Genomic DNA, 57,519 nt, shown 5'->3' on the forward strand with positions numbered 1-57,519 from the left:
CGGTGATTGTACGAGTGGAGGTACGGGGTAGATAGCTCGGTGCCAAGATCTACGGCGCCAAGCTTGGCGCCAAGATCCATGGCGCCAAGGCTTGGCGCCATCATGGATGGCGCCAAGCCCCCGCCACGTCGGCATCCGCGTAAGCAGCTATGTATAGACCTTGGCGCCATCCACACTGGTGCCGAGACGTTGTAGCTTGGCGCCAACGTGGATGGCGCCAAGCTAAGGGTCCATTTTTGGAATTGGTTCCACCAGGAGCCTATTTGTGAGAATCTTTCGTAAAAAGGGCTAAAAAACAAAAAAGTCGGTTATTTCGTCCGGTGCGCCCGGCGTTAGGCTGACGTGCTGTACCGCTCGCCAGATGTGGAGAAATTCTTGGAAGTGCTGGACTCAGAAGCTCGCATGATTGAGATTTAAATCCTTGATCCAGTTGTTGTTGTTTAGAGCATCACGAAGCACCCTTTTCTTCCTTTTTAGTTCGCAAAAAGGCTTGGCGCCATTTCGATCGGCCTCTGGCCCTGCACCTATCCACTGCCAAAAGGATACCTTTGCTCCATCACCTATCTGAATGTTAGCGGCCGCTGCGAAAAGAAGCCTATCAGTTTTATTGGCTGGGATTTCTGAGCCTACCCATGTCTTTTCTGGTGCCTTCCATTCTTGCCAAGTAATACGGACGCGGTTTGCGGTCAAGTATTTGGGATTGCCACTAACCACGGGCCGGCTGAGGCGTGTGCACTTTCAGCCCCTCATTGATAAGGCCGTTGGCAAGCTAACTGCATGGAACATGAGGAACATTGCGCCGGCAGGATGACTGACTCTCACCGAAGCGGTACTCACATCCCAGCCCATATACCTCCTCACGGCCATGGGGGCATCGAAAGAAATTTTGGAGGAGATCGACGCTAAGCGGAGACGTTTTTTCTGGGCCGGTGCGGCGACACTCACGGGTGCCGACTTGTTATTACAACTCAGAGAATTGAATAGTTTGTTGTAGTTGTGCAGATTTATTATTACATGCTGCGATTTGGATGATTTTGCCCAGAAAATTGAATAGCTCTACGAACTTAATTCTGCAAGTCATAATTAGGCAGAAATAAGTAGTCAAATTACGATAAAAAAATATGACTGCTTTATTGAATTGTAATTCTATAACTAGGGTTGATAGCCGATGTACATGAATATGTAAATCAAAATTTAGTGATAGAATCAACAGAGTTGCTCGATGTTCCACGGGTTGTCGACGTCTTCATCAAAGAGATGTTGGAGCCTATACGACTCAGGTCCAGGAGCTTGGACACGACAAACGGTCCCTCCCACGATGAGTTTAGCTTGTGCAGCCTCTTGGTGTGTTGGATACGCTTGAGGACCATATCGCCTACATTGAAAGCTTTGGTGATGTCTAGCTTGAAGAAGAGTGCGGGTATCCTTGCTCTATGGAAGCGCCTAGCCATGTTTCGTATTGTAATGAAGTTGTCATGGATGCTCCTTTTCTTGATGAAGGCGCTTTGCATTGACGAGATGAGCTCTTTCATATGCGGGGCGAGCCTTAGGGTGAGAGCTTTTGTGATGATCTTGACAAAGGAGTGAATCAAGCTGATCGATCGGTAGTCGATGATGGACTCCGCACCCTCTTTTTTGAGCAGCAAGATGATGTTTGCTGTGTTAATCAATGGTAGGCTTGCAGTACGGAGATTATGAAAGGCATTTGCCACTTGCACCATATCACTCTTTGATTTCCTTTGAAGAATGCTCCGGTAAACCCATCGGGTCCAGGCGCCTTATCAGATGGCAGTTCAAAAACTGCTCTTTTCAGCTCTTCCTCGGTGAAAGGCGCATCTAAAGAACGCAGGTCCAAACTTGGGAGCTGCAGTTTGTCCCAGTCAATGTCTAGAGTCGTTGGTCTGGCCTGCTCATTACTCTCTTGAAGTGGTCCTGAACTACCTTGCTTTTCTCTTCATGATTGAGTGCCCATCCTGGCCCGTGCTTCAAGCGCTGAATATGGTTCTTGCGCCTTCTGCCATTTATCTTGCTGTGGAAAAATTTTGTATTTGCATCCCCGAGCTTCAAGTTTGTGATCCATGATGCTTGTTGCTTCCTAGCACGATGAACCACTGCTTGGCCCATTACTCTGCGCTTGAGCTTGTGTCGCAGCACAGCTTCCTCACGCAATGTTATGGTAGCCGATAGGTGAAACTCACCAATCGTGATCTCACACACTTCCACGCGATCGTCATTCCATAACATCAGGAGCCCCCCCTTTGGTTCCTAGCAATCCCATTGGCCGGCTTGAAAGCAAAATTTGACAGCCGGTAGCCCCCCAGATACGCGGCGGTATAAGCATCAACTGTTTGAAACTTCATCTCTTGGAAGCATGCAACATGACAGAAAGTTGTAGCAATGGTGCTGTGAACAACATCCCTGCGGGCTCGCTGATTTAGCCCTCGAACGTTCCAACACATCAGAGCCTATCATCAAATAACATGAGAAGAACTCTGGTTGCCCCCTTCGCAGATGAAGCAGCACACTTGATACGAGACGAAGGCAACAAAAGTTGGAGGTTCATGCGGCCCGGACGCTATTTGAACTGAAGTTTTGAGAGGGGTTTCTACTCCACACAGGGAGCACCACCAGCGTGAACTGATATTCTGAAGAAGGTCTCTACTCCACACAAGGAGCACTTGCAGGCGAAATAATTGCAACATAAAAACAGATAGAAGACGCATCAGTGACAGCCCATCCGGAGCTAAGCTGCCAGCACCACAACCGCATCCTCCAGGTCGTCGATGCCCTCTCCCAGAAAGTCATCAAGGTCAATGTCCATTGCTTAGGCTTCGGCGTCGTCGAGGTTGAATATTGCTGTGAGAGCCTTGATGATCTCAGCTGGCAGCGGTCCGCTGAACATCGCGAGGTATTCCTGCAAGGCTCGAGCTCATCATTAAGCAGCCCGAGCTTGCGACAGAGATTCCGATGCGCGCGGCGAACAGCAATCATTGGCGGCGTTGGCAAGACGTGCACTTCGCCGCACCGCAAACATGTTAAAGGTGCGCTTCTTGCGCATACATGTCAAAGGCGCATCGTAGGTTGGTGCAGCACCGGCTCTGGCAGCGTGACGAAGAGGCCAGCGATGTTGGGGAGGTCACCAGCTGCTGGAGTGGTAGGCGATGGCGCTGACCGAGGTGTGGCCTGCACCGGAGGCATGCCCAGCACCGTGCCCATTGCGTACCCAGAGGTTGCTGCTCCAGGCGTTGCCGGAGTAGCGTCAGAAGACGCCGCACTTTCATCTGTGGCCGGCAGCGCCACCTTCCTGGCGCTTGGTGTTTCAGGGAGGGGGCCAAAGAAATGCACCCCCTCGCAGGCCTGGATCTCCAATTGCCGCAGCGCAAGCTCGACATCGTGGTGAGTGGTGCCATTCCCGACCGGGAGGGTCGCACTCATGCGAACTTGTGGGAGCGCATCCTTGATGCGTCAGAAGGCATAGGATGCCGGCACCAGGGGCGGACTAAAAGCCGCCGTGCGCACCATCGCACGGCGACGGGATGAGGCTTCATTCTTGTTCCCACCATCCAGCAGGACATCGCCCATGCCAAGCAGCATGGCGAGCGCCACCGCCTTAAGGACGTCTAGTAGCAGGGATACGATGCCTAGAACATCGCCGGCCTTGTCGCCTGCATTTCTCTTGTCATATGCCACGAGGAGGTCACACATTGCCGCCTGCAGCGCAGCGGCTTGCTGAGCGAACATGTCCTGTAGCTGAGTCATACCTGTGGCTCGCCGGACCTGCTGGTCGGGTAGTGGCGTCAGGTAGGCATCAGCTCCCTCAGCGTGGCGCCACCCACCGCTGTGGCGACTGCCGGTGCCCCAATCGCACCGACGCGGTGACTGCTCCCGCTCATGGTAGACGTCGTCGTGGCCGCCCGTCTTGTAGCCGTGGTGAGCACGCCTGTCCCGCGCGCTCCCGTATCCGCTGATGTCGTCATCCTCAAAGTCCGGCCTTTTGTGGTTGCGGTGGTTGCCGGTGCGCGGGTGGTCATTGTTGTACCCATGCCGAGCACACTCATCCTTGTCCTTACCTCATCGCTCCACCATGTCCTCCCTGCCCCTTCGTTCCGCTGTGTCCTCTCTACCCCTGCGGGGCTGGTAGGGAGCAGGCGGGGGCGGGTGGTGCGGGAAGATCTCAAAGAGGCGGCTGGGCACCTTTGCGCCATCCGCCACTCCCAGGTGCCAACCAGGGAGACGATGCTTGGCCGACGTCAGGGCACCGCTATGGTCGACCGTTGCACTGTGCAGTCGTGGATTTCATCCAGATGCAGGTAGACACAGTACTTGCGTCCATGTTGCCAGCGCTCTGGCGGCGTCTCCGTGATCAGAACAGAGGCGAGCTGCTTGTCTCTTAATCAGCTGGTGAAGTTCAGCCGGACCTTCTTGGTGATGGCACATGGATCCGCAACCCATGCCCAAAGATCAATTGTTTTTGTCTCTGCAGAGCACATAAGATTTGTCTCAATGTTCTCAAGAGCACAAGACTTACTGATGATCTTTTCGGCTATGTCCTCTATCCAAGCATGGCCTGGAATGCCATCCAAGCAGTGGCGCACCCTGTACACGGCTATGTCCTCTATCCAAGCATGGCCTGGAATGCCATCCAAGCAGTGGCGCACCCTGTACAGGAGCATCACCCCCTGCACATGGTTGACGCTCCTCCACTTGATGAAGTGGATCTTGATCCTCTGGCGCTTGGCGAAACCCTTCTTGACCGCCTCCTTGCAGTGCTTGTTGTACTTGAACCTGATAAGGAAGGCCTCAGGATGGTGCTTGGTGACAGTGACCTTTTCCTATCGAAGCCGGAACTCATCACGGATGGCCACCACCACCTCAGCCGCTCCGGTGTTGGGTGGGGCGCGCATGGCCCAGGAGACCAAGGTGGTGTGCTCCCAGTCGTGGAGGTCAGCATCGATGGCATACGAGGCGGGGATGAAGCAGGTCTCCTCCTCCGGGCGGGTCGCGAGGTCGCCGACCTACAGCATGACGAGACCTTCGGCGCGCGGTGGCGGCGGAGGGAGTTCTTCCTCTTCTGGCTCAGGCTCCGGGGCCCAGTGGGCTGGGGTGCGGTCGACGTTGAGGGCCTTGCAATCGCGCTCACGGTGGCCGGAACGGCGACAACGGAAGCAACGGACTGGATCCCGACAGTCCATGACGCGGTGGCGAGTGCTGAGGCAGAGGAAGCACCTACCCAGGGTCTTTTGACGAAAAGCTTGCAGATTCATTAAAGCTTGGTCGCCGCGGGTTGATGTGGGGCGCTTCGGCTGGAGTGAATGCACCGTACTCCTCCGTATCACCAGTTGGTGGCGATTGGAGCAGTGGCGTCGCTGCACACGGCTGCAGCCTGGCTCCAGCTCTTCAGCGGCGCGTGGCGGGGGGTGTCCACGTGGCGGGGGGTGACCTGCCACGCTAGGCCGGTGGTAGACCTGCCGCAGATGTGGCCTTGGAGGTGACCAGTCTTGCTCAGGGAAGTAATTGCTCCTGGCCGGGACAGTAATGGCGGTGACCAGCCTTCGTTTATCAATTGCTCCTGACACGGTGACCAGTCATATTTTATCAAGCATCAGATCGCTCCGTATCAATGCACTAGTATGTCCTAGCTGACTGTTTTTTTGCATCTACAGATACCTCATTTGTTTTTGCATTTTGTCTCCTGACTGTTCATCTCAACTATTAGGCAGAACCACAGTTGTTTTTGCATTTTGTCTCCTGACTGTTCATCTCAACTATTAGGCAGAACCACAGAGGAACATTTTTTAGTTCATGATACATCACTAGCTAGTGCTCAACTTGAGACTGCCACATTCTTTTTTTTTCTTTTATGACCATTCCAGTTTGAAAAACGACATAGGATTTTCATACTGGGATATTGAAAAATGATCAAAGTGATCTCTATGCAAAACTAAAGTATTCTATTTACAATGTCAATCTGTCCCGGTCCTCTCACACAATAAAACACAACATTTGATATCATCCATCTTGATCCAAAGATAAAAACTGCAATCTGCATGTGACTTCTTTACATATGCACAAACTTTAGATTCAAACAATAGAACTCAAAGCTGAGGTTCTGCTGGGTCTCTGGAATGTATTTTTTTTGTTTTACTTGTGATCGTTAGCTTGTCATTGAAACTATTTGCGATAATCTAAGAAAGAACTATCATACTAGTGCATTGATAAACGAAGTAAGACAAAGGAATAATCTGATACTTGATAAAATATGAGAAAATAGCTAACCTTTTTTTCTTTGGACATCCATTGCAGGTTTTTGCCGCCGCTCCATGCCCCACCCTGCTGCCTGCACCTTGCCCTCCCGCCGCCCCACACCCTCGAGTTGTCGTGTTTTTGCAAGGTATAAGATATGTATGTGGTTGTCGGCCATCGTGCCGTTTGTTTGGTGTGGATGTGGTTGTCGGCCATCGTGCCGTTTTATTTGTTGCGGGTTTTGGGAACCTCCCCGTGCAGGGGAGGTGCTGCCAAAATTTAGATTTGACACTACTATATTCCTTTTCTTGCAGGAGAGGCTTCTTTACCGTCCTCGACTCGTCACTTTGCAGGACAGCAAGGTGAGGCATCCTACACCTCTCTTTCCGTATGATGTTCGTATATCACGTAACCTAGCCAGGAATCTCCCGTTTGAAAGAGATACGGTTGGAAATATGTAGATCTTTGCATATCTATAATCGTATCTGTTTCGAATTGTACACATTTTTTGGACAACCCGAGGATGTGTAGGTGCGGTTAGGTTCCATGCTCTACTCCAATCCGTGATAGAGTTTCAGCAGCATTTTCCTGTTGTTCTCTGGATACACAATCTCTCTGCCATGACGTGTATTTGGAGAACAGCGGGGAGGTGTTGCCGAAATTCTATCTCGGATCGGAGTAGAGCATGCAAACTAACCCATCTACACATCCTCGGGTGGGATTAGGACCTATCTTCATCTATTACAAAGTATAGGAACGTGTAGATGCAACGTGCTTTTTTATATTACTTGCTGATATGCTAATGGTATATATATCATAATATTTATTATCTATTTGAATTTACTCTAACCGTGATCTCTACAACTCTTGTCACGAGTCCCCTCATCCAAAAGCCGTGATTCCCTTTAACGTTTCCATTCATTATTCTAGAATGATGGCATCTTAAAAATTTCAAATGGAATTCCATTTTCTCCTGTGTTTCTTGTGGTCCTAGTCCTACTAATCATACTTGCATTAACAGTACTCATCATGTCCTACTAATCATATATATGTGCAGTATTGGCCGATCCACAGTACTGATGCAATCCTAACTTTTCTGGCTCGTTTTGAGCTAACGCAGCAGTCAGAACATTTGGTATCCATGCACGTGGGATATGGTGCTTGATGGATTCATAGATAGTGACACAACAGGAGGAAACTAGCTCACATACTTGATGATTGTGTGGGCACGAGCACGAGCATAGCTGTGCCCCATACAAAAAGAATTGTTACCGGGTAATGATGGTGCCCATTGTCACGTGCTCAGCTTTTGTACTTGAAAATCTCTCGAAATGGACTTAAAAGTTGATAGCCATCTATACTTTGAAACCGTAAGTGGTCATTTTGCCGGTGACAAACAATACCACACAAGACATGTTTCCTAGTGACTTCTTTTTTCGTTTTTTCGATAAGGGATGGACACACCAACCCATGGCTACTCTATGGTTGCTCTGATGCCTGCCCTGTAGCTGCTGCAAACAACTTTTGGGAGGTTGAGAAATAGAACCATCTGATTTGATTCGTTCCCAATAGCCAAGGTTAATATGAAGAGGAGAAAGAAATGGCCATCTTCCTGTCTTGCTATAAGGCAGCAACCGTCACAATCCTATACATGTGTTACATTATGGCTACAGACGTAGGTTTGATCCTTGATGTGAATTGTGTGCCCATCGTATCGATCATTGTCCTACCGAATTGGCCCTCCTTGATCTCGGGAGCTGCTCCACGCATGGAAGCCTCCAGTCCATGTTTTTTGTGTAATTTAGCCTTTTAGAAATCTATTTTCATAAATAGACCCTGATGAAACTTATTCCGATAATGGACCGAAAAGCTTGGCGTGCACGGGCAGGATGTAACTATATACCTTCAATTAGTATATACATTGTGTGTATGTGAACAGTCTCTAGTTTATACCTATGTGCTCTGGCATCACTCGGAGTGGGCATTCGGTTTAAACCGACAATTCGGTTCGGTTTCTTCGATATTGCAAAATTTCGGTGGGACAAAATCAGGAACCGATCGGTGCCTCGTAAAATAAAAAATGACGATTTTACTGTCGGTATTTTCGGTTTGATGTTCGGGTTTCACTGAAGTTCAATCCAAGTCCATGCCTTCACCTCCTCCCAATCCTCAATCGTCTTCACCAGGTAGCAACCAAGTCCAAGGCAACGAAATGAATGATTCATGGGATTCAGCATAGTAACTAATAGGAGGAATCTAGCAAATGATGTTGGTGTTGCTCCAATGTACAAAATTTTATACACTTTTGTAGGAAGATCTAAGTGACATGCCAAACAGTTCAAAGAAAAATATGTAATTACTAAATATTTTATTGGTGGTTCAAATTGGCAGCTAGCCAATCTGGCAAGATCGACCGGTCTCACCGGTCTATCAAAACAGTATGACTGGTTGAGGCCTTGTAGCCAGTCTGGCAATACAAAGCGGTCCGACCAGTTTGCCCTAGTCCGAGTAGAATTAGGAAGTAAATGTAGATTATAACCCCACCTTATAAATATAAAAGGTCACAGCCGATCGAGGATTTATCCAATGGATCACATCGAATACCTTTTACTTTTTATCTTCAAATCCTAATCTTTTCCAACCCTACTTCCTCTTCGTCCTTCGTCTCTACAGCAGTTGAGGACGCTCCGAGTGGCATGCCGATCAAACAGCAGCCCTAGACGCGCCCGAGGATAGACGTGCAAAGCTTATTTATTCCTTGTTTAATAGTATCATAATTAATTAGTCATGTGACAGCATGCATGTACTCCACGAGGTAGGAATTTATAGACTTACGGTCTTATCGATCACACTAATTTGCATGACAACTGTACTTGGGTAAGCTATCGAAATTTGATTTAATTTGTACAAGTAGCTGTAGCAACTGCTTGTATGTAAGAGATATATTGTAGAAATAGACCATTTCCATTTCTGTAAGTGTCCGTACGACTGCTTACAAGCAGCCATCCTAGGACGGCTGCTTGTAGAAATATGGCTTTAGTGCATGGCCGCTTGTAGAAATGTGTTGTGACAAAAAAAAACATGTTTCTAGGGATTCGAACCCCAGGCCCTTGAACCTCATACATACTATGTCAGCAGGAAGACGTGCAAAAGTTGAATTTATTCCTTTGGTTCACTCATGGCATCAAACAATTTATTTTTTTATTGTTTCTTATAGAACCCTCAACTGTGATTTTGAAAACCTAAACGCTCTCAATCAAAAAAAAAAGGACACAGTAACAAAGTTGTAGATCTCGTAGACTACGTACTACAACTTTGATACGGAACATGTCACAATCTGATATTTTTTAACAACAATTCAAAAATATATATGAGAAGTTGTATCGAATATTTCGGCCCGTAAAAAACGATCTCGAATGAAAGTTATCAAAATAAAGTTTTTAACCCGCCGAGCTCTACGAGTTTTGTATATTGAAGTTGGTGTTATGTAGAAGTTATAAATTTATTTTTAGACATTTCAACAAGTTCTTAAGAGGACTGGGTCGTGGAAATGGCCATTTTCACAATCAGTCCCATAGGTCGAACTCTTATCGATCGAAACGGAGGCATTCCTACAAGCGGACGACTTATGTATACCAAATGTGAATATGAATTTACAAAAGCGGTCGGTAACCTATTGACAAGGCAAATGAACTGCAGCAGCGTTAGAAGTTACAGTCCGATTGTGAGGGGGAAAAAACCGATGGTGGCCTGCAAAAAGATTATTTTTTGAAGCAATAATGATACTGATTGATCGATGTAGGCTCGATGGAATTGAACTCAATGCCCATCATATCCTGTGGGCTGTGGCCTGTGGGTGGGAACAACCACATGGATTCCGATTTCCGACCACAATCTGTCTATAAATAGTGCCCGGCTCCTAAGCCTGATTCCAACCCACATACGCTTAATTCTTCTACACTACCACACAACCACACATCAACGTACACCACCTACCGGCCGCATGGCACCCATGGCCGTCCTTTTCCTCCTGATATGATGGTCACGATGGCCGAGGTGACGCTGGGTTCAGCTGGGGGCACCACCGGCGAGCTGACGCCGCCGGGAGCTGCTGGAGGCATCGCCGGCGGCAGCGAGCTGACGCCGCCGGGACCTGCTGGAGACATCGCTGGCGGCAAGACGACGACCCCGGGATCTGGTGGAGGAAGCGGCAACGAGCTCACGCCAGGATCCGCTGGAGGAAGTGCCACTACGACCGCTGGTGTCGCCACTTTGCTCCAGCAGGAGCTATCGCTACTTGATCTCGGAAGCAATTGCTCCGTCGACTGCATGAGGTGCATTTTTTTCACCATCGTGCCCTGCTTTGCTGATGGAATTATCTGTTTGGACCCTTTGGTCGTGGCCATGTGCTTCATCGAGAACATCGACCTCGTTGAGAACTGCTTCGGCACCGGCGAGGGCAGCGCCAGCGGCGAGCGCAAGCTGACGACCCCGGGATCTGCTGGAGGACCAGCTAGCGAGCTGATGCCGGGATTAGCTGGGGCAAGTGCCACTACGGCATTGCCCCGGCAGGAGTTGGGCCTACTTGATGATATTGGGAGGAACTGCTCCAACGACTGCAAGGACTGCCTCCTTAACAGCATCGGCTCCTGCGCTATTGGTGGAATCATATGTGGCACTCCTTGGGGCGTCTTCACGTGCCTCATCCAGAGGTTCAGCATCATTGTGGGATGCTTCGGCACCAAGCCAACCTAGTTAATTGTTGACTAAGCTTTGTAATACTGTGAAGTAGATGATAATGGATCATGCATCTACATCAGGTAACATTCACATATATTGTACCCACATGCATTGCTTCTTGATGTATGGGCAGGCAGTACCCAGCCGTGTTTGTAGCTTCAATTTTTAGTTTATATTACGTGTATGTGTAATCTCCAGTACTGTATGTGGCATCACCGATTAAAATTAAATAAAGAGATGTAGTATATTTTACCATTTGACCTGGTGGAGAAAGCTAGCACTGTCAAGTGCAGGTGCATTCTTGGATTTCTAATTATTAATGCAGCAAACTCTTATATTATCCACGTGCTAACTTAGTGAAGTCACTGTCGCAAAAATCGCTGATAGGAGCAATCCAGCAATATTTTGGTGAGTGTTTGCCGAAAGTAAAGAATAATGTACATGCCATGCCAGCAGGGATAACCGCCAAACTCCAATAAAAATTCTAGGAAATGGCACAATTTATTTACACAAGTAAAATAATGGCATACATATCATAATATTTATTATCTATTTGAATTTACTCCAACCGAATATGTGATCTCTACAACTCTTGTCACGAGTCCCCTCATCCAAAAGCCGTGATTCCCTTTCACGTTTCCATTCATTATTCTAGAATGATGGCATCTTAAAATTTTCAAATGGAATTCCATTTTCTCCTGTGTTTCCTGTGGTCCTAGTCCTACTAATCATACTTGCATTAACAGTACTCATCATGTCCTACTAATCATATATGCGTGCTGTATTGGCCGATCCACAGTACTGATGCAACCCCAACTTTTCTGGCTCGTTTTGAGCTAACGCAGCCGTCAGAATATTGGGTATCCATGCATGTGGGATATGGTGCTGGCAGGGGCGGATCCGGGGGGGGCACCCGCCCCCCGAGAGCCTGATTTTTCCTGTAAAATACTGTAGATAAAACTTCAAATCACCATTAATTTTTAGCTCTAGCCCTTAATCTCTACTATTTAGCAGCGCCCCCCCTCCCCCCCCGCCCCGAGGTGTTCATCCTGGTTCCGCCCCTGGGTGCTGGATAGATTCATAGATAGTGACACAACAGGAGGATACTAGCCCGAGGATAGACGTGCAAAGCCCGAGGTAAAGCTTTATTTAGTTAAACGTGCATGTACTCCACAAGGCAGACTTACGGTCTTATCGATCACATGAATTTGCATGACAATTGTACTTGGGTCAGCTATCGAAATTTGATTTAATTTGTACAAGTAGCTGTAGCAATGTAAGAGATATATCGTAGAAATAGATCATTTCCATTTCTGTAAGCGTCCGTACGGCTGCTTGTTAAGTGAAAAAAAAACGGGTCCTTGAACCTCGTACAATGTGAGCATGTAAAAGTTGAATTTTTATTCCTTTGGGTCACTCATGGCATCAAACAATTTATTTTTTTTATTGTTTCTTATAGAACCCTCAACTGTGATTTTGGAAACCTAGCTAAACGCTCTCAATCAAAAAAAAAAGGACACAATAACAAAGTTGTAGATCTTGTAGACTACGTACTACAACTTTGATACGGAGCATGTCGCAATCTGATGCATTTCCAAATTTTGCCGGTTTCGTGTCTTGCTAAAGCAAACGCAGTCATCAGCACATCTTGTCCCTGTGCATGAAGGTGTAGCCACCGATCCTTGAGTTGTTTACTATAAGCAGGCTGAGCTAGGGTCTGGTGAAAGGTATATAACAGATGTGTTTGGGAAGCTATCAGTCGCGTAGCCTCGTAAAAATCAAAACCCGACGATTTCGGTGTCGGTACTTTCGGTTTGGCATTTGGTTTTCACCGAAGTTCAACAGAATTTCATGCCCTCACCTCTCCCAATCCTCAATCGTCTTCACCAGGTAGCTACCAAGTCCAAGGCAAGGCAACAAATGATGGAACGAAGGGAAACCTACTCGTATCGTGTGGGTGCTGCGGTCCATGTGCGTCCGTGGCAATCGATTCTCCGAATATTGAAACCAGGAGCCCCGACCTTGCCGCGTTGCCCGCAGAAGCTCTGAGCATCATGCGTCCGCCGGCCGCCGCTGCCGTTGCCGAGCGCCCGATCCTGACAGTGAGAGGATAAGGCAACAAGAAACATAGAGATAGTCGGCTGGTGGACTACGGAGCTCTGATGGAATTAGTCCTAACCCTCACTCACACTCGAGAACACTAGACACGCCGAGCACTGAGGAGCACACGAGTACAAATAGGCTAGGAGCTCCCCTCCACTGCGGCCATTGCGCCCGATCTTTGCACGACATGCTCGTCCATGACCGCGAGCCGTTCACTCGACCCGGTCATGGCAGCATCCTCCGTAGGACCCGCGCCATGCACCCAACTCCTCCAATAGACTCTGATCACACGTTCCACTGCAACCCCAGCTCGCATGATCCTCGACTCCACCTACCTAGACATCGTGCGCGACGCGACACGTACATGAGCTAGACCTACGCACCATGGACGCGGCACGGTGCGACACACACGCACGACGTAACGCCTCACTTGGAACAAACTCCAGGACGTGTTTATTCCTAATAATCTCCCCCCTAAACACGACATGGCAGACTGGATCTTCACAGCAGTGACGCCTCCTTGTCGACGTCGCAGAGCAGCGCGCCCTCCTTCTTCTTCTTCAGGCAGTCTATGGTAGCATCGTCCAAATTAACCTGTCTAAAGTCTGCTCAATATCACCTCAAATGCGAATAGACACTTTAATCGAATTAAAATGGTAGTCTATCGGGTTTCACCCGATACAACCACGTATTTCCGATCGAAACAAGTATACTTGTATGAAGACGAGTCCAGAGATTACAACAATCCAAATAACATATTACAGATCCCAATTTAATTTATTACAAACCGAATGTTCAACTCCAACTAGCAAGAGTAGTTTCCTTATCCTCGACTAGCCCCTTGGACTTCATGTAGACTACGCCGTCCTTCACCGTAGCCTCTATATCTAGTACGCTTCAGTGTACAGCCCCGTATCGGATTATCCAGACCTTCTGGTGGGTCCATATATATATATGTACGATAATTATGTTTATTTTTGTGTCCGCGTACTTAAGCCAAAATGGGGATAAATACAAAGTTCTTCAAAAGGTGTTGGCAAATCTAAATGGGCGCGCTTGTCTTTTAATGGATGAATTGACACCGTTAGATGCTCTTGACAGAGTAAGGGCAAACCCATTCTTCATTTGAAAAAGTAGGGTTAAAATCATAAAGTTGTAAAAATGACGGTAAGATCACCATTGAACTTCAAAGTAGGGGTAGGAACACAAAAGCCCCGTACATTTATCCCCGAGTTGTAGCAAAACATTACTTGGCTTCATGCCAACACCGATTACTTGATACAACATGGACGTGAGAATGTTCGATCTGTCCACTGATACTGATTTCATTTTTATCATGCCATGAAGGAATAGTTGCGTAGTTTTTTTTTCTTTGGTTTAAATGCACAGAATACAGGGAGAGCATACTAAAGGATAATGTGAAAGATGATAGAAAGGTAAGCTCTGATTATTACTTCTAGAGCATCCAAAGTTTCGTCTGGTAAAATATTTCAATAAGATCATTTTACACATTAGCAGAAAGCGGCATTAACTCGAATGGGATCCATTTCATCAGAAAAAAGCAGGTATATCTAGAAGATATCTTTTTTTATTTTTGTCGCTGAAATTGAGGACGCATCGAAGCAAGAAAATATTATTTAGAATAAAAAATGAAGCTTTTATATTTTTTATTGCATATAAAATGTGATGAATGTGGAGTATTCTGACGTTGTGGTGCTGCTAAGAACGTAGAGGTAAAGCATGGTGCTGCTAGAACGAATGGATCTGAATTTGTTCTGAAAATTCATATACTCCACCCTTTTAACAATTACATGGTAGCATATATATGCTTCTGTCGTTGTCGTGTTGAATACAATCTGTATGCACTGTCATTGCCGTGTTGAATACAATTTATCATGAGATGCAGTGTTGCAAAATTTATTGTATTAATAAGAATAGTGAATATTTGTCGTGCTTCATCTGTTGCATAAAATTTTTTACCGCCCGTAGCAAAGCACGGGCACGATCATAGTAATACTATAACGGTGGAATAGGAAACGGGCGAGCAATTAGCAGCTCTCCATGAATTGAACAGGTCCAGCTAATGATAGTGGGCAGTAGATGCATAAATAGATGATCATCAGTACCGCATTAAGAAATGCACGGCTCTGTCTTCTAAGCTACTAAAGGTTAGGTGCATCGGGGAAACAATTGGTCATTGTTGATTAAACTATTTTGTAGCATACTTTACAGTAATCAATTGCTGTAATACAGTATAAAGAGATGCTTTCAAGAATAAAACAGAGCCAGTGCCATGAAAAGTCGTAATGACCGGACCGGTTCTTTTCAGATCAGCACAGAGGATAGTTTTTTCTTTAATTATACATTTTTTACTTTCTGGTTTTGCAAAATTAGTCACCAAATTAGAATAATGCAAAAAATGTTCTCATGTTGCCTCAATTTTCAGATCTGAAAATGCGAATAGATCTGTTTTTTTTCTTCGCTTCCCCGATGGACATCCCACCGGACGTTTCGAGCCATCCGATCGACGATTCCGCTTCTGCGCCGTCTGCTCCACCCCCGCTGCCCACCTCCCCCATTTTTTTCCTCATCCGCTCCCCTCCCCTCCATCGACGGTGACACCTAGGGTTCAAGCAGACCCGCCTCATCGTCCTCCCCCGCCCCCTCAAGCCGCCGCCACCGCCGGAGCCGCACCAATCTAGAGCGCCAATGTCACACCCGATTTTAAGGACAAAATCGAGTGCATCAAATACATGTGCGCCAGGATCAAGTTACACACATGTACGACAATAGTGAATAACAAAGACAATGCTAAATCGAATAGAGAGAGTATTAAACATTATTACATGACCGAAAGTCTCAATAAAACATAAGCGTAATTTATTACGTAGCGGAACTCCAAAGACGACGACGACTCCACAGGCAGCTGACTGAAGAAACATACGCCTAGAACTCCTCAAAGTCGTGTAGATACTCCTCCCAATTAGCTTGGTCTGAACAGTGGTTTTGCAAGAGTGAGTACACTTATGGTTGGTACTCAACAAGTCGTGGGGAATAGTGTAGTGTAAGGCAAATCAAGGTATGGCTAAGACATAGTTAGCATTCGCTTTTATTTAAGCTGGTCAAGTTTTATTAGCAATTAACTAAGTATAAGTTCATACCACCCGAAATTAAACATGATCATAAATAAAGTAAACAACATATGCATGAAATGATAACAAGTTAAATCCATCTTCCGATAATATTATCATGTGAGGGTCCAGGCCGCTCTTAACCGTGAGCACGGCTGATCGATCAGTTTTACACTCTGCAGAGGTGGCACATCTTTACCCACAAGTCGCGTAAAAGTTCAAAAGAACTTTGTGTTGGAGGTATGCCATAGAGGCAATCATAGAGATGATGATATTCCATTTGTATCCATGATTTGTATATTGTGTTCATTGAATATCCATTAAAGGCTACTTGAATTGATTTGCAATTATGTGAATTGTATGTGAAACTCTTTACTTGTATGGTTATTCTAAAGTTGTCCCTAGTCGGAGTTCATGTGAGGACACACATGAATATTAGACTAGCACATGTATTAGTTGATGACTATGTTTCACAAGTCATGGACATGGAGATGTTGAACTAATAATGTGGACACATGTGGAGACATGTGCTAGGACTGACCCAACACGAGAAGTAGTTCTCTCTTTAAACAACATATACGCTTTGTCCTTAGACCTGAGATTGTCGCATGTATTCTAGATGTGGATCGACCTACTTAGGGGCTATCAAACGCTACGCCGTAACAGGGTAGTTATAAAGGTAGCTTTCGGGTTTGTCAAGAAGCATGCTATGAGACATGGTCAATCAAGATGGGATTTGCCCCTCTCTGATTGAGAGTGATATCTCTGGGCCCCTCGAGTGATCGGATCCGAAAATGCATGGCCATGCTACGTACGGTTAAGAGTTAACTTACAAAGGGATTCCGAGAAAGAGCGGTCGGCTTGAAGCTAGACCAAATATCGTGAGGCAAAGGGAATAGCATGTATATTATGTTGTGATGGTTCGTCTGATATGATCTTCTTGTGCGTATAGGAGTTGGCACGTCTTGCTAGAGGCCGCTACCGACTATTGGGCCGAGTAGGAGTACTCGGGCCATGTCTATACGTATCCGAACCCATAGGGTCACACACTTAAGGGGCTGGAAGCCCAATTCGGATCAGATCCGAGTTGGATTAGGTTTAGAAGTACTAATGGGCCTCGGATCCAGAGGCCCGTCAGGAACCTCTATAAATAGAGGGGTGGGGGCGCCCTAGGGTTTACACCTTTTTGGCGAAACACACCTGCCGCGCCTCCCACGCCCTCGCCTGTTGCATCTCGCGGATCTAGCAGTCCGGCTTGCGACGCTTCCTCCCTGCACGTGTGGATACCTTGGAGGTGTTGCGCCTGCAGCACTTGGACGAGCCGCCGACGAGCCACCGACGAGCCACGACGAGCCGCGGCATCGGAGGCGATCTTGCTGCACGTGGACGAGCTGCTGAGGAGCTGCTGGACGTGATCGACTACGTACGACTACGTTGATCGACTACGTACGACTACGTGATCGTCTTCACTGCATCGACGCATATCTACATCTTCCGCACCAGTAGTGCGTCGAGTGGTAATCCCGTGATCCTTATACGGCAGTTCTTCCTAGTTATACGCGGTAGAATTTTGAATTGCGCTAGTGTAGCCTACCTCGTATCCCAACACTTTGGACCCAACCATGCGGTGTTTGCAAGGCACCATACCACACTTCCGAGGTGTGATTGCATAGGGACGCTACGAGGCCTTTACAAAGATTCATTAGTTAGTGGTAACCCGCTAAGGTTTCGGTGTCTGGCGTGCACCACCCATCCCAGGCAAAAATGCAACGACTCAGTCCCCCCTCTTGCCTCATCACGAGTAAGGTCACCCCAGACTAAGGTTTCTAATTATTCAGCCAAGACCAGAGCCATTTAGTCTTGTGGTAGCACTGTTTTCCTGGGTGGTCGCTCCATGTTCCGATTAATAATACATGATCTTGTATTAATGAAGGGTATAACAGAAGTAAAGCAAGATTAAACATTGTTTTTAGTTAAACCACCATGTACCAAGTAAGCACTAAGCATGAGCTACCCAACAAAAAGTAAATCGGTTGGTCAAGGCAAAGGTAATTCAATCTAGGCGAACCTTAATTGGGACCCATCAATTTAATCTTAACATGTGCATAGCATAAATGTTGAGTACGAGAAAGTAAAGGTGTATAGGATGAAAAGGTAGTGATCAAGGACACGACTTACCTTCTTGGCCTTGCTCCTGCTGTTCGTACTCCTCGAAGGCTTGGTCTTCAACTCCCTCGAACTGCGGGATGTCTACACGCGTCACACAAGCACATACAAGCAAACATGGGCAAAAAGTAAGAAACAGTACACCAATCACAATTAAACAGAGAAAACAAGCTTGAAAAGTTGATCTACGCTTTAAAACGAACACGTGGATATAAAGAACGCAAAAAACGGAGTTAAGATGCAAAAGATATGATTAAAACAAGATCCAGGGACTATTCTAGGAGAAAAACAAAACTTTTAGGGCCAAACCGCGAAAACCGAGGGCTTATACGTAATTACGCGTATAAACCGTAGGTCTAACGCGCAAAAACTCCAAACCGGATGGCGGGTTAATTTTTAGAAAGATCAAGGGTCAAACCGAAAAGTGCGAGGGCAGATCTGTGAATATTTTCAACGCGATCTGGACCGCGGGTTGATTTGCGGAAAAGGCGGGGGCTTAAGAGCAAAAAGGCGCGGCGCGGCGCGGTTGACCGTTACGCGATCTTGTTTGACTTGCTACGAGCCGTCGGATCTTCATCCGACGGTCGCGGTCATCGACGACATCGTGGCGGCGGCGGGAAACAGACGACCGACGGAGGCGAGCGGCGGCGGGTCGCCGGAGTTGGCCGAAACAACGTCACTGGGCTCGGTTTTGCGCGCGGAAGGCACCAAAAGAAAGAGGGGGACTTGGCGAGCTCGTTTTGGCGGTCCTTGACGACCGAGGCTCACCGTAAGCGGCGCTAGACGGCGGGGAAGAGGCGGCGGCGCGGGAGCTCAGGCGCTAGGGTTTCGGGTGCTTCGGCGTGGGTGCTCGAGACCGAGAGGGGCGGCGGCTTATATAGGGGTGGTGCTTGGAGATAGAGGCGACCCCGGGTTCAAATGCCCGGCGGACTCGGAGCGGGGGCGAGGTGGTTGCGATGTTGGCGGCGCGGTGGTTGCAGGAGGAGTCCCGGCCGGAGGTGGGAGATGACGGGCGGGCCCCACTCGTCGGTGGCCGCGGGCGGTAGACGGGCCGGAGCGGCTGCGTGGGCCGGCGCACGCGCTCGCGAGCCACGAGGAGGAAGCAAAGCGGCGGGCCGCGGAGGTGGAGAGTTGGGCCGGCAAAGGGGAAAAGAGGAGGGGCCAGCGGGGCTGCTGTGGCTGGGCCGCGCGGGAAGGTGGAGCAATGGGGCTGGGCCGAAAGAAGAAGAAGAAAGGGAAGGAAAGAAGATTGCGGCCCAGGAGAAGAAGAAGAAAAGGAAAAAGAAAAAGAAAAGGAAAAAGGTTTTGGAATTTGAATTTAAACTTGAAATTCAAATTTTGGTTCAAACTCCAACAATAAAAAATTATGCTCCAGCATGAATGCACAATTAACTCCTATGATGAATTAATTAAATTAAAGAAAATGAAATTAAATGCCTAGAATTTAAATGACACCCTAATTTGAGCAAATTTTAATGGATTTGAATTCTTCAAAAATTTGGGTATTACAGCCAACCATGGCATTCGGAGCTCTCGTCACGTCAAGGATGGCCAGGTCCAGCTGCACCCTCGCCTCTACCGGTACCCAGGTCCACGCCACCTCTACTCCCCTGCACCTAACAGTGCTTCTCGGTCAATGCCCAGTTCCAATCTTTCCGAAATTCTCGCAATTTTTGGTGTTGTGCGTTCGTTTGATGATGGTTTGGGTTCATCCCATGTGCTTATTTGTTCTGCTTGGGCAATCTGATTAGGGCGAACGACGCCTCCTCTGCTGTCCAGGCTTGGAGCTGTAGCTCGTGCTCAATTAGGAGTTGGGGTTGTCATATCATCAACCATTCCGCATCCATGACAAGGTTCTTCGCTTTTTGGATGTCAATGTGTGTGTTCTGTGCTTCTGTGTGCGGCACAAAGCTGCCGGCGGCGGCAGCACAAAGCACAGGAGTTTCCATTTGTACTTAGTAGAGATAATTGATATTCAATTAGGTATTGGAGCCTCAAGTATGCTTGCTGTCTGTGATGTAACAATAATCGTGTCTTGCATTGCATGATGGGAGCTTGAAATGTTTTGTATCAATGATTTTCTCATGTTACATTGTTGCAAAGTGGATGCTAATGTTCTCATACTTCTTATCTTATCTAGGTCCCTATCCAATTTTATTTGTTCAAGAGTGAAGGCTCAACAGCAAGCGACAACTATAATATATGGTAATATAGTGATTCTGACTATAATGGAAGACAACTATCCACTTAAAGGTCCGGGGAAGTGGAATGAAAATTGAAGAGATAAACCATATCTTATTTCTTGGTCATCTCTACAAGAAGTAAGCAATAGAATTGAAGGCATTTCCTTATATCAACTATGCTGAAATTGTGAGACGGTGATTTGATTTATGCACAGCTGCAAAGCATTAGGCGGTGATAGATAGCGTTGCATTGAATTTGGGCCTTGTATACACCACTGCAGATTTTAGGCAATATGTTTATCCATCTCGCACTTACTTGCAGATCCCGACATAAGCATTTGATTTATGCAATATGTTTTGGGTGCTTGCAGTGGCCGGAACGGCGGCAACGGAAGCAACGGACTGGATCCCGACAGTCCGCGACGCGGTGGCAAGTGCTGAGGCAGACGAAGAACCTGCCTAGGATCTTTTGGAGAAAAGCTTGTAGAGCCGTTGAAACTTGGTCGCCGTGGGTTGATGTGGGGTGCTTCGGCTGGAGTGAATGCGCCGTACTCCCCTCTGTATAGCCAGTTGGTGGCGCTTGGAGCGGTGGTGTCGCTGCACACAGCTCCAGCTCCTCAGCGGCGCGCGGATGTGGCCTTGGAGGTGACCGGTCTTGCTCAGGGAACTCCTAGCCGGGATAGTAATGGCGGAGCGAAGTCAAGGACACGGTGGTTGGCGGAGGAGTTCATGGCGCGCTCGAACCACATCAGCATAGGTGCGCTGCACCTCCTCGGGCATGTCGGGCACTAGTGACTCAGAGCAGTATTTAGAGAAATAAATAAGGACGAGCAAGAGATCCACTTCTCAGCAAAATCCAGTGTTGAGATGATCATTGTTCTGTTGCTGTACTTATGTAACCAAATTTCAGTACTCGCGGTAGGGATGTGAATCATGGTCTATACTACTGCCCTTCCAAGACTAGTATGCTCCCTGCCTATTCTAGATGATTCAGTTGAGCGATGCTGTACTGAAACTGGGAATTTTGTTCAGGATCTCTAGCAGGTATGGAATAGTCCAATTCGTTATTCTCTACTCTAAATAGATGGTTTGTAAAATATAAACAAGCAATACCTTTTTTGTAAAATAAACAAGGTGTCATTAATAATTATTCTATGGCAGAAGTGGTGAACAAAATCAAAAGAAGTTGCCTGACTTGCGCTGCTTGTGCTTGTGCTAACGAAAAGAAACTAGTGAATTCGTGTCCAGGGACCTCGCTCTTTGTCCGTGCGCGTGTGCACAAGGGAGACGAAAAGAAAACTAGCTAGCTGCCCCCCTTGGGCTTTACAGTTCAGCAGTGCGGCAGTTGGTAGGACTAGGAGTGCTTGCTGCCTTGCTCTCACCCCCGCAGTTCTTGCTGCTGCTGCTTCTTCTCCCCAACAACCCAGCCATCCGCAGCCATATCGACACTGCAGAATCCACACCACTCCACTGTGTGAGCAATCGCAGCCTACCACCTGCCACTATGGATCTGGTGGTGGGCGCATCGGAGTCCACCGTGAAGTCTCTGCTGGGCAAGCTCGGCAGCCTCCTCGCCCAGGATTACACCCTCATCCGGGGCGTCGGCCGCGACCTGCAGTACATCACCGACGAGCTCCGCACCATGCAGTCCTTCCTCCGTGACCTCGGCGACGCGGAGCAGGACCACCGGATGAAGGACTGGATGAAGCAGATCCGCGACATGACCTACGATGTGGAGGACTGCGTCGACGACTCGGGCAACCGCATCCACAACCCCCGCTGGCTCCGCGGCGACATCTGCTGCTACTTCCTCGTCAGCAACGTCTACGAGGTCCTGACGTGGTGGCCTCGCCGCGACATCGCCGGTAAGATCTCCGACCTCAAGGTACGGGCGCAGCAGATCAGCGAGCGGCGGCAAAGGTACGGCGTCAACAATCCCGAAGCGGCCAAGGGTAAAAATTCAGCTGCAGAGGGATTCGACGCTGCTGGAAACCAGGACAGGAGCCTTGCTCTTGTTGCCGCCATGGACCCCGTGGGTGTGGACGAGTTCATGGAGAAGCTGGAGCACTGGGTGAATGACGAGACAAAGAAGGCTGGTGTTCTGTCCATCGTCGGCTACGGAGGAGTTGGGAAGACTAGAATCGCCACCGCATTGTACAAGAAACTCGGGGACCAATTTGGCTGCCGTGCCATGGTGACGGTGTCTCAGAGCTCCAACATCGAGGCTATCCTGGACAACATAAGGAGTCAGGTCAAGCCTGAGAGCAACAAGGATCACGAGCGACACGGCCGTTCGGAAGAGAGCCGTCTCGCAGCAGCCTTGGAAGGCTTGCAAGCTCAAATCAGGAGAGGCAAGTCGACAATTAAGGCCAAGTGCCGATGCCTCGGCACCGCGCAGGAAACGGAGGGCGGCACCAAGCGAAACCAGCTCAACGACGAGCTCAAGGGCCACTTCCAGGAAAACAGGTGCGTGCTGTACTCTGTACAACATATAAATACCACATAGGATTAAGTTACTCCTGTCCTCATCAAACTGTGTAATGTTCTTTTTTTGACAGTTATTTGGTTGTGATTGATGATGTGTGGTCTGCGACGACGTTGGAGAATATCAGAAAGGCATTTCCTCAAACTGATAAGCATAGTCATCGAGGAAGAATAATAGTTACTACTCGGTTCCCAGCAGTTGCTACAGCGCGTAGAGGACAAGAAGGCGATCATGTTCATAAAGTTGTCCCTCTTTCCCTTAAAAAATCCATGGAGTTATTTAACCAAGCTTACTCTGAATCCAAACCAAGTCAAAATGTAAGTGTTCCAGATGAGGTATGGAAGGTATGTGGGGGTTTGCCATTGGCAATAGTGGCCATGTCCGGTTATGCGGCCTGCAACTCACACAAACATCTGAAGTGGGATGAAATCTACACTAAATTATTTCCTGACAAGAAGAGGCGCGAAGAATTGAAGAGTGGGGACATCCTTAACTCCACCCCTGCTGAGGCGGGTAAGGATACAAGGAAAGGTCTTACCCAGGAGGAGTTAGGCAGGATAGTTAGTCATTGCTACAATGATATGCCTGCTGAGATCATCACCTGCTCCCTGTATTTGAGCATATTTCCCAAGGGCAGCAGGATTAGCAGGAAGCGCTTAATAAGACGATGGATAGCTGAAGGCTTTGTTAGTGAGAAGGACGGGATGAGTGTGGAGGATGTTGCTGAGACGTACTTTGGCCATCTTGTAAGGAGGAAGATGATACGATCAGTGGAGCACAGCAACAGCGGGAAGATCAAGCAATGTGTAGTCCATGACATGGTTCTTGAGCACATTGTATCCAAGGCAAGTGAAGAGAATTTCATCACTGTGGTTGGGGGCCACTGGCTCATGCACCCACCAAGCAGCAAAGTTCGCCGGCTGTCCCTCCAAGGGAGTGATCCCAAGCGTGCAAAGGATACGGAAAAGATGAACCTGTCCCATGTCCGGTCACTCACCATGTTTGAAAGCTTGAAGCAACTGCCCTCCAATTCGTTCAAGTTTGGAACAATTGTGCAGGTCCTGGATCTTGAGGGCTGCACGGATATCAAAGAGCAACACGCCAAGGAGATATGTGGCATGTTTCTTCTCAAGTATCTCAGCCTCCGAAGAACAGATACTAAGGAGCTTCCTAAAGCTATTGGAAAGCTTCAGAATCTAGAGACACTGGACATAAGGGAGACAAAGATTGTTAAGCTGCCTAAAGAAGTTTGCAGCCTTGAACGACTCATCAACATACTTGGCGGTGACAAAGAAACACGCAGGGCACTGAAGCTCCCAGAAGAGTTTGTGAAGAAGCAGAAGATGAAGGGCTTGCGAGTACTATCAGGCATTGGGATTGTTGGGGAATTAGAAGACCTTCACCATTTGACGGACCTGAGGAAACTTGCCATTTACAAGCTCGAACTCACAGGCGATAGTGCGAATTTGAAATTAAGTTCCTCTATCCAGTACCTCTGTGGCTACTCTCTGCACACCCTTGTAATCCATGATGAGTCATCCAAGTTCCTCAAATGTCTGGATGAGATGACATCTCCACCAGAATCCCTTATTGCCCTTGAGTTATGTGGCATGATGGTTCAGCTCCCTGTTTGGATCACACAACTTGATGCTGTCACTAAGTTGACCTTATCAATAACAGCTCTCCGGACAGACAACTTAAGCAAGCTAAGCAATCTCAAAACATTATTCTCCCTCACCTTTACACTTGCTGCAGAAAAACAGGGTCCAGAAATTATGGCCATTCTTGCAAAAAATAAGTTGTTCTCAGATGGGCACATCGTATTTCCGGATGGTGGATTTGAGAACCTTAAGCTTCTTCGCTTGTGTGCTCCTGTCGTTCCATTGGTGAGCTTTATGGAAAATGCCATGGCAAAGCTTGAAAGGCTTGAGGTGCGGTTCAAAATATTGGAGGGCATTTATGGCGTAGAGAACCTTGCAAGACTCGAAGAGATGTATTTGAGATTAAATGACAAAGATGGCGAAGCTATGACCAACCATATAGTAGAAGAGATGAAGAGTGCAGTAAGAGAAGATCCTGCCAATAAGTCCGTGGTCAGGATAATCTTTCATATCACCACGACAGATTAAGACTAATATCAAATTGTTTGGGTCATTTTCTGAGTCATTGCGAGCTTCCCGTGTATCATCATATTGACAGTTATGCATGTTTGAAAAGTCTTTAGTAAATTACTTGCTTCAGGTGTTGCATTTTACTCTCTTTATTTTCAAACTTATTATGTACTTGTTCTAATTAGTGTAAGTGATGAACTTACCAGCCCTTTGTCGCAGGTTTACTTAACACGTATCAGCACTTAAGCTAATATTCAGTTTTTCAAAGGGTTTTGTGAAAATGTGTCTAGAATAATACTCCATCCTCCGTCCCTAAAAGAATAATACTCCATGCCTGTTCCGCTTTTGTTCTTTCTGGTTTGCGGATAGAGAGTAAGAAGGAACATGGGAAGAGCAAACGGGTATGCGTAACCAATGGCAATTGTGGTTAATTACCTTACTACACGAGAAGGTTTGAAACGTTGTATTTTGAGCACACATGAGGAGCTTCACAAAACACTTTATAGCTGGTCCCCTCCACATTTTAAAATCCTTGGAGCTGGTCCGCTAGATCTGTATTTTTCTTTGAGCTGGAGTTGGTGGAGCTAATGCATATGGTTTGAAGATTTAGGAGTGGAGCAGGATTACCTTGAGTAGAGTGCTACGAAATGTGCCTTTAGTTTGTCCAAGTTTGGAGTCCATTAGATCATTGGTGTCTGCTAAACGAACCCTTGGTTTGGAATTTTCATTCCATCGAATTGATTTGTTAGATATGAGGTACTTCAAGCAATGCTAAAAAAAACCAGATTATCAAAGTACTAGGCTAATTTTTTGATTTTTTCAATATATTTTTAGGTGTTTATTGCTAGATCAAGAAATTATTATTATTTCACTACTTGTTTTGCATGAATCTTTATTTACAGTGTTTTTTCGACTGGTGCTCTTGGTCCTAGGGGTTGTGGCAAATTAGGACAAGTCAAGATAATGCTAAGCTTTTTCACTAAAACAGTGCTCAAAATAAAATTATTCGTATCTACCAGGATGTGCTTTAATGTTTATCTAGTGTGCTTTCTCCCCACCCACAAAGAGTTCTGAGACCAGAGCCTATGCTACCATGCTACTTTGCTACTCTAGGGAAGTCAAGGCACACTAGTTGCATGAAATAAATGTGAAAACCTAAGTGTGGTAAGTAAGGAGATAAGCAAGGATGCAAACTCAGTACAAGGATTTAGAATGTGGTGTCGATGTGCAAATCACCAATCCTCATCCATGTCGGAATTACACTCAAAGATATGTTCCTGGTCAGTGGTCGCCAAGCTTGTTCCAGTCTAGCTAAGAAATAGCCAAACCAGATGAACAATTAGCCACTCCGGCAAGTAGTATTCGCCTCTAGCATCTCTTCAGATCACTTGACGCCATCTTTATTTTGGAGATTGATCTACCATGGATCTGTGTCCCTGCACAAGGGCATTGCCACTTCTTCACACTAAGGTGGAGGGCCGACGATTTGCGGGTGAACCACCCTGCAGGCTCACGACACTGGTGCACACCAAGCTTACTATGTAGTTCAACAATTCGAACTAGCCGCTAGCCCCATGGCTCTCCAAAACACCGAATAGTAGTGTACATAGGAACATCCAGTGTGTATAACGATAACGTACACAACTAGCTGGCAATTTGACTGACCTAAGCTACTTTTCGCCGTACTGAATAGTTCAGTGCACCTTTCTTCGCATTGGGATATCGTGCGCTCTATTTGAACTTGCCACCTCAACAACCAGCTAGTCTGCTAGTGGATCTTCACTGCCCATGCTTTGGCACTACTCTAGTGTTCATCACCGGACCATCCTCGTTTCAAAAAAAAGAAGAAGCATAGGATCATCCGATGTGTACAAGACATTCTTCAACCACTCAGTATTACTCCGGTAGAAGCATACTGTATGCAATCAAATTTAAACCTGACGTTTATGGCCTAGAATAACTCACAGCTGCCAAAATAATGAGGGGTATAATCGAGTTTTACCTCTTTGCTTAATCTGTCCTAAGAATCCTAGGAGTGTCTGGATTCAGGGACTACAGATGCACTCCTCATATGAAATCAACCCGAGCATTACATAGTATCAAAACCGTACCATCACTCTCACGGGATTAAAATCTTGATGGGAGACTCTCACGGGATTAAAATCTTGATGGGAGATTTTCAAGACATGACGTTAGTAGAAGGGCTATTCAGGATTTGACTGTCCAAGTCTCGTTAATATGCGGCCCTGAGCCCCTGACCCCACATGCCATGTGGCATGGAGGGCCAAATCACTCTCTTGTGTGTTGTGCCCTCTCTCAATCTGAATTAACCCATTTAGAGTTTGGCTGGCCGGAGTCACGACAGACTGCACCCCAGCACTCTCCTGCTGCATGCTGTTACACGTCGTCTGGAGCTGTCATCACATATACATGACATACTGGTATAATCTCTCACGGGTTGTGCAGTTTTCACATCGGCTCGATCTGACGTTTCCCGTGAGCGGGTTGTCTCAGGCTCGCTAGTGCCAGATTATCTGCCAAGCCATAAAGTCAGGTCAACACTTTGCTTAGCAAACTATGAGCATTCTATTTTTTATTTCTATAGAAAAGGAAATATTATTAATTTTATGAACCATATGTAAGAGTGATTGTGATTCCAGGCACATACTCAAATATGAAGTGGATGTGAGTGCACTCCGTTATGTTCTTCTCATACCACTTCTTCAACTCTGGACAGTCCCGAATACGCAGAAGAGGGTAGCGCTTTTTCTTTTCCTCACATATACTCTGCGGCAAAGATTTGATGCCATGACATTCATGGATGACGAGTTCCTTGATAGAGGTGTCCTGAACCACATGTTCTGGTAGATTGGTCATGCTGGCACAGTGAGAGAAAGACAGTAACTGGAGCGACAATAGGTGGCCCTTCATAATCTCTGGTGAGATGATCTTCTCACTGCAATTCCTGATATGTAAGCTATGCAGAGGCACCTCGCAGCTTTCGATCACCACTTCAGTTACTGGAGCAGATGCGGTGCAAGTGGAACTAATATCATGTTTCCCTCTCTTCTCTGGATACATCATCAATTGGTCGCAATCTGAAATCACAAGCATCCGGGTCTTAGGTGGGGAATCTCCAAACCTTAACTTGGGACATTTGTTTATCACCAATTCATCTAAGGTGGGGAACACGAAATTGTCACTACTACTGTAGGTATCCAGCTCTTTCAGGTTTATCATACCATCCAGGGTAACATGCATGAGTCGACGGAATGCTGCTTTGCTGCCACCACTCAAGTAGCCAGCGTCGATTCTTGTGACCTTAGCCACCCTTCTAAGAATCAGCCTTTGCAGGTTGGGCAGTACACCAATTGATGGTAAATTGCTGCAACTCGGAATGTCCACCATGGTAACCTCCACAAGATTAGGGAGATGCGAAAATATGCTAGATGTCAACCAAGCAGGGAGGTACTCGCTGCTATAACCATGTAGCTCAAAGTACTGCAAATTTTGCGGTGGCACTAGCTCTGCTAACAAAGCTCCGTCCTTCAAAGATACATCGTTATGGCCTGCACTCCAAACAAGTGCCAACTTCTGGAGCTTTTTTTTCTCCGTCAATCCTATGTTCTGTGCTTCCTCTGTAGATATTACCTTTTCAAGGCGGCTTATCTCCACCTCTTTGCAACTCACATCCTTGAGCTGAGCAAGGTTGCTTCTATTTGCTCCTTTTTCAGTGTGAACAACAAACTGATATCTTTCCAGACCCAGGCAGTTACTCACAACTAGAGACTTCTTTGGACAATTCCTTTCTCCCATCCATTTCTCTATTTTCTTGAGTCTAGAACAGCCCGACAGATTCAGTGTTTGTAGTTGACTGAGCAGACCTAGACTTTCAGGTATATCAAAAAGAAATATGTTATGAGAGAGGTCCAAATGCTCCAGATTATGTAGGCAACTGATACTTTCAATGTATTCAATCCTCTCCTTTTCTGGAAGATAGCAAAATATAGGATTCAGGCACATGGATAAGTTCAAATATCGGAGGTTGATGAGCTCCACCCAGAAATATTTTAGTGCTTTCAGATGGAACCTGTGTTGAGAAAGATAACAGCAAGGGTGTGACAAGTTGAGATGCTGGAGATTGGTAAGGCCATCCACAACACTAGGGATCCCTTCAAGGCAAGAGCAAGAAGATAGATCAAGATGTTCCAACTTTTTAAGAACCCCAAATGATTCGGGCGGCAGGGTTTTCAGCCCAATGCAGCCTGATAGATCAATGTGCACCGCATTTGTGAGATTGCCAAATGAAGCCGGCAGTTCTAAAAGCCCCGAGCAGCCTGATAGATCAATATGCATGGCATTTGTGAGATTGCCAAATGAAGCCGGCAGTTCTAAGAGCCCTGAGCAGCCTGATAGATCAATATGCATGGCATTTGTGAGATTGCCAAATGAAGCCGGCAGTTCTGAGAGTCCAGAGCAGCCTGATAGATCGATATGCATGACATTTGTGAGATTGGAAAATGAAGCTGGCAGTTCTAAAAGCTGAGAGCAGCCTGATAGATCAATATGCCCTAAATTTAATAGATTGCCAAATGAATCTGGTAGATTTACAAGCTCAGAGGATCCTGACAAGTTAAGATACCTAAGCTGCCTTAACTGACAAATAGAATCTGGTAGTTTCTGTAGCCAGCAGTCTCTTAAATCCAAGACACACAGGTATTTGGCAGATGAGAACGAATCATCACTGAACTGCTTATTGCTACATCCATGAAAAAGGGCTGACAATATACCAGATAAATTCTGTTGACTGACGTCAGAATTGGTGAGCCGTGCATATCGATAGCCGTTTTTCTGCATGAAATGTCGGTAACAGGTTTCACCATCCAAAATAATCAATTTTCCCCATGAAGCCCAGCGTGCAATGTCATATATTAAATAGTTCAATGTGAAGTACACTGCACTGCTATCGTCCTGCATGAAAGGTACAAGCTGCATTAGTGTCTCTGATTGTTTGTGTAAATGTCTATTATGAAACGGGTATTCTTATTACATACTGTATAGATTTTGCCATAAATCAGCCAGTACTAGCTATTTATATTTTTTGGCCTCTTCAGATAGATGGGATATAAGAATCTATTGAGGTAAAACAAGTGATCATGGTGTTGAGGGCATCACTAGTTGTAGATAGGTTTGTTTTCCTTATTAATTGTATTACAAAGATGAGGATTTGGGTTTAGAAGCATGGTCATGTGTCTTTAGACTAGTTTCTTAGGGTCTGTTTGGATCCATCCAGCTAGAGCTATCCATCTAATTTTAGCTTTAGCTTATCCAGACAATCTCAGCTAATCCTCATCTAACAACACTCAGCCAGCCAGCTAACAATTGTCTCCACCTAGCTAATCCTTAGCTCTAGCTGATCCAAACTGGACTTTAGATGGCAATAGCATCAATAGACAAGAAAACTCACTCAGATCAAGGAAGTAAAGACACAAAGGCACAATATATCTCTATTTGGTCCGGATCCGGATCTTGGTAGTAGAGGATTCTATGCACCCAAATTTGAGCTTAAGACATCTCGAATGCTCAACACTTGGGTGCATTCAGGTGTGAATCATGTGGCTATGGTACACGAGGGTTGACCTCTAACTCAACACACATATGTGGGTGTACATGTGGACATATGCATCTGTGATTGCATGTTTGCGTCCATGTGCCAGAAAGAATTGGATTAAGCCTTCCTGAATCAAGGCTACCGGTTTCCTTTGTGTACACGCTTTTCTAACTCTGTAGAGTAGTTGCTGTGTATCATGTAATATGGATATATGCACCAGCACATCCGTGCTTACTACAACATGATAATTCTGCACACATAGTGTTAATTAATTGCTTGACTAAAAAGGGTGTGTGTTTAGAGTTGTCATGTTTCCGGAAAAAGGAAAGGAAAAGCAGCAGGAAGAGGAGGCCGAGAAGTACTAAATATGGTGATTGAAGGAACTCACCGAAGGCGGCAGTACTGAATGTTGAAGGAATGACATGCCCAAAAGCATCCCAATATACTTGTCAGCCACCTGCCTGGTAGAGAGCCTATCCGATGGTTCGATAAGCTGGAGAGCAGTCCAGTGGTGAACCAGGTCGTCTTTAAGTATACTGTGGCCTCGTGGAAAGATTGCACAGTAAGCAAAGCATAATCTAAGATTCGGTGGCATGCATTGATAGCTCAGCAAACATAATGAAACAAAGCAGATGCCATATGTGTCCTTCCAGATATTACTGTTGAGCACCGATATGATTTCTTCACGAGTCTTGGACCGCAGCGTGTACCCAATTACGTGAATTGCTGAAGGAAGACCCATGCACTTGATAGCAATCTTGTGTAGTATCTCCTGAAGCTCCCTTCGAGCCTCCTCAGTTCTAGATGCAAAGCCACATTTCCGATATATCAGTTCCATTGACTCGGTAACACTTAGGGGGGAAGTTTCGTACATATAATCCCAACCATAGCTTATTGTACGCGTGGTTACCATGACAATCACCTTACTGTCATTCTTCCCTGCACCCAGCATACGCTTTAACCCATCCAAGGCAGAGCACACCTTGTCCCATAGGTCGTCCAGAACAATGAGTACCTTTTTACCACCACCAAGTAACACATCAAGGCGCTTCATTATCAACTCCACATCACTTGAGTCCTGATGCTCGCCTTTATTGGACAGTTGAGAAAGGATGCAATTACCTATTTTCTTCAAGTCAAATTCCTGTCCTACATAGACCCAGGCCCGAGCGTAATCTCTGATTATGGTGGTATCACTGAAAACCATTTTTGCAATAGTTGTCTTGCCTAGCCCTGCAACACCGCAGATAGCCAGAACGAAGAGCCCTCTGCTGCTGTCCCTCGCTGCAGATAAGATGTCAGCCATTATCTCCTGTTTTTCTCCTTCCCTTCCCACGATGCATTCTTCTTCATCAACAAAACATTCTGTTCCTGTATGAGCATCATCAACAGATTGCTCATCCCTCCTAAATGCGAAAATCTGAAGGTGTTGCTCTAACAATTCTTCGATGTTTTCCTTCGCCTTATCCATCGTGCTGGCCGTGGTCCACCCTTTTCGTGCCGTTGCAGTTGGGAGGCAGGGGCAGCGCACCGCTGTCACCTAGAAAATCGGCGAACGAATTCCGGTCAGCACAAGTATGTGACAGTATGAATAAGTAGCTAGATCTGGATTTCTGCTTAAACCCGCGCTTCTCTAATGCGTGGTGGCAAATCAGGGGATAGTAGGCAGCTAGATCTACTGGCAGTCACATACCGGTGCCCCCTTATTGTTGGCTTGGATCTCGTCGACCATGTCCCAGATGCCGTAGGCGGCGTCCTCGAGACGCATCAGCCACTCCCGCACCTCTTCCTCCTCCTCCTCTACGGAACGCCTCTCCGCGTCCCCCAGCACCTGCACCATGGTCTCCATCTTCCCCTTCAACTCCTCCAGGTGGCGCCTCAGATCCTCCGGCATCGTGACCGCAGCATCTCCCAGGGCGGTCACCAACTTGTCACGGGCCACCTTGACGACCGCCGAGGCATGCATCGCGCTGATGGTGCGTAGGGACATGGCCACCTTCCTGCTCGATCGGATCCACCGTTCGGCTTCAGCTTGAGTTGGGAGAGAGAAGAAGAAAAGAAAAGGGCGTGGTGTAATACTATAACGGTGGAATAGGAAAAGGGCGTGCAATTAGGGCCACCTTACTTATTATTAAGTACTAAACTTGCTTATTTTTCGAGGACTAAAGTTACTTCCCTGTTTTATTGTAGGGACTGAAGAGCAATAAATAATTTGAACAATAACCTCACTACCCTAATCAATGCTGCCCCTGCCCTTTTCCCTCCTTCGAGCTGCTCCTCCTTCCTCCCGAACATCACCGCATCCTTTTCCCTGTTCCTTTCTTCTTCCGCTCGTCCCCTGTCCCCTCCTGCACCGCACCCTGCTTCCTGCACCCCACGCCTCGGGCCACCGCGTCGCCTGGCCCTGACGCCACCGTGCCCTGCCTCGCTGCTCCTCGCTCGTCGCCCGTCACCCGGCCACGCGCTCCACCACCACACCATCGCGCCACTGCTGGCCCACCTACGCCGCGTCCTGCCCACCCTTTTGCGCCCGCCGCCGCACTACGCGCCCCCGCGCTGCCCGTGCCTAGCCATGCTCGCCTCGTCGCGCACCTCCGCCGTTCCCACTCCTGGCCGCGCTTGCCGCCGCCACCGCGGTCTGCAGCACTAGCAAGAAAGAAGAAGAGGGAGGGAGCAGAGGGGAGATGGAGCCGGGGAAAGAGGACGGCGCCGGACCGTAGCTGCGGGGAAAGAAGGGTGCAGCGGCGGCGGGGAAAGGAAATGGAGGCAACGGATGGGGACGGGTGGGTGCGGGAGGGAGAGAGGGTAACGGACAGACAATTAATGCGGGCAGGGGGTGTCCAGGTGCACTTTAGCCTCCATAAGCAACCTCTTGGTGGCTTATTTGTTTATCCTTAGGGACTAACGTTTAGTCCCAATAAGTAAGGGTGTTTGGAGCTTTAGGGACTAAAATGGACTAAAGTTTAGTCCCTAAGAATAAGCAAGTTTAGTCCCTAAGAATAAGCAAGGGATATCCAGCAGCTCTCCATGAATTGAACAGGTCCAGCTAATGAATGCAAGGCTCTGTCTTCTAAGCTACTATAATTATAGTAATAATACTATTATAGTATTATTATAGTAATAATACTATAATTGAACAGGGCAGTAGGTGCATAAATAGATGATCATCAGTACCGCATTAAGAAATGCACGACTCTGTCTTCTAAGCTACTAAAGGTTAGGTGCATCGGGGAAACAATTGTTCATTGTTGATTAAGCTATTTTGTGGCATACTTTACAGTAATCAATTGTTGTAATACAGTATAAAGAGATGCTTTCAAGAATGAAAGGTTTGGATCTTAGGTTGTATGGGCGCCTTAAAAGGAGGACGGAGTAGATGTTAACGTTGTGGCAACATTTTTTAGCAGCTATATTTTTTCAAATGAAAAAAATGATCACCTAAACCGCTGTAACTCCTAGTTATTGCCGAGTGAGAACGGCTTCTTCGGGAAAAAGGCAATCGCAGCACCAGAAGGACCTAATTGCTAGTACTGCAATCAATCGAGTCCTAATTGGCTAACTCGGTAAGAAAAAAATATAGCAAATACAATATTTCATCTACTACAAGTTCTGGCGGAATATTCCTTTTTGATCCGGTAAAAGTGTTAGAAAGTGAAAAAATGGAATGATGTAATGGAATGGGGTTGTATTGGTAGAGGGAGTCTGTACATATTTATATTCTACCAACAGATAAGAAGTAGGCCCTTCAAGATGACTATTCACGAAGGGGCACCCCTTGGGGTGGCAGTTCCTTACTTGGTAATTATCCATTAATTAACTAATTAATTCAATAATTATAATAATTGATCACTAATTATGTGTTTCACAACACTCCCCTTGGTCAATTGCTTGTAAGCTTCACTGTAATCCTTGTTCAATCATCTTATTATATGGGAAAAACTCCTCCAAAAATTCCTATGGAAAAAATATTGAGGAGAAACCAACTTGTATGTCTATATGCCATTAAAACTACTTTAAAACCCAGTGGAAAATATAAGGAGAAAACGATATGGCATATTTTAGATTATTGTCTCATTGCAAACTCATATGAGAAAAACCTTGAAAAGGAAAAACTTATAAGTAGGTTTGGAAATCAATAATATTATGATCCGAGGATCATATTCGAATCACCTTCCCTAAAACCTAATGGGAAAATATGAGAAGGAATTGTATATCTTTTATATCTCCCTAAAAACTCTTGTAGAGAAAATAGAAGATATGACATAATATGTCTTGAATACCACCTTTAAAAATCCCGGTGGGAAAAATAGGTGATATGACTTATATTCTTGTATTGATATTGCCTTATTAAAACCTTTTATGAGAAACTTTTGTGAGAAAAAACTCATATAGGAAAAAGAGTACTTAGGGAGTCTCCCCCTGAGCCTTGCAAAATTTAAGTTGTTACTCATTATTTACCATGAACACCATTCTACGATGTAGTGGTGGATAAGTATATTAGTGATCATATTTTGCAAGATGTTTATTCCCTTACTTTGTAAAAATGAGGATAAAACATTTTTGAGCAATATGATATTGCTAGTATGTAACCTTATTTAATCCAAGCAATACAAGTTGCATTATCATTTATGGATAATATTAGTGATTATATGGAATCACATTTTATCATTCATCGAAGTTACACATATACATGTGATGCTTCAGAATGATAGATAAAAGTTACCATTAGGGTCTATTTTGATGACTCACATGAAAACTTTATTATCAATATCAGTCTATGATCTGGCAATATGGGGATTAGTAAGCCAATATCTTGATATCCCACTTTATCATGTCTTGAAATTAATCAAGATCTTTTAATACCATTTAGATATATGTAGATATTTGTTTTTGGACTCCCACCAGTATGGTGTTGTTGGAGTTACACTAATTTGCACCATAGTAATGTATTTACAAATGCAGTATCAGGCCTATTGCATTTGGTATAATACATGAGTGCTTTTGTTGGCACTAAGTTTACCATCTGAGAGTCTAAATGGATATTGATCCATCTTTGGGACTGAATGACCATAAGTATTGATGGATATGCTTGTCCAATATTGTCGGTGCATAAATTGGCCGACAAGTAAATATTTGTAGTTTTGTCGTGCGTTAGATAGGATATGGCCTAGCACACAATGACATAGGATGTATACTGGTTTGGGCAACGTGCCCTACGTCCAGTCGAGGTCGGTCGGTCGACTTTATTCCTGAGCTCAGGTGCTCAAAGTTTGCAGTGGAGGTACAAACGAGAGGGGTAAGAGGGGGTGCCTAAGTTCTGGCCGTGCTCTACCCAAGTGGAGGAGAGTGACAGGAGCTCAGACGTGCGCTAAGTGTTCGAAAGTGCGTAGAGAGTAAGGTGTGTGAGCATAAGGTCACGTAAGTTGTTCAGACAGGGAGGGTCCGTCCCCTTTTATAGCACAGGGGGGCCTTACAAGTCAGAGAGAGAGAGAGCGTGCGGGTGTTGCCTAGTCTTGTCGAGGCCCACATCGTCGAGTACGGTATGGCTATTGTCCTTGGTCCCTATTCTCCTCGTTAGGCCACTCCGTTGTAGTGGGTAGGTTTATGGCGGCACTGTGTGGGGCATGCGCAGGGCGTGGTGCGGTACGGTTCCTCGTACGGTAGTTGACCTGGATGCTTCCTCGTTATCCGTCCTACCTGCTCCCTAAGCCCACACCGAGCGGGCATCCCCGGTTGATTGTCCAAGTCGGCCCCGACCAAACCGGTCGGGGGGAGCGGTGTGGCTGGTACGGAGCATCCCGGTCGAGGGCACTCGGTCGGGATCGGACTATGGTCCCACCCCCGACTGGGCCCTTCTGTTCAGGTGCTGACCAGCCCTCCTGGTCGGAGGAGCCGGTCGGTGGCTGGATCTTGGTCTCGGCCTGCATTGCGTTGCTGGGCCGGCCCAGGCGCACGTTGCCACCATACCCCTTGTTGGGCTAAATACTGCGGGAAAGCGGTCCTAATGGGACCCTGGGTCCATGGACCTGTCAGGAGCCCCCGAGCCCCTTTGGGACTTTGCAGAAGCCGTGAAGGGGCTGTTGGTTGGCAGGTTGCTGCTTCGCCAAAGGGAACACACGAGGGTGTTCTTTCTTTTTGTCTCGTTGTGAGAAGGACGGGCTAAGTGCGAGGACTTGGCCCCGTATCCCAGATGATAAGGATAGGCTTCACGCGGGCACCGTACCGTCGCCTTGTGCCCCTATACCTTCACCTCGATTACAGGTGCTTTTATTGCACGGTTGCTGAACCGTCGCCTCATTGCCAGGCATCTTTATGGCACGTTCACGGACGCGTATTATAACCGTTCCTGGATGGTAACCATCCGCCCATTGATCCTTCCCTCCAGAGACTCTTTGGGCATGTCCGGGGGCCACAATGCGAGAAGATCCCTCGTAAGGAGGGGGCATCATGCATCCTGGATTCCACTTGCCCTGAGGCTGGATGGAAGGATGAGGGCGCTGCCAAGGGAGGAAGGGGAAGCATGGATTTCCATACCCTCTCTCCTGGTCGGGCCGCTGAAGATTGCACGTCGTCGTCGGAATACCCAGCGTCCGACTTGGAATGCCGCACTCGTACTCCAGCTTCTTTGATGTGTGGCCCCGAGCGAGTTTTCCCAGGTCTCCACAGAGGGAGGAGAGAACTTTGGGTGCAGTTCGCCTGTGGTGCCTGAGTTCTTTTATCTTTTTCGGCCCGTGGCACCTCTCGGTCCTAGGCGCCGCTCCGTCCCTCAGGGGGAGGAGATCGAAGAAGAATCGGCAAGGACGAGAGGTTCTGAGCACAACTTTATTGCATTGCATGTGATCTTTTTTTTCTTTCGGTCCCGAGGCATAGAGTAGCCCCTGGGTTGTATGCACACGCTTTTGCGTGATATTGTTAAAGCCTTTGGGCTCCTGTATTCGCACGCTTTGCGTAATATTGTAAAGCCTTTGGCTTATGTTTTTAGCTCAATGAAAGCTTGTATTCGATATGTGATTCCCGTGCCCATCGCGCCATAGAGGCAGATTGTTGTTGGGACTCTTGGCATTTTTCTCCTTTGTCTACCGCATTGCGTAGGGTAGCCGAGAAGGGTCAGGCGTCCTAACCCCCGAGGGGATGACTGGCATAGGCTGCAGAGGCGCATCAGATAGATTCAGACACCTAGCTCCCGAGGAAAAGACTGGTGTGGGCCGTAGAGGCGCGCCGAGTTGGCATGGGTGCCCAGCTCCCAAGGGGGAACTTGTTGGTATTCCATTTTCCTCCGGGTTTGCGCGAGCGGACATGGTGGGTCTAGCCCCCGAGCCTGCGGCTTACTGGGGAGTCGGTCGGAAGCTGAGTACTTTGGTACCCTTTTAGTCATACGCGAGTTGAGTGGTCATTGGCACCTCTCTCCCGAGGAAGGGATCTGTTGGTAGTCCGCCCTCCGCCATGTGCGCACGAGCACACCCGGTGGGTATAGCCCCCGCGCCTGCGGCTGACTGGAGAGTTAGTCGGAGGCTGAGCACTTTGGTACTCTTTCCTGGGGCCACAGACTTCTGTATCCCTGACGGTTGGTGTTGGGATACGAGGTAGGCTACACTAGCGCAAATCAAAAATTCTACCGCGTATAACCAGGAAGAACTGCCGTATAAGGATCACGGGATTACCACTCGACGCACTACTGGTGCGGAAGATGTAGATATGCGTCAATGCAGTGAAGACGATCACGTAGTTGTACGTAGTCAATCAACGTAGTCGTACGTAGTCGATCACGTCCAGCAGCTCCTCAGCAGCTCGTCCACGTGCAGCAAGATCGCCTCCGGTACCGCGGCTCGTCGTTGGCTCGTCGGCGGCTCGTCCAAGTTGTTGGGATACGAGGTAGGCTACACTAGCACAAATCAAAATTTCTACCGCGTATAACCAGGAAGAACTGCCGTATAAGGATCACGGGATTACCACTCGACGCACTACTGGTGCGGAAGATGTAGATATGCATCGGTGCAGTGAAGACGATCACGTAGTCGTACGTAGTCGATCACGTCCAGCAGCTCCTCAGCAGCTCGTCCACGTGCAGCAAGATCGCCTCCGGTGCTGCGGCTCGTCGTCGGCTCGTCGTGGCTCGTCGGCAGCTCGTCGATGGCTCGTCCAAGTGCTGCAGGCGCAACACCTCCAAGGTATCCACACGTGCAGGGAGGAAGCGTCGCAAGCCGGATTGCTAGATCCGCGAGTTGCAACAGGCGAGGGCGTGGGAAGCGCGGCAGGTGTGTTTCGCCAAAAGGTGTAAACCCTAGGGCGCCCCCACCCCTCTATTTATAGAGGTTCCTGATGGGCCTCTGGATCCGAGGCCCATTAGTACTCCTAAACCTAATCCAACTCGGATCAGATCCGAATTGGGCTTCCAGCCCCTTAAGTGTGTGACCCTATGGGTTCGGATACGTATAGACATGGCCCGAGTACTCCTACTCGGCCCAATAGTCGGTAGCGGCCTCTAGCAAGACGTGCCAACTCCTATACGCATACGAAGATCATATCAGACGAACCATCACAACATAATATACATGCTATTCCCTTTGCCTCACGATATTTGGTCTAGCTTCAAGCCGACCGCTCTTTCTCGATTCTGTGATTCGGAATCCCTTTGTAGGTTAACTCTTAACCGTACGTAGCATGGCCATGCATTTTCGGATCCGATCACTCGAGGGGCCCAGAGATATCACTCTCAATCAGAGAGGGGCAAATCCCATCTTGATTGACCATGTCTCATAGCATGCTTCTTGACAAACCCGAAAGCTATCTTTATAACTACCCTGTTACGGCGTAGCGTTTGATAGCCCCTAAGTAGGTCGATCCACATCTAGAATACATGCGACAATCTCAGGTCTAAGGACAAAGCGTATATGTTGTTTAAAGAGAGAACTACTTCTCGTGTTGGGTCAGTCCTAACACATGTCTCCACATGTGTCCACATTATTAGTTCAACATCTCCATGTCCATGACTTGTGAAACATAGTCATCAACTAATACATGTGCTAGTCTAATATTCATGTGTGTCCTCACATGAACTCCGACTAGGGACAACTTTAGAATAACCATACAAGTAAAGAGTTTCACATACAATTCACATAATTGCAAATCAATTCAAGTAGCCTTTAATGGATATTCAATGAACACAATATACAAATCATGGATACAAATGGAATATCATCATCTCTATGATTGCCTCTAGGGCATACCTCCAACACAAGTGCTGCAGGCGCAACACCTCCAAGGTATCCACACGTGCAGGGAGGAAGCGTCGCAAGCCGGACTGCTAGATCCGCGAGTTGCAACAGGCGAGGGCGTGAGAGGCGCGGTAGGTGTGTTTTGCCAAAAGGTGTGAACCCTAGGGCGCCCTCACCCCTCTATTTATAGAGGATCCTGACGGGCCTCTGGATCTGAGGCCCATTAGTACTTCTAAACCTAATCCAACTCGGATCTGATCCGAATTGGGCTTCCAGCCCCTTAAGTGTGTGACCCTATGGGTTCGGATACGTATAGACATGGCCCGAGTACTCCTACTCGGCCCAATAGTCGGTAGCGGCCTCTAGCAAGACGTGCCAACTCCTATACGCACACGAAGATCATATCAGACGAACCATCACAACATAATATACATGCTATTCCCTTTGCCTCACGATATTTGGTCTAGCTTCAAGCCGACCGCTCTTTCTCGATCCTGTGATTCGGAATCCCTTTATAGGTTAACTCTTAACCGTACGTAGCATGGCCATGCATTTTCGGATCCGATCACTCGAGGGGCCCAGAGATATCACTCTCAATCAGAGAGGGGCAAATCCCATCTTGATTGACCATGTCTCACAGCATGCTTCTTGACAAACCCGAAAACTACCTTTATAACTACCCTGTTACGGCGTAGCGTTTGATAGCCCCTAAGTAGGTCGATCCACATCTAGAATACATGCGACAATCTCAGGTCTAAGGACAAAGCGTATATGTTGTTTAAAGAGAGAACTACTTCTCGTGTTGGGTCAGTCCTAGCACATGTCTCCACATGTGGCCACATTATTAGTTCAACATCTCCATGTCCATGACTTGTGAAACATAGTCATCAACTAATACATGTGCTAATATAATATTCATGTGTGTCCTCACATGAACTCCGACTAGGGACAACTTTAGAATAACCATACAAGTAAAGAGTTTCACATACAATTCACATAATTGCAAATCAATTCAAGTAGCCTTTAATGGATATTCAATGAACACAACATACAAATCATGGATACAAATGGAATATCATCATCTCTATGATTGCCTCTAGGGCATACCTCCAACAGTCTCCCACTTGCACTAGAGTCAATCTAGAAGGTACCTAATACCCATAGCTCTTACATGCGCATCATGCTTAGCCTGCGGGAGTGGTTTTGTCAACGGATCAGAAATGTTCAGATCTGTGTGTATTTTGCATATCTTGATCTCACCCTGGTTAACGAAGTCTCGAATGAGATGAAATCGCCGCATTACGTGTTTGTTCTTCTGGTGGTTCCTTGGCTCCTTTGCTTGCGCAATTGCCCCATTATTATCACAGTAGAGATTCAATGGGCTGGACGCATTCGGGAACACACCAAGCTCAATGAGGAAATTACTTATCCAAACACCTTCCTTCGCGGCTTCCGAAGCCGCGATGTACTCGGCTTCTGTCGTAGAATCGGCCACCGTCTCCTGCTTGGAACTCTTCCAACTACAGCACCACCATTCAGTGTGAACACAAATCCTGATTGTGACTTTGAATCATCTCTGTCGGTTTGGAAACTAGCATCGGTGTAACCTGTTACAACGAGCTCCTCCTCACCTCCATAGACGAGGAACATATCTTTAGTCCTTCTCAAGTACTTAAGAATGTTTTTCACCGCTGTCCAGTGACTCTCACCTGGATCAGATTGGTGTCTGCTTGTCATACTTAGCGCATATAAAACATCTGGGCGAGTACTTATCATTGCATACATGATAGATCCAATAGCCGAGGCATATGGCACTCTACTCATGCGATCCCGCTCATCAGCAGTCGAAGGACACTGAGTCTTGCTGAGATGTATGCCATGTGACATAGGCAAGAACCCTTTCTTTGCCTTTTCCATGCTGAACCGCTTCAACACTTTGTCAATGTAAGTATCTTGGCTTAAACCTATAAGCCTTCTCGATCTATCTCTATAGATCTTAATGCCCAGAATATATGCCGCTTCCCCTAAGTCCTTCATCGAAAAACTATTTTTCAGTGAAGTCTTTACGGACTCAAGCATAGGAATGTTATTTCCAATCAGTAATATGTCATCCACATATAAGATTAGAAATACTACAGAGCTCCCACTAACCTTCTTGTAAACACAAGACTCTTCTTCGTTCTTGGTGAAGTCAAACCCTTTGACCACTTCATCAAAACGAATGTTCCAACTCCTAGATGCTTGCTTCAATCCATAAATGGATCTCTGAAGCTTGCATACCTTTCCAGCATTTTTCGGATCGACAAAACCCTCGGGCTATATCATATACACGTCCTCAGCTAGGTTTCCATTCAGGAAAGCTGTCTTGATATCCATCTGCCATATCTCATAATCGAAATATGCAGCTATAGCTAGAATAATCCGAATGGACTTAAGCATCACTACGGGCGAGAAGGTCTCGTCGTAGTCAACTCCTTGAACTTGTCGAAAACCTTTTGCGACAAGTCGTGCTTTATAGATGTGAACATTTCCATCCATGTCCTTTTTCTTCTTATAGATCCACTTGCACTCTATGGCTTTAACACCATCAGGCGGGTCAACCAAGTTCCAAACTTGATTGTCTCCCATGGACTCTATTTCGGATTGCATGGCACTCTGCCATTTTTCGGAGTCTGGGTCCATCATTGCTTCTGCATATGTCGCAGGCTCATCATTGTCCAACAATAATATTTCCCGCATTTCGCGGAGCCTTGCCGACCTTCGTGGTTGTGGCGGTGCTTCTCTTGCCATGGGTATCTCAACTTGTTCTGCTACGTTAGCATCACTCATTGATTCTTGCCCGATCGGCTCATCTTGAACTTCTTCAAGATGCACTGCCTTTCCACTCTTTTCTCCTTTGAGAAACTCTTTCTCTAGGAAAACCCCGTTCCGAGCGACAAACACTTTGCCTTCTGATCAGTTGTAGAAATAATATCCCAAAGTTTCCTTTGGATATCCCACGAAAATGCATTTATCCGACTTGGGTGTGATCTTGTCCGACTGAAGTCGCTTGACAAACACTTCACATCCCCAAATCTTTAGAAAAGACAAACTAGGAACCTTTGCAGTCCATATCTCATATGGTGTCTTAACTACGGATTTAGATGGTACCCTATTAAGTGTGAAAGCTGCTGTTTCTAGAGCGTATCCCCAAAATGACAACGGTAGGTCCGACTGGCTCATCATTGATCGAACCATGTCTAACAAAGTTCGATTACGTCGCTCGGATACACCGTTTCTCTGAGGTGTTCCAGGCGGCGTAAGTTGTGGAACAATTCCGCAACTCTTTAGATGATTGCTAAACTCGTGGCTCAAATACTCGCCTCCACGATCAGATCGTAAGGCCTTAATTTTCTTGCCACGCTGATTTTCAACTTCATTCTGAAATTCCTTGAACTTTTCAAAGGTTTCAGACTTGTGCCTCATCAAGTAGACATAGCCATATCTACTAAAATCATCAGTGAAGGTTATGAAGTATTGGAATCCTCCTCTAGCCGTCGTGCTCATTGGTCCGCATACATCACTATGTACGAGTTCCAACAAGTCTACTGCTCTCTCAGGAAATCCTGTGAAAGGCGTCTTGGTCATCTTGCCTAGCAAGCAAGCCTCACATGTCTCGTATGATTCAAAATCAAACGAAGTTAGAAGTCCATCAGAATGGAGCTTCTTCATGCGCTTTTCACTTATATGACCCAAACGACAATGCCACAAGTAGGTAGGACTCAAATCATTAGGCCGAGGCCTTTTAGCACTTACATTACAGACAGGTGAACCATCAAGATTTAAAACAAATAATCCATTCACAATGGGTGCAAAAGCCATAAACATATTATTCTTAGAGATCACACAACCATTGTTTTCACTCGCAAATGAATAACCATCCTTCATCAAGCATGAAGGAGACAAAATGTTTCGACTTAAACTAGGAACAAAATAACAATTATTCAACTCCATAATAAATCCTGACGGGAGGTGGAGTTGCATCGTCCCGACGGTCAACGCAGCAACTCTTGCATTATTGCCCACGCGGAAATCAACTTCTCCTCTTTCAACGCTTCTACTTCTTATCATTCCCTGCATCGAATTGCAAATATGAGCAACCGATCCGGTATCAAATACCCAAGAATTAATAATTGTATCAGCGAGAAATATGTTGTCTATAACATTAACAACAAGCGTACCTGAGGTAGAAGTACTCTTACTTCCGCCATTCTTCAAGGAAGCTAGGTACTGCTTGCAGTTTCTCTTCCAGTGACCAAGTTCATGACAGTAAAAGCACTCTTTATCTGGAGCAGGTCCAGCTTTAGCCTTGGGCGCTGGGTTTGGCTTGGACACTCCAGCCTTACCCTTCTTCTTCCGAGAATTGCCCTTCTTCTTGAAGGTAGGCTTGTTCTGTACAGCCATCACATGGCTGGTACTAGCGCTTTTCTTAATGTCTACCTCTGCTGTCTTGAGCATACCACACAGTTCATTCAGACCCTTCTCCGTCCCATGCATATGGTAGTTCGAGATGAAGTTCCCATAGCTAGGCGGAAGAGATGAAAGAATGAAGTCAGTGACCAACTCTTTGCCCATTGGGAAGCCCAGCTTCTCCAATCGCTGAGTGTAACCAACCATCTTGATTACATGTGGTCCTACTGCTGCGCCTTCTGCTAACTTGCACTCCAGAAAGACTTTGGACATATTGAACCTTTCGGTCCTAGCCTGTGTCTGGAACATGTCCTTGAGCGCCACGATCATATCGTGTGCTTCATGATTTGTTTTGAACTGCATCTGCAGCTCGGGTTCCATGCAAGCAAGCATAAGGCAGCTTACCTCAAGATTAGCATCAAATGCCTTCTCTTAAGCAGCCTTAACGGCAGCAGATGCATCATTAGCAGGTACTGGTGGTAGTAGGGTGTCTAGAACATCTTCCTTTTTATCGGCCCTGAGAACAATTCTCAGGTTACGGATCCAATCCGAGTAGTTTGTTCCATTCAACTTGTCCTTCTCAAGGACCGAACGCAAAGCAAACGATGTGGTGGTGTTGCTAGGTGCCATTTAATCTACAACAGAAGTAATGCAAAATACACTAAGACAAACGTATCCATGATAGAGCAAATTACATTAAACTATTTTAACAGAATCTACTCCCACAAAAATCAATATCCCTCTATTGAAACTTAGTGATTCAGGATCCACAACTAACAAGTCTACTAGTGAGCTTTAGCATCACCGCTAGCAAATGAGGTAGATCGGTAAGCAACTTTTGCTAATCATATCACATATGACTCCTGTTGTTGGGTGACATCTCGATGTCTCGGCGCCCAACCTTTATGCCCCAAGGTCCTTAACCGTTACGATAACCTTGTTAAGCAAACCAACCCTTATGCGTGTAAGTGTCCGACACAAACCCGTCTAGTCAAGGAAAACTAGTGGCACCCTAATTTCATAGACCCACCACTAATTGTACAAGACATGGGACGGTGCAAGTTTTAGTTGGGAGGGCATACTAACTTAAACTTTGTGAGGGATCGTTCTACTTCTAACATCACAGCATGCAGAAAGTAAAACATAAACAGAATAGCATTCACACAGTTGTGACACAGTATGGCCCGTTTTCATATGGTGATCTCCATCTCCATAGAACCTGTTCACCATGGTGATCTCCATCTCCATGTTCCATGTGCGCCATCCTCCTGGTGATGAGTCCTCTAAGAACTAGAGCATGCTATTACGCCTAATAACTAGTAAAGAATCTAGTAATGAAGATTACATAGTTGCTTGGATCATCACAGATTGGTACGCAGACCATTAAATACAATAAAGTGACAACACATATGGCTCCTGCCGTGTTGCCGTAGGCGCGACACGCAGGTCACGAATGAGTTACACACATGCATCACATACACAAGGGGGCCATTCTGATCACAAGATACATACATACATCCTGCAAAACAGAGTTAGGCGTCCTAACGTTCCAAACTTCGGAGGCCCGAAACTCCATCTTCCAAGCCGAATTTGGGAAATCTAATTTCGCCAAAAACGGCAAAGCCGTTGAATTTCATGTGTAACTTTTTCTGTAGATCAATTTTCATATAAAATTCGCCCCGATCCGAGATCGTACCGAAAAGTTACGACTGATTTACCGAAGCATACGCATACGGGAAAATCCCGACCCCGGCAGTAGATCCCATCTACTATTGCACATCTAATGCGCCTGGCGTATGACCCTGGATTTCGATTCGACCAATCATATTGATCTTCGCTCACTGTAACTGGATTTACGTGTATCACTTAACTCTGATGGCGGAAACCGACCGGTAGGAGTATGTCGTTACACTACCATTGCAGCAAGGGCACGAAACCAGGACATAGATCAAACGGAAAACTCGCATATCTCCATATGCACACATCCCGAATCCAAAACTAAGCAGCTACGGCTCTGATACCACTGTTGGGATACGAGGTAGGCTACACTAGCGCAAATCAAAAATTCTACCACATATAACCAGGAACAACTGCCGTATAAGGATCATAGGATTACCACTCGACGCACTACTAGTGCGGAAGATGTAGATATGCGTCGATGCAGTGAAGACGATCACGTAGTCGTACGTAGTCGATCACGTCCAGCAGCTCGTCCACGTGCAGCAAGATCGCCTCCGGTACCGCGGCTCGTCGTTGGCTCGTCGGCGGCTCGTCGGCGGCTCGTCCAAGTGCTGCAGGCGCAACACCTCCAAGGTATCCACACGTGCAGGGAGGAAGCGTCGCAAGCCGGACTGCTAGATCCGCGAGTTGCAACAGGCGAGGGCGTGAGAGGCGCGGCAGGTGTGTTTCGCCAAAAGGTGTGAACCCTAGGGCGCCCTCACCCCTCTATTTATAGAGGTTCCTGACGGGCCTCTGGATCCGAGGCCCATTAGTACTTCTAAACCTAATCCAACTCGGATCTGATCCGAATTGGGCTTCCAGCCCCTTAAGTGTGTGACCCTATGGGTTCGGATACGTATAGACATGGCCCGAGTACTCCTACTCGGCCCAATAGTCGGTAGCGGCCTCTAGCAAGACGTGTGTGGCGGAACCACCTCGAATTAGCTTGATTGAGCAAGGTTAAGCCGCCTAACATGCGACACTCCTGCCTAAACCGAGCCAACACGAAGGGCCGTCGGATTTCATCCGATTTAACCACTTAAACAGGATCGAGTCTAGCAAACCCACACGAAGGTGAGCGGTTACAGAGAATACAACAAGTCCACTAAGTTAACAAGTTTTACCCAATAGTTCAGCCATAAAATCCATCATCAGAGTTTTTACAAGATTTTAAGAACAGCAGAGAAAACTAGCGGAAGACTTCGTTGGGGTCGGAGGTCCTGGGCGAGGCCAGCCAGAACATCACTGAGTCCTCTCCTCGCCGTCCGAGGAAGGATCCCACTCGACCGTCCAGCCTGGCGGGAGCTGGGGCGGCCAAGCACCAACCAGAGAGGGGTCAGACGCAGCAACTACACCTGAAAACAGAAGCCACAACAAGGCTGAGCTACTAAGCTCAACAATACTTAACCGATAGGAGTAAGGACTACTCCTCCTTCTAGACATGCAAGCTGTTTGGCTGAGGGGTTTGTTTGCCAAAAGCACTAAGTAACCCTATTTCAGTTTTTAGCTCCGGTTCTATGTTCATTTACCATTCTAGGTTGTGCAACCTATTCTAAGCAACCATAGAGACAAACAAGATGTGAAGATATAACACCAAACATTGCCATTATCAGATTCCTCATTTACTCAGGGTGACATAGCGATCAAGCAATCTCAAACTGTGAGAGGCAGACGAATCGATTCGAGTTCTTTAACCATGCATGGTGAACCTAGCCTCACGACATCCGCGCACCCGGAGGTCGCTTCCTGTGTCGGCCTTCCCCATCAATCCCCTAACCCGTGTCGGGCCCATTTCCTTTGGTGCAAGGTTCCACAGACCCGGCCTCTGCCGTCCTGTGACCACACATTGCCACCACGTGCGACAACCAGCAGGGGAAACTCCGTTCCAAGAACAATGGGGCGACCGCTCACGTCTAGGTTCAATCAGGTACTAGGCTTCCTCATCCCATACTAAGTATGAGGCTAGTACTTTCAAACACTTGATCACGAACACCACCACTGTCGGGCCTTAGCAAATTTCATAGACAGACGGGGCGACCATCCGACCACCAAAGAGTTACCAAAAACCCTGCCCCGTCCATCGTCCTTATATGTAACAGGAGAGTAAACATGCAACTCCTATAACTCGCGAGTGACAGGAAATCACTCGGCTTTTACCGTTTTCCTAGTTAAGCAATGCAGCTACTCGGTCCAACAGCTAATGTTCAGATCACTAGGATAACTATGTTACTCATCTAGGGTTTCACACAACTCCTATACGTAAATGCACAAGCATGTTACAGAAGGCATGCGCAAGTCTGGTAAAACACATAGGCCTTTCATGCAACCGGGGCTTGCCTTCAAGCAAGGAGGACGGGAACTGCTCGACTTCGGGGGCGACTTCGGCTTCGGAGGGCAGGAGCTCGGCTACAGCTTCTTCTTCTAACGCCGGGTGAAGCTCGTAGAAACCGTCGGCGAGGTGCAGCTCTACACGAATGCAATGCAAGGGTTAGCTTAGACGGTTAGTTCAACAGCAACACTGGCTCGCCTGAGCCTAGAAACTTGCGACAAAGAGCAGGAGGTGATGGTGGCGCGAGAGCTGATGGTGATCACAAGGTAAGGGTAGGAAGGCGTGGAGAGAGAGAGAAGGGGAGCGGCGCGAAGGCCGGGGAGAAGCAATGTAGTGCTCTGCCGTGGCGGCGATTGAGCAAACAGGGCGGTGCTGCAGAACTCCGGGGGTGACGCCAGCGATCATTGTGTTCTGCCGTCAGGGCGGCATAGGGGCGGGTAGACTGGTGGTTGAGTTTGTGCGGAAAGCGGGCGTCGTCGTGCGGAAGAGGTGATAGAAGCGACCGGTTTAACGGTGCTAGAATCGAGGGCGCACAGGTGAGAAGACAGGCGGACGCGGGCGCGGGGGAGAGCGCGGAACAACAGATTGTCGGGCGGCTTCTGACAGAGCGGGGAAAGGAACTGTCGCGGCTGCGGTCGGGGTTGGCGGTGGAGGAATCGTCGGGTAGCGGCGACCGGGCGGCGCAACTGTGGCTGAAGGGACGTAAAAGACGGGCGACATCGGGCTCTGGGGCCGAGATCTGGTGACGTGATGATGGGCGCGGGAGACGAGGTTCTGCAGAAAGGGGTGCAGAGGGCTTCCGCTGCTATTGGGGAAAGGGGGCGCGGGAACCCACTCTGTTGCTTGCCAGAGACAAAACTGAGCGGCAGCGTCGGAGAAGACGAGCCACGCGGCAGGAAGGCTCTGAGGCGGCCATGCAACTCGAGTGCGGCTGTCGCGGGGGAATCTGAAAAAGATCTCACGGGTCCACCTGTGGATAGATCTGACGGGTGAGGAAGATCAGCAGAATCCGACGGTGGCTGAGCTCGCCGGGGTCGGGAGAGGAGCGAAGCGGGAAGGGGTCGGATCTCAGGGGTCGGAACCGGCGGAAAACTGAGCACTTAGGTGCGGTCAAGCCAGACAGCGGACTAAGGTTAAGGGCTGAGATCAAGACTAACTTGGAAGGCCTAGGGGTCGGTCGTTACAGCCTGCCCCTCTTAAAAGATTCTCGTCCCGAGATTCAAAGGTCAAAAAGGGGGTGTGCTGTTCTTACCTCCTTGATGGGACAGAAAACCTGGGAACTGCTTGTTCAGATATTCGTCCGTTTCCCATGTTGCTTCATCTTCGGTGTGGTTTCTCCAAAGGATCTTGTACATCTTTACCACTTGGCGTCGGGTGTGCCTTTCCTTCTGGTCAAGAACTCGATCTGGGTACTCGGCGTAGGTCAGGTCGGGTTCTACTTGAAGCTGTTCTTGCTCTAAGATCTCTGTTGGAACTCGGACACACTTCTTCAGTTGAGGCACATGAAAAACATCATGTATGGCTTATAGTTGCTCTGGGAGTTGGATCCGGTAAGCAACGGGTCCACATATCTCCACAATCTCATAAGGGCCAACATAGCGGGGAGCTAACTTGCCTTTTATTCCAAAACGTTGCACTCCTTTGGTCGGGGAAACTCGAAGATACACATGATCACCAAGGTCGAACTGCAGGGGTCTTCTCCGCTGGTCGGAGTAACTCTTTTGTCTAGATTGGGCAGCCTTGAGATTTGCTTGAATTACCTTCACTTGCTCTTCGGCTTCTGCCACTAAGTCAGGGCCATAGACCTGTCTTTCTCCGGGTTGGGACCAGCTCAAGGGTGTCCTGCATCTCCGGCCGTACAGGGCCTCAAACGGTGCCATTTTCAAACTGGCCTGATAGCTGTTATTGTAGGAGAACTCTGCTAAGGGCAGACACTTGTCCCAGCTTTTATCGTAGTGGATAACACAGGCTGTTAGCATATCTTCAAGAATCTGGTTGACTCTCTCGGTTTGGCCATCGGTTTGAGGATGATACGTTGAGCTTCGGATGAGCTTGGTGTCCATAGATGCTTGTAGTTGCTCCCAAAAACGCGCCACAAACTGAACTCCTCGATCAGAGACGATGGTCTTGGGTACACCATGTAGGGAAACTATACGGTCGAGGTACAACTCTGCATATTGCCTGACAGTGTAGGTGGTACGAACAGGAAGGAAATGTGCTGTCTTGGTCAGACGGTCCACTATAACCCATATGGAATCACACCATTGAGTTGTAAGGGGTAATCCAACTATGAAGTCCATGCTAATGTCTTCCCACTTCCAAGAGGGAATAGGTAGCGGCTGCAAGGTTCCTGCTACCTTCAAATGACTGGCCTTGACACGTTGACAGGTGTCACATTCTGAAACATAACGAGCTATCTCTGGTTTCATTCCACTCCACCAAAAGGTCTGACGGAGATCGTGGTACATCTTATTGCTGCCAGGATGGATTGAGAACTTGGAAAGGTGAGCTTCATCTAGGATTTGCTTTCTTAACTCGGGGTCGGCGGGCACTACTAGTCGGTTTCCACAGTACACACCTCCCGTTTTGTCCTGACGGAATTGCTTATATCCCTCATCCTTTACTGAGATCTTACTGATGATCCGTTTTATCTCTTCATCCTTAACTTGTACTGACCGAATTTGGTCCTCCAAAACTGAGTCAAGGATGAGGTGACCCAGGGTTCCATGAGGAATAATCTCCAGACTTAGTTTTCCCATCTCGTGACACAGAGTCTCGGTGAAGGCTATTGACAACAAGCAGTTGCAATGGGGTTTGTGGCTGAGGGCATCGGCTACCACATTGGCCTTGCCAGGATGATAGTGCACTTCCAATTCATAATCCTTTATCAACTCCAGCCATCTTCTTTGACGCATGTTGAGGTCGGCTTGAGTGAAGATGTACTTGAGGCTCTTGTGGTCGGTGTATATGTTGCAGTGAGCTCCCATTAGGTAGTACCTCCATATCTTCAAGGCATGTATCACTGCTGCCAACTCAAGGTCATGTGTCGGGTAGCTTAGCTCATGAGGTCGTAACGCACGTGAGGCATAGGCAATGACTCGGCTGTCTTGCATAAGAACACATCCGAGTCCAGTACCAGAGGCGTCACAGTATACGTCATACGGCCTAAAGGGGTCGGGTTGAGCCAAAACTGGGGCGGTGGTCAGCAAGTGCTTCAGGGTCTTGAAGGCCTCTTCACACTTGGTGTCCCACACAAATTTGACCTCTTTCTTCAGCAACTCGGTCATCGGCTTAGCTATCTTGGAGAAATCCGGTATGAAACGCCGATAGTAACCTGCAAGTCCAAGGAAACTCCTGATCTGGTGTACTGAGGTAGGAGACTTCCATTCCATGACTTCTTGTACCTTGCTGGGGTCCACGGCAATACCGTCCTTGGAGATAGTGTGTCCTAGAAACTTGACACTATCTAACCAAAACTCACACTTGGAGAACTTTGCATAAAGCTGGTGATCTCTCAACCGTTGGAGAACTATATGAAGATGGTTGGCATGCTCTTCCTCATTCTTCGAGTACACTAGGATATCATCAATGAACACCACTACAAACTTGTCCAGCTCGGGCATAAACACCGAGTTCATAAGGTACATGAAATAAGCGGGTGCATTGGTGAGTCCAAAGGACATGACTAGGTACTCGTACAGTCCGTATCTGGTAGAGAAAGCTGTCTTGGGTATGTCGCAAGGTCGAATCTTGATTTGGTGATAACCAGAACGAAGATCGATCTTGGAGAACACTTTTGCTCCGGCTAACTGGTCGAACAAGACATCAATGCGTGGCAGTGGGTACTTGTTCTTGACTGTTACCGCATTGAGGGGTCGGTAATCCACACACATCCGTAAACTGCCGTCTTTCTTCTTCACAAATAGGGCGGGGCAACCCCAAGATGAGGTACTGGGTCGAATGAAACCTTTTTCCAACAGATCATGCAACTGGGTCTTCAACACGGCTAACTCAGCGGGTGGCATCCGATAGGGTCTCTTAGATATCGGGGCTGTGCCAGGAATCAACTCTATGGAAAACTCCACTTCTCTATCAGGTGGCATACCCGGCAAATCTTTTGGAAACACATCAGGGTACTCACAGACAACAGGGAGGTCTTCTAGACGGGCTCCCAAGAGAGGGTAAGCACAAGGAGTCGAAGACTCAGGATGGGTCAAAGATAGGGTATAACTGCCATGAGAGGGTGAGCTGATGTAAAGAGATCGGGCTGATGTATCTAGAACAACATGATGTCGGGCCATCCAGTCCATACCAAGGATGACATCTATGCCTTCTAGGTCAAGGATGATAAGGTTTTCCTTGAAGAGGGTGGGGCCTAGCTGGAGAGGCACAAGAATAACGACCTGATCCGACGTTATCCTTCCTCCAGGAGTGGCGATCACATAGGGTTCCTTAGTGTGACCGACACTTAGCCCACATCTTTCCCTTGCCTTATTCCCAATAAAACTATGAGAGGCTCCCGAATCAAACAACACAACAACAGCTTGATTCAAAACAAGGAAAGTACCCGTCATTACTGACGCACCTTCGGGAAGTTTGGTCAAGCTGGTGTAGTTGAGTCGGCCTTGTCGGACTTGTACCTTGGGCCTCCTTCCTCTGGCTGCCATGGGGTTCTGACCTTGCTGTTGATTCTTGTTCCTGGGGCAGTCCTTTGCAAAATGTCCTTCATTGCCGCAGGTAAAATATCGATTACTGGCTGCCGGGCGAGGTGGCGTTGGCAGGGTCGGCCGGGGCACTTGCGGTTGGAAGCCTGGAAAATGAGGCGTTGTTGCCGGCGGGGGTCGGGCGATCCATTTCCCTGACTGCTGGGGTCGGCCAGGGGCTTGCGGAGGGACCATCCGGAACCTTCGAGTCGGCGGACTCGGAAATGACACAGAGGCCTTCCTCTTCTGGTCGGCCTTGAGAGCTTGCATGCAGTCCTCCTAAGAGATGGCCAGGTTGACCAACTCGTTGTAGGTGTCCACCCTGATGGGATTCAGCCTTTCCCTGAGCTCCAAGCTCAGTCCTCGGCGGAATCTGTCCCGCTTCTTCTCATCGGTGTCCGCATGATAGCCAGCATAACGGCATAGGTCATTGAACGTTTGGGCGTAATGCAGCACATCCCGAGTTCCTTGGGTGAGGGCAAGAAACTCGTTGAGCTTGCGCTCCAGGAGACCTTCGGGAATGTGATGCACCTTGAACGCCGTCTTGAACTCGTTCTAACTGACCACGTGGCCAGCAGGCAGCATGGCATGGTAGTGGTCCCACCAAAGCCGTGCGGAGCCACGCAGCTGCTGAGCTGCAAACCGCGCCTTGTTGTGATCGGGGCAGGGAGTGGTGAGGAGCTCGAACTTGGATTCGATTGTACGAACCCATGCATCAGCATCGAGCGATTCTTGTGTCTTTTGGAACAGCGGGGGCTGTGTCCCCAGAAAGTCCTCATACCGCGCGATATGCGGCTGCTGCTGCGCTCTTCCACCCTGTGGCTGTTGCTGTTGTCCCTGCACCAGATGCCTTAGCAGCTCGGTTTGAGTTGCCAGGATTGCCTCCAATGGTGATGGGGGCGGGGGCGGGGGAAGATCCTGTCGCTGATCACTACCACTGGGTCCCGAACTAGACCTGGTGCGGTGCGCCATCTGCAAGAGTCAACGCCCCATTAATCTCATAACCTTAGGTGTACTTCCAACAAATGGAACGTATGACTTAAATCCCTTAATGCGGCTCTTGCCAATGGTGCATCACACGTCCTCATAGAGGAAACACATTCTTCCCATTCTCAGCATAGGTAACCTCTATTTGACCTGGTACTCCACTTCAGGCAACAGATGCCACAGACAGATTTCCTAGGATCTGATCCACTCAAACCAAGGGGTCGGACACGGTCCGTACCTAAAAAGGGTCGGACGAGGCGGAGACTGTCGCAAAGGTCGGCGCACTCTGGCTCGCAAACTAGGGTCGGCCAACTGAACAGGCTCCCCGAAAACAGCATAGGGTTGCGGCGCAACTTACTCAACCCTAGCATTCACACCATACAAAGATGAGAAGGCTATGCACCGGGGTTACTTTATACACAACGATGTGGCAACACAGGGAGTACTCAACTCAAGGCTTAACCTATTACAGCTTTTCCAAAATCTAGGCTGCCGAGGAGTACAACAAAAAGAAAGAAGGTTCCCTGAGAACCCTTAAGCTACCAATGGACACTATGAGTTGGAGAAGGGGCGCCATCTTCTTCTATGTCCATGCTGGACGCTCCCTCATCTTCCTCAGGGTCCTCCTGTGCTTCGAGCTGCATGTTGAGGGCATGCATATCCTCGAGCTCGGCTTGGTGCTCCTCCAGGTGGGCATTGGCGACTGCTAGCTCCATTTCCACCTCCATCTTTTCCTCCGAGAGCTCTATCATGCCGTCCACGAGGTCGGCGACTTCTCCTTCTAGCTCAGAGATCCGATCTTGCATATCGTGGATCTGGATACCACGCTGGATCAGCTGGTAGGTTTGGCCTACCATGTCTCTTCTTGCTGCCTGGAGGTAACCGTGGGTATCTGCAGCCGTACAGGCGAAGAGGGTCATGGCTCTTCCCTGAAGCTCTATCAACCTGTAGAGGGAGGCCATGCACCGGATGTTGGTGGAGATGGTGACCATGGCGCAGGTGGTGGCCAACACCTCGATGTTTCCGACGCGGTCAAGCCAGGCCGGGTCCAGCCGGTTCCTGACGGGGAAGAGACCAATCGGGTCTAACGTGATCTCCACGAGGTGCAACTGACAGAACTGGGTGAGCAACTGAAGGGCGGCGGATTCCCATGTATCTTCCGGAGAAAGACCATAGGCTATTATGCCAAGAGAGGGCCAGTCGGGCCATGCAAGGGGAGGTGGTACCAACGCTTGCACCTGGCACGTCTGAATGCCCTGTTCCATATATAACCGTCCGGCATACAAGGGCGGGGACTGATACCCAAACCACTTCAGCGTATCCCACAGAATCGCGGGAAACCCCTCGAAATGCAGGCACGTTGACTGGAAGGCACCGTCCGCTCCAAAAACAACATGTCCGGGAACAGCCATCTGGAACCAAGAAAACCGGAACCACGTGAGATAGATCCAAGGATCAGGGGTCGGATAGAAAAGCAGACGGTTTCACCGAGAGCAACCAAGAGAAACTAGAAATCCTTAGATCCAAAAGAACTCCTTCGAACAGGGTTGCTGTTGAGAACGGAAACATTACAGATTTTAGGTATGACGCATGCACGACCTACCGTACTCTTAACCAAGAACAACTGCCCGAACCTTGGGGTCTTACGCGGTCAGTGCCGGTGACAAGGCAACAATACGTCTCTCCCTATAATAGCTAGTCGGTTCTAGCAACGTCTCTCAACGAGCGCGGTTAGCAACCTGCAGAAAACACCACACACGAACCTTCCGTGCCAGCACCCACGAAAGCGTTCCCAAACATTACCGCTCACTATAGGAACGACACCCATGCGTTTAAGGCTGCATGGACAGCACTCAACCGTGGAAATAGGCTCCCTTGAATGGAACCATATAACCCTTCGCATACTCGTGATGCGGAATCGGCACACGTATGACAAACGTGGCGAAACAACCGTGCTGATAGGTTCGTTGGAATCGAACCGTACCAACCTTCGTATGGAACACATACGGAACCTGCGCACGTGTAATAGACGTGGGCGAAAGCAACCGCGAAGATAGGGTCCTTTGAATGGAGCTCCCTATCAACCCTCGCATACTCGCGATGCGGAACTCGGCACACGTATGATAGACGTGGCGAAGTGCTGGAAGGGTTAGCAACATAACCAAGTACTTATTAGTCACCTGAAACAACCCCAAAATCCCCTAGGGCCTCTCGCACTAAGTCATCCTTATCGATCGTACGAGATTTTCAAAAGTTTCTTGCAACTTTTATCCTTTCCAAAGAAATGTTTAGGGCTCGTTGGGTTCTCTGAAATGCTAAACACGGCTCTGATACCAGCTGTGGTGGAACCACCTCGAATTAGCTTGATTGAGCAAGGTTAAGCCACCTAACATGCGACACTCCTGCCTAAACAGAGCCAACACGAAGGGCCGTCGGATTTCATCCGATTTAACCACTTAAACAGGATCGAGTCTAGCAAACCCACACGAAGGTGAGCGGTTACAGAGAATACAACAAGTCCACTAAGTTAACAAGTTTTACCCAATAGTTCAGCCATAAAATCCATCATCAGAGTTTTTACAAGATTTTAAGAACAGCAGAGAAAACTAGCGGAAGACTTCGTTGGGGTCGGAGGTCCTGGGCGAGGCCAGCCAGAACATCACTGAGTCCTCTCCTCGCCGTCCGAGGAAGGATCCCACTCGACCGTCCAGCCTGGCGGGAGCTGGGGCGGCCAAGCACCAACCAGAGAGGGGTCAGACGCAGCAACTACACCTGAAAACAGAAGCCACAACAAGGCTGAGCTACTAAGCTCAACAATACTTAACCGATAGGAGTAAGGACTACTCCTCCTTCTAGACATGCAAGCTGTTTGGCTGAGGGGTTTGTTTGCCAAAAGCACTAAGTAACCCTATTTCAGTTTTTAGCTCCGGTTCTATGTTCATTTACCATTCTAGGTTGTGCAACCTATTCTAAGCAACCATAGAGACAAACAAGATGTGAAGATATAACACCAAACATTGCCATTATCAGATTCCTCATTTACTCAGGGTGACATAGCGATCAAGCAATCTCAAACTGTGAGAGGCAGACGAATCGATTCGAGTTCTTTAACCATGCATGGTGAACCTAGCCTCACGACATCCGCGCACCCGGAGGTCGCTTCCTGTGTCGGCCTTCCCCATCAATCCCCTAACCCGTGTCGGGCCCATTTCCTTTGGTGCAAGGTTCCACAGACCCGGCCTCTGCCGTCCTGTGACCACACATTGCCACCACGTGCGACAACCAGCAGGGGAAACTCCGTTCCAAGAACAATGGGGCGACCGCTCACGTCTAGGTCAATCAGG

At 47.7% G+C, this 57,519-nt stretch overlaps 2 protein-coding genes across 5 annotated transcripts; one reads left to right on the top strand and one right to left on the bottom strand.

Annotated features, from left to right (window-relative positions):
* Positions 1-19,893: 19,893 nt before the first annotated feature.
* On the top strand, positions 19,894-25,429 carry LOC101765330 (disease resistance protein RPM1-like). Of its 4 annotated transcripts, none has more exons than XM_022827921.1 (4): positions 19,894-19,972; positions 20,524-20,704; positions 20,938-23,032; positions 23,125-25,429. In XM_022827921.1, the coding sequence occupies exons 3-4, from the start codon at positions 22,071-22,073 to the stop codon at positions 25,178-25,180; spliced, it is 3,018 nt and encodes a 1,005-aa protein (XP_022683656.1). In that variant the 5' UTR covers positions 19,894-19,972; positions 20,524-20,704; positions 20,938-22,070; the 3' UTR covers positions 25,181-25,429. The 4 variants fall into 4 exon arrangements, with proteins under 4 accessions (XP_022683656.1, XP_022683657.1, XP_022683658.1 ...); XM_022827922.1 differs by having other exon boundaries at positions 20,524-20,588; XM_022827923.1 differs by lacking the exon at positions 20,524-20,704 and having other exon boundaries at positions 19,955-19,972.
* Positions 25,430-27,016: 1,587 nt separating this feature from the next.
* On the bottom strand, positions 27,017-32,881 carry LOC101766016 (disease resistance protein RGA2). The gene is made up of 4 exons (XM_004974900.2): positions 32,467-32,881; positions 31,162-32,313; positions 27,831-30,133; positions 27,017-27,696 (listed from the first exon to the last, which is right to left on the bottom strand). The coding sequence occupies exons 1-4, from the start codon at positions 32,761-32,763 to the stop codon at positions 27,693-27,695; spliced, it is 3,756 nt and encodes a 1,251-aa protein (XP_004974957.1). The 5' UTR covers positions 32,764-32,881; the 3' UTR covers positions 27,017-27,692.
* Between the last annotated feature and the right edge of the window lie 24,638 nt (positions 32,882-57,519).

The sequence above is a fragment of the Setaria italica genome, chromosome VII (genome assembly GCF_000263155.2).
Source record: "Setaria italica strain Yugu1 chromosome VII, Setaria_italica_v2.0, whole genome shotgun sequence".
Classification (NCBI taxonomy): domain Eukaryota; kingdom Viridiplantae; phylum Streptophyta; class Magnoliopsida; order Poales; family Poaceae; genus Setaria; species Setaria italica.

Coding starts and splice junctions, on each gene's coding strand:
- LOC101765330 (XM_022827921.1), top strand. CDS start 22,071: ATGGATCTGGTGGTGGGCGCATCGGAGTCCACCGTGAAGTCTCTGCTG. Junction 23,033..23,124: donor GGCCACTTCCAGGAAAACAG/GTGCGTGCTGTA, acceptor TTTTTTTGACAG/TTATTTGGTTGTGATTGATG.
- LOC101766016 (XM_004974900.2), bottom strand. CDS start 32,763: ATGTCCCTACGCACCATCAGCGCGATGCATGCCTCGGCGGTCGTCAAG. Junction 32,314..32,466: donor CCAACAATAAGGGGGCACCG/GTATGTGACTGC, acceptor CCGATTTTCTAG/GTGACAGCGGTGCGCTGCCC. Junction 30,134..31,161: donor ATTCAGTACTGCCGCCTTCG/GTGAGTTCCTTC, acceptor CCTTTCATGCAG/GACGATAGCAGTGCAGTGTA.